The 72,089-nt window shown below is 47.1% G+C and overlaps 1 pseudogene; it reads left to right on the plus strand.

Annotated features, from left to right (window-relative positions):
* The first annotated feature begins 18,041 nt into the window (after positions 1–18,041).
* Positions 18,042–18,161, plus strand: LOC134912119 (5S ribosomal RNA; annotated as a pseudogene).
* Positions 18,162–72,089: the final 53,928 nt, after the last annotated feature.

Consider the following 72,089-nt stretch of genomic DNA (forward strand, 5'->3'; position numbering starts at 1 on the left):
GAATCCGGCGAGCCAGGATAGACATAGTAGATGCCTTGGCCGCCATGACCCCTGCATCAGAGGCCGCCTCCTGAATATAGTGAGAGGCTGTGGTAATATATGAAAGATATTGTCTGGCAGTGTCAGAAAAATCCTGAGGTAGCTCATCCTCAATTGCCTGAACCCATGCTTCAATTCCTTTAGCGCCCAAGAGGCAGCCATAGTGGGTCTATGTACAGCACCTGTAAGAGTGTAAATAGACTTCAGGTATCCCTTCACACGTTTATCTGTTGGTTCCTTCAGTGAGGTGACAGTGGTGACAGGCAGAGTAGATGACACCACAAGACGGGTGACATGAGAGTCAACCGGCGGTGGAGTTTCCCACTTGTTACTCAACTCCGCAGGGATAGGGTAATGAGCTAGCATCTTTTTAGACAGGGAAAACCTCTTTCCTGGAGACGACCAGGATTCCTGACGTATGTCAATTAAATGGTCAGAATGTGGTAAAACTACTTTAGCAACCTTCTGACGATTAAACTTATCAGGTTTCTTAGATGTAGCAGGGGGCTCAATGTCATCATCAATTTTTAGAATCAGCTTCATAGCCTCCACAAGGTCAGGAACATCAACCTGGGTTGTAGATTCCTCATCAGAAGCAACTGTATCAGTGTCTGGCAGATCAGTATATTCCCCATTCTCATCGGAAGAATTATCCGAAATATTAGTGGATTGTGAGTAAGAAATGGCCCGCTCAGCTGACCCCTTGGCACCAGAGGGGCGTGGGGTGGACTTTAGCGGATTAACTACAGGGACAATATGTGTCTGTAATGGCACGGGAGGTCCCACAGGGGGCGTAAGATGCATTACAAGCGTAGTTAGCATATTTGAAAAAGCTGCCCAAGGTGGGTCCTAATTGCCCACAGGTGCCACAGGCGGACTGGGAGATGTATGACACCCAGCGTCTGAACCAGCAGTTAACACTTCCCCCACTGGTGAATCCGTGGCGACAGCACTGCATGATGCAGGAGCGTCTGCGGATGTCCCGCCCTGTGTAGCAGACATTGTATGGGATGTAGCCTTAGGGTGTAACAGTACAATATAGCTAGACAAACACAAAAACCAGCAAATAATCCCCCGTGTTTTGTGACAGTAAACACAGAGCACAAACAGAGGATTTAAGCAGTGTTGGTTGACCGAAAAACACAGTGAGAAATACAAAACCGTATGCCCTGTGTCGCACTATATATTATATGACCCTGACGCACCTAGCCCCTAGTACAGAATATAGTGATAGCAAAACGTGTGATATACAAGAATGGATTCCACACAGCAGCTACAGGCACACTTCGTCACAGGTACAATGCAGGAATTATTACATATAAACAATAAAACTGCACTGGACTAGTAAATTACATATAGGTATGTATGTATACAGATATAACAATGCACAGTAAACACTGGATGTACAGTATGTCACAGAACACTTCTACTAAATATTCAGATAGCAGTACACTTGTTTTTAACTAACACTGTCTAAAATGACATGTAGAATACTTAAGTGTCTGTAAATGCACAGCGCTGATGATACAGGCAGATTTACAGAGGAGACAGTGCCCAGCAGTCCCAGAGATAAGCCCAGCTATGTAACGGCGCCAAAATCTCAGTCAGGGAGTGAGGGAGAGAGAGAGATGCAGCTCCAGTGCGGGAACACCAACAGTAGATGGCGCCCGGAGCTGGGGGAGAGGCTACAGGTCAGCGCCTTATCCCCTCTGCTGGACTTTACCACCGGGTACTGTGAAGCCTTTTATAAACGGATTTTAGTAAATCCGACCTGTGCTCCTTGCCCTGATGGCCTTAGTGGGGTCCCTGTGCCAGCGGCGTGGTCCGTCTCCTGGGACCGCGACCGGATCGCGATTTACTGGCGGGTCCCATCTGGGGGACCCTCTTACCTCCTCCCTTTAGTGCAGCCACGCAGTCCTGGAGAGTGACAGCGGTGGTGTGCCTGAAAACCGGTGCGTCTCCGCTGCAAGTACCCGGGAACCCGCCCGCGGGAGTATGCAGTGCCGCTGAGGGAGGTGATGGAGCCGCAGTACAGCATGTCATAAAGACATAGAAAGTGCTGCGGCCCTTGAAGTCTTATAAAAAGCTCTTTTCAGGGCTGCCTAGCACAGCCCCACCTCTTAGTGACCTGCAGTGCAGGCACCAACTTACAAACTGAGCACCAGTGCATGGAGTCGGGGCTATAGAGGAGGCGGTGCAGTGTATCCTGGGAACAGTCAAAGCTTTAGCCTGTTGGTGCCTCGGATCAAGATCCAACTCTACACCCCGATGTATTACCTGTGGAATCCCAGTGTACCCTGCTCCAGAAATTACAGTTAAGGTGCATGCACACTTGCTGAGAAAATGAGCAACGGAGTGTATGCCGCCGCCAACCAGCGATGCGCGGCCCTGTGGGTCGTTAACGACCCTCGTTGTCGGAAGTGCAGGCAGCTCAACCTGGACTGTCGTCCAAGAGCTGCCTGCACGGCCTGGCCGCTGCGTGACGTCACTGAGGGATATGAACGTCGTATCGCTCTCTGTGTACGGCCGACCGCCCAGCCTGGGAGGGTAAAACATTAGGCGACGTCACTCATAGAGCACGTCGCCTCGTGTGTACCCACCTTAAGAAGCAACTTTATCTTTCTCCATGGCTTGATACATTTCCCCCACAAGCTGTAGGCAAAGGGCTCAGGAAGCATTAATTAGAGCATATAATGCAGAAGACATGTTGGAGAACTCCATATTAATACTAGAGATGTGCGGATGGCACTTTTCGTGTTTTGGTTCTAATTCCACTTTCGTGTTTTGGTTTTGGCTTGGTTTTGCCAAAACCACCCTTTCGGGTTTTAGATCTGGATGATTTTTGAGAAAAAAACATAAAAACAGCTAAAATTACAGAATTTGGGGCTAATTTTGCTCCTACGGTATTATTAACCTCAATAACATTAATTTCCACTAATTTCCAATCTATTCTGAACACCTCACACCTCACAATATTGTTTTTAGGCCTAAAAGTTGCACGAGGTGGCTGTATGACCAAGCTAAGCAACACAAGTGTACGGCACAAACACCTGGCCCATCTAGGAGTGGCACTGCAGTTGCAGACAAGATGGCACTATTCAAAAACTAGTCCCCAAACAGCACATGATGCAAAGAAGAAAAAGAGGTGCACCGAGACTGCTGTATGACTAAGCCAAGCGACACAAGTGTGCGGCACAAACACCTGGCCCATCTGGGAGTGGCACTGCAGTGTCAGACAGGATGGCACTTTTCAAAATCTAGGCCCCAAACAGCACCTCATGCAAAGATGTAGAAGAGGTGCAATGAGGTAGTTGCATGACTAAGCCTGTCATGATCCGTGCCATATATCCTTTCTGCCTCTAGGTGTCACTCTCTGCCTCCTGGTCTGTCTAGCAGTTCCCACTCTGTGACCTGGCAGCATTGATTATCTAGTTATGTGCAGCTGTGGTTTGCACCTGGGAAGCTGCTATTTATCCTCTGTTCACAAGCACTCCTGTGCCAGTTCATCAAGTCTATCTTTGAGGCTGCAATATCTCAGCTCATTGTTAATGGACTACTGAGCAGCTGACCGGCATTCTCCCAGTACTTAGGTAACCTGTATTCCCTCAGCTTGTTGTTAAAGAACTGAGTAGCTGGCCTGCATTCTCCCAGTACTCAGGTAACCTGTATTCTCTCAGTCCATGGTTAAGGAACTGAGTAGCTGGCCTGCATTCTCCCAGTGCTCAGGTAACCTGTATTCCCTCAGCTTGTTGTTAAAGAACTGAGTAGCTGGCCTGCATTCTCCCAGTACTCAGGTAACCTGTATTCTCTCAGCCTATGGTTAAAGAACTGAGTAGCTGGCCTGCATTCTCCCAGTACTCAGGTAACCTGTATTCTCTCAGCCTATGGTTAAGGAACTGAGTAGCTGGCCTGCATTCTCCCAGTGCTCAGGTAACCTGTATTCCCTCAGCTTGTTGTTAAAGAACTGAGTAGCTGGCCTGCATTCTCCCAGTACTCAGGTAATCTGTATTCTCTCAGCCTATGGTTAAGGAACTGAGTAGCTGGCCTGCATTCTCCCAGCACTCAGGTAATCTGTATTCTCTCAGCCTATGGTTAAGGAACTGAGTAGCTGGCCTGCATTCTCCCAGTGCTCAGGTAACCTGTATTCCCTCAGCTTGTTGTTAAAGAACTGAGTAGCTGGCCTGCATTCTCCCAGTACTCAGGTAATCTGTATTCTCTCAGCCTATGGTTAAGGAACTGAGTAGCTGGCCTGCATTCTCCCAGCACTCAGGTAATCTGTATTCTCTCAGCCTATGGTTAAGGAACTGAGTAGCTGGCCTGCATTCTCCCAGTACTCAGGTAACCTGTATTCTCTCAGCCCATGGTTAAGGAACTGAGTAGCTGGCCTGCATTCTCCCAGTACTCAGGTAACCTGTATTCTCTCAGCCTATGGTTAAGGAACTGAGTAGCTGGCCTGCATTCTCCCAGTACTCAGGTAACCTGTATTCTCTCAGCCCATGGTTAAGGAACTGAGTAGCTGGCCTGCATTCTCCCAGTACTCAGGTAACCTGTATTCCCTCAGCTTGTTGTTAAGGAACCGAGTAGCTGGCCTGCATTCTCCCAGTACTCAGGTAACCTGTATTCTCTCAGCCCATTGTTAAGGAACTGAGTAGCTGGCCTGCATTCTCCCAGTACTCAGGTAACCTGTATTTCCTCAGCTTGTTGCTATCCTGTGATCCAGATACCACAGTGCAATCCTGGCATCCCATGTATTCACAGTCTCCTGGTATCCTATGTCCCCTCAGTTTCCCTTTTGTGTTCTCTAGTTACTCCCGTTTTATATTTATTATTTACAGCTGTACAGTGTTTAATAAACTTGTTATTATACCGTGAACATCAGTCCCTGCTAACATGTTCTCACAATGGGAGATCCAAACGGATTCTGACAAAGCCAAGCGACACAAACAATTCCCACTGGAATTATACGTCCAAATCACTGGAATTATACGTCCACATCACTGGAATTAAATGGCAACATCACTGGAATTATACGTCCAAATCACTGGAATTAAATGGCAAAATCACTGGAATTATACGTCAAAATCAATGGAATTATATGGCCAAATCACTGGAATTATACGTCCAAATCACTGGAATTAAATGGCAAAATCACTGGAATTATACTGCAAAATCACTGGAATTATACTGCAAAATCAATGGAATTATATGGCCAAATCATTGGAATTATACGTCCAAATCACTGGAATTAAATGGCAAAATCACTGGAATTATACTGCAAAATCACAATAATAATACTGCAAAATCACTGGAATTATACGTCCAAATCACTGGAATTATACATCCAAATCACTGGAATTAAATGGCAGTACCAGTGGACATATACGGAAGTGTCAGACAGGATGACACTTTAAAAAAATAGTCCCCAAACAGCAGATGATGCAAAGAAGAAAAAAAGGTGCACCGAGGTTGCTGTATGACTAAGCTAAGCGACACAACCACCTGGCCCATCTAGTAGTGTCACGCAGTGGCTGAATGTCGAGAGTGGGACGCAATTGTTCGGTCCACTGACAGCATATCCAGCATGCCCCTGTCATTTTTAAAAAATTCTGCAATTGGTGGCTTATACGACAGTACCCCAGGACTAATACAGCAGTACCCCTGGACTTATACGGCAGTGTCAGACGGGATGGCACTTTTCAAAAACTAGGCCCCAAACAGCACCTCATGCAAAGATGTAGAAGAGGTGCAATGAGGTAGCTGTATGACTAAGCCAAGCGACAAAAACAATTGGCCCATCTAGGAGTGGCACTGCAGTGGCAGACAGGAGGGCAGATATAAAATAAAAGTCCCGAAACAGCACCTCATGCAAAGATGTCGAAGAGGTGCAATGATGTAGCTGTATGACTAAGCCAAGCGACACAAACAATCCCAACTGGAATTATACGTCCAAATCACTGGAATGAATTGGCAAAATCACTGTAATTATACGTCCAAATCACTGGAATTAATTGGCAAAATCACTGTACTTATACGTCCAAATCACTGGAATTAATTGCCAAAATCACTGTAACTAATAATTATACGTCCAAATCACTGGAATTAATTGGCAAAATCACTGTAATTCTACGTCCAAATCATTGGAATTAATTGGCAAAATCACTGTAATTAATAATTATACGTCCAAGTCACTGGAATTAAATGGCAAAATCTTGGTATCGCCTGCCTAGTGAAGTGGAATCTAGATGGGATTTGGTACCGGGGACACAATGGCCCTCATTCCGAGTTGATCGCTTGCTAGCTGTAGCAGCTGTGCAAACGCTAAGCCGCCAACCTCTGGGAGTGTATCTTAGCTTAGCAGAAGTGCGAACGAAAGGATTGCAGCGCTGCTACAAAAAAAGATTTTTCAGTTTCTGAGCAGCTCGAAACTTACTCCTAGCTAGCGATGACTTCAGACTGTTCAGTTCCTGTTTTGACATCACAAACACGCCCTGTGTTCGGCCAGCCACTCCCCCGTTTCCCCAGCCACTCCTGCGTTTTCATCGGGCACACCTGCGTTTTTACACACACTCCCCGAAAACGCTAAGTTTCCGCCCAGAAATACCCACTTCCTGTCAATCACTCACCGAGCAGTGCGATTGAAAAGCGTCGCTAGACCTTGTGTGAAACTGCATAGTTTTGTGTGAAAGTACGACGCGCGTGCGCAGTGCGCACCATTTGCATGCGCAGAAGTGCCACTTTTTCAACTAATCGCCACGCTGCGAACGAAAGCAGCTAGCGAACAACTCAGAATGACCCCCAACACCTCCATCAATTGTCTAAATCCCACTGCACTAATGCCGGATACCGGACGCACATCTAACACCAACATAAGTGTCAAGGCCTCAGTTATGAGGGCTTCCATTGTCATGTGACGCTGAACCACAAGTCATGAACATAGGCCAGGGCCTCAGCCGTTCCTTGCCACTCCGTGTCGTAAATGGCATATTGGCAAGTTTACGTTTCTCCTCAGACCATTTCAATTTCTTTTTTTGGGTCTTTTTACTGAACTTTGGCTTTTTGGATTTTACATGCCCTCTACTATCACATTGGGCATTGGCCTTGGCAGATGACGATGGCATTTCATCGTCTATGTCATGGCTAGGGGCAGCAGCTTCAGCACTAGGAGGAAGTGGTTCTTGATCTTTCCCTATTTTATCCTCCAAATTTTTGTTCTCCATTATGTTTCTGGAGTTATATAACACAATATGCGGCACAGGAATGACTGATGGCTGATGGCCAGGACACTACCACTGGTCTGATGCAGCACAACACAGCAACACTGTAAGGGACTTGTTGTTGTTACTATTATTATTATACGGCAGCAGTGGACATATAGCAGCAGCGTATACCACTGTGACTGCCTGGTCACTGGAATGACTGATGGCCAGGACACTGCCACTGGTCTGATGCAGCACAACACAGCAACACTGTGAGGGACTTGTTGTTTTTATTATTATTATTATTATTATTATTATTATTATTATACTGTAGCAGTAGACACATGGCAGCAGCGTATACCACTGTGACTGCCTGGTCACTGGAATGACTGATGGCCAGGACACTACCACTGGTCTGATGCAGCACAAAACAGCAACACTGTGAGGGACTTGTTGTTTTTATTATTATAATAATACTGTAGCAGTGGACATATAGCAGCAGCGTATACCACTGTGACTGCCTGGTTACTGGAATGACTGATGGCCAGGACACTACCACTGGTCTGATGCAGCACAACACAGCAACACTGTAAGGGACTTATTATACAGCAGCACTGGACATATGGCAGCAGAGGACACCACCACTGTGAATAGTCACTGGACTGACTGATGCACAGGACACTAACACTGGTCTGATGCAGGACAACACAGATAATTATATAGCAGCACTTGGCATATGGCAGCAGATGACACCACCACTGTGAATAGTCACTGGACTGACTGATGCCCAGGACACTACCACTGGTCTGATGCAGGACAACACAGCAACACTGTAAGGGACTTATTATACAGCAGCACTAGACATATGGCAGCAAAGGACACCACCACTGTGACTGATGCAGCACAACACACCACCACTGAACTGATGCAGCACACTGAACTGATGCAGCACAATACAGCACCACTGGACATATGGCAGCAGAGGACACCACCACTGTGACTGATGCAGCATAACACACCACCACTGAACTGATGCAGCACAACACAACACCACTGGACATATGGCAGCAGAGGACACAAGCACTGTGACTGGACAGATTCAGCACAAGCCATGGACACTGAGAGAACGGAGACACGTCCTCTCTGTAGTGTACACTCTCCAATGCCGGAGTGAAAATGGCGGGGACGTGCAGCTCCTTATATGGTATCCAAACCCCGCGAGAATCCGACAGCGGATGATGACGTTTTGCCTCATTCTGGTTTCCGAGTCAGGCGGGAAACCCAGAGCCTGGCTCGGTACTGGACTTGAATGATGAAGTTAGGTACGGTTCGGTTCTCTTCTCTTTTTTGGACCCTCCATCACGACTGTTGGTATTTTGTTAACCCTTGCCAGTGTGCTGTTTCGCTTCTTGGATCTATTTATAATTTATGGAGACCTGCACCTGCCTACAGTTTCTGTCTAAAGGTGGGTACACACTGGCCGAAATATCGGCCGTTCTATAGAACGGCCGATATATCGCGGATCCGTCGGCCAGTGTGTACGGGCGATATGTCTGTGAACTCCGTCATTCACAGACATATCGCGTCGGGCCCGCAGCACATCCAATATATCTAACGATATATTGGCGCATCGCTGTCTGTGTGTGTACGGGTGACCAGCCGGCAGCCCGAACACATGCTGCGGCGGCCAGCGGTGATTGACAGCTGAACTAGGTTCAGTCACCGATGAATCGGGCAGTGTGTATGCACAGCACACTGCCCGATCCGTCCATAGATATATCTGCAGATCAATTGATCGGCAGAGATATCTATCAGTGTGTACCCACCTTAAGTATTCTGTTCAAGCCCTTAGTCAGATTTATTAATTGTGAAAGCGCAACTTTTTTCCTGTTTAAATTATTTGTGTATGTACTGTATGTGTGCATTTCTGATAGATACTCAGAGGTCAGTAACTTTTGCTGAGTACTAATGTCACATATTAGCAAAAAGAACTATCCTCAGTGTTACAGTTTGATGATGCCGATACTGAAAGGATTTTGTTAGAGAATACAGATTCCCTGGCTTATAACAAAGACAGTCCAGAGGAATTTTACAGTGACCTGTTGAGGCTAAAGAAAATAGAGGTTGAATAACAACTACATGGACTTACACTATCACAATATTATAAAGAACAACTTATTCCCAGAGGCTTCAGGCTTTACAACCAGCCAACACTAGATAGACATAACAATGACTTTTGCATTAAATGGTACAATATTTTATACAAATGTTCACAAGACCTGATGTTGCTAGTCATAGAGCAGGCAGGTCTTGACCTACAGGAGCTCAACAAGGATATCTCTGAGTTGGAGGCTTCAGAGTTGCATGCCTCAATACAAGTCCCTGGGTGTGAACTTCTGGGGAAACTGTCTGACGAAGTTGAGAAATTCAGGAGTGACTTACTAAAGTTTAAGAAAAACAATTATACGTAAGTAAAACTTTACAAGGACAACAGGGTATATCTGTGGTTCTTGCGGAACGAAGGGAGAAGGTACAGGTTACAACCACGTAGGGGAGGACGGAGGCCAAGAGTTCAATTCACAGATCTAGAGAGCCAATCACAGACCTCTGCCAGTGACTCAGATGTCCCTTTAGTATCGACCCAGGGGGCATCTTATTTATCAAGGTCAGACAGAGCAAGGAGACCTCCAAAAAAAACCTTATACCCACCCGTAGAGGTGGAAGAAAGAGGAAGAAGAAGGATCCAGAAAAACACGTAAACACTGTTATATTCAACCTATCGGATCATATATTAACACAAGCGGAGCTCTCTTGAATAAAGGTCTCTCCTTTGTTCCGACTCCGTCACAAAACAGCTTTGATTGGCACGTTGACATGCATCATCTTGCAGACAATTAAGACTCAAGGACTTCTTCGCCCAGCCCCACGCTGACAGACGGTCTGGAGGAGAAGACTCACATTTGGATAATGTGCAAACTCTTAAAAGACCAAGTAACTTTGATCCGCCGACCACGAACCCCTCCATCTTGACCTTTACTAGACTATTGAAAAGGGATACAATGCCATTTGTGGAACTACAAAAAATCTATCACAACATTACCTTTCAGGAAAGGAGAGCAATCAGAACATTACAAGATAACACCAATTTAGTCATCCGAGCGGCCGACAAGGGGGGGGGGGGGGAGGAATTGTCCTGTTAAATTATGACTATTACAGAGAAGAAATCTATGGACAGCTTTCAGACACCAACTGCTATCAGAATCTGGACTATGATCCCACGGGAAACTACAAGAAGGAAATTGATGCTGCAATTGGATTAGGAATCAACAATCGGTACATAAGCAGCAGCACTGCAGACTTTCTGACTCAAACATTTATTTACAACCATTGGTGAGGAGAAATGATTGCTTCATTGAGGATACCAACAGCTTTTTTTATCAAATGACAACAGGTTTGTGACATCCCACAGGACTCCCTACTGGTGACATTGGACGTCTCAAGCCTTTATACAAACATACCCCACATACAGGGCATACAGGCATGCAGGAATTTGTTAACCAACAATGAAAACTACTTTGTACCACCCGCGGAATACCTCACGCTGCTTATTAGTTGATTCTCAACAAAAATTTAATTTCTTTTTGAGAACAACTTTTTTTCTTCAAAAACGGGGAACGGCAATGGGGTCTAACATGGGCCCCTCCTATGTCAATATCTTCATGGCTGAATACGAATGCATACACACCACTGGGAATCGATGGTTTGGCAAACACTTGCTTTTCTATGTAAAATACATAGACGATTTGTTCTTTATTTGATTTAATTTTTTGGATGCGTCCATTGACCTCATTGGAGATAAAACACTACCTCTATTTAGAGTAAGGAATCTGACCGCAATACCCTTTTGTTATCATCAAGTTTCCATCCGGCCCCACTTAAGAGAGGTTTACCATACTCACAGCTCCTTAGAGTTCTACACATCACCTCTGATCTGGCTCTACTACGTGAAGCACTGGTATCAATGAGTCAACGTTTTCTTGAGAGGGGTTACCTCAGCATTGAGATTGAGTAAGCAATTACCAGAATTGGACAACTCAGAAGGGAAGATCTTTTGATAAAGAACACTACTGATGAAAATAGAGGTCCAGACTAATTCATCTTCTGCAGTATGTTTACAACTGTCTCATCTTTTATACATAAAAAAGGCCTGGAACATTGGCATCTCTTCACCGGTGATCCAGTTCTGGCCAACAGGATTGTGGATAAACCCCGATTTGCCTACAAACGAGGACCTAATCTCAAAGACCTTTTGGTGGTTACTGACTACTCTAAGAGACACTTGAAAACAAGGACCACTTGGCTATCATAAAAACCTGGGGTCTTCCGTTGCACTGGATGTTCGAATTGCCAATTTTGATGGTGGGTAACCACTTCCAGAACCTGCATGATGAGAAAAAATATACCATTAAACACTGACTTGACTGCAACAGTAGATTTGTGGTATGTTTTAATTTGTCCATGTAATCTACTGTACACTGGCAAAACTAGCAGAATGCTTAAAGAAAGACTGAGCCAACATCGCTCGTTGTTTAAGAAAAGTCTCAATGTCAACACCGAACTAAGAGAACTTAGTAATTTACCGGTGGGCGAGGCACATTAGAGCTGCCAAACATACAATCCTTCCACTGCAAAGGGGAGGGGACAGAAACAAGATCCTGATACAAAGAGAGCTACAATGGATCCATAGACTTAAGAGTTTGTCCCCCATGGGCCTGAATGAGGATTTCCGTTTGGGATGCAGCATGTAGATATATGATTAACAAGGATGTTGTGATAGTTTGCACTGCCATATGCTATATGGTCTGTTTGGCATTGTTTCTAGGTTCCTTTATGTACGCCGCTGTGTGCCTTAGGGTTCATTCCGAGTTGATCGCTAGCTAAAAATGTTCGCTGCGCTGCGATTAGGTAAAAAAAATGGCACTTCTGCGCATGCGTATGCGGTGCAGTGCGCACGCACAACGTACTTTCACAACGGCCGATGTATTTTCACACAAGGTCTAGCAAAGCTTTTCAGTCGCAATGGCCGCCGCAGAGTGATTGACATGAAGTGGGCATTTCTGGGTGTCAACTGACCGTTTTCAGGGAGTGTTCGAAAAAAGCAGGCGTGCCAGGAAAAACGCAGGCGTGGCTGGCTGAACGCAGGGTATGTTTGTGATGTCAAATCCGGAACTGAATGGTCTGAAGTGATCGCAAGCGCTGAGTAGGTCTGAAGCTACTCAGAAACTGCACAATATTTTTTTGTAGCCGTTCTGCGATGCAATCGTTCGCACTTCTGCTAAGCTAAGATACAATCCCAGAGGGCGGCGGCTTAGCATTTGCACGGCTGCTAAAAACTGCTAGTGAGCGATCACTCGGAATGACCCCCTTAGTCGGATATGATGTGGACTATCTACTTAAGTTCTTTCCTGTAGGCTGTGCAAAGCATTTTTATCAAAGTGTGATAAAATTGACACATAACAGCAGCGTTCCATCAGCGTTAATTTATCTTCAGCTGATATTGATTGTGAATTGACGTCTCTTCTCTTCTTGTCATCTACAGGTAACTACAACCACCAACATATTCTGCTGCATTATACTTCTATAGGTCAGGCTGAAATTGCTAGGTAACTACAACCACCAACATATTCTGCTGCATTATACTTTTATAGGTCAGGCTGAAATTGCTAGGTAACTGCAACCATCAACATATTCTGCTGCATTATACTTCTATAGGTCAGGCTGAAATTGCTAGGTAATGCAAATTGAAACATTATTGCATAGTATCTCATTCTGATGTACTTTCTTTAATTTTGAATTGTATGGACCCAGTTGTTATCTGTTGTGGTATGCCTGTTTGTTTTTGTAAAGTAATTTACTGCCTGGCATTTTAGGTGGTGGGGTGTGGTTGGAGATTCCTATTATTAGTTTCACATGCAGTATTTCTTTACTTAAGTTCTATCCTTTAGGCTGTGCAAAGCCGGTTGGCTGTGCATTTATTATCGAAGTGGGCATTTTTTTTAAAGTGTGATAAAATTGACACATAATAGCAGCGTTCCATCAGCGTTCAATCGAAGTGAAAAAGAAGGAAAACAGAAGGACACCAATCTAACAAAACATAGAAAACTGAAGAACCAATAACAAATGTGTCACTTACTCTTCATATCACTCACCTCCTAATTGTTGCATCTTATTAAATAGCACAGAACTACCTTACTTGGACATTTCAAAAACCATCCATTTTACCAACAAATGCTTGTATCTGTATTTTTGTAATTTGTTTTTTTTTATGCACAGCTGTACCAATGCATTTTTACATACAAACACTTAAATATCCATTTAGAATTACCATTGCTTTTTAACCCTCTCACAGTCCTCTCATTTCTTACAATCCAAATACATTTCTGCACCAACCTTATCTACGCTTTTGATTCACTTCATGCTAAATCTACACCCATTGAGCTTACACGGCTTTTCTCATCTGGATTTCTGCTATTCTTCTGCTCTGATTCCCTTATAGTCTCCACTCCTAGTTCGAGTTTCCCTCAACCTATTTACCTACTTAACACGGTATCCGGACTCCAGGTCGACAGCACAAAGGTCGACACACCTTAGGTCGACGCCAATTGGTCGACACACCTTAGGTCGACATGGACAAAAGGTCGACATGGACAAAAGGTCGACAGGAACAAGGTCGACATGGAAAAAGGTCGACATGAGTTTTTCACGATTTTTTTCTTTTTTTGAACCTTTTCATACTTAACGATCCACGTGGACTACGATTGGAACGGTAAAGTGTGCCGAGCGAAGCGGTAGCGGAGCAAAGGCACCATGCCTGAAGCATGGCGAGCGAAGCGAGCCATGCGAGGGGACGCGGTGCACTAATTGGGGTTCCCGGTCACTCTACGAAGAAAACGACACCAAAAAAACATAAAAAACTCATGTCGACCTTTTTCCATGTCGACCTTGTCCCTGTCGACCTTTTGTCCATGTCGACCTTTGTCCATGTCGACCTAAGGTGTGTCGACCAATTGGCGTCGACCTAAGGCGTGTCGACCTTTGTGCTGTCGACCCTCAGTCCCAGACCCCTTAACACTATGTCAAGGTTTTCTTATACTCCCCACATCACTCAGTGTCTGCCTAATTATGTATCTTGCCCCCTGTTCGCACCTTTATCCTTCCCCCCTAGTCTCCTACACCTCCTTCTCCCTCCCCTCCTCTGTCTCCCCTCCATCTCTCTGTATTCTTTCCCCTCCTTTCCTGTTACCCCACTTTCATTCACCTCTGCCCCATGGTCCTGCTACCCCACAACTCAGCCCTGCTCCCTCCCTCCCTTACCTATCACCTCCCCACACCCCCATCCACATCACACTGACCTCCCTCCCTGCCCACCTCCTGCAGTTTCTACTCCTAGCTCAGGCACCCGCCCCATCACTACTCTCTCCTCATCCCTGCCCTCAAAGTTAATCTCACCTCATCGCTACAGCAACCCTGATAATCTCATTCACATCTCTCCCACACACTCATACCCCCTATCCTGTGCCCTCTGGAATGCCAGATCTATTTGTAACAAACTGGTCCCCACTCATGACCTTTTCATTTCCAACTCCCTACACATACTAGCCATTACTGAAACTTGGATTACGCTCTCTGACACTACTTCTCCTGCTGCTCTCTCTGCTGGGGGCCTCACATTCAAACACACACACACACACACACACACACACACACACACACACACACACACACACACACACCCTGACCTGGGGGGCACCATGGGGGTGGTGTTGGGGTCCTTTATCCTTCTAGTTACTCCTACCAAAACATACCACTAGAACCATCCCTTACATTCTCTACATTTGAGCTCCATCTATATGCCCCTTCCGACCAGTCCATCTTAGAGTAGCTGTCATTTACCGCCCCCCTGGCATTGCCTCCAAATTCCTTGACAACTTTGCTTCCTCATTTCCTCTCTTCTGACATTCTCTCCATTATCATAGGCGATTTCAACATCCCTAGCGATATCCCCACACAATCACCTGCCTCTAAACTCCTTAACCTCACCTCTTCACTTGGTCTCTCCCAGTGGACCTCTTCACCCTCCCATGTGAATGGGAGCTCACTGGATCTGGTCTTCACTCACCATTGTGATATTTTGGATTTTTCCAACTCCCCATTTCCCCTCTCTGACCACCACCTACTCTCCTTTAACTTATCTCTCTCTCTGCTTCCCCATCTCTACCTCCTAAGGCTACCATCACTAAGCGTAACATTAAGGCTATTGACACCACATTCCTTTCCTCCCTGTTTGACTCACTTCTCTCTCCTATTCTCTCTCTCATGCCCTGAACAAGCCACTTCCATATACAATGCATCCCTTACTTCTGCTCTTGACTCTGTTGCTCCACCAACCACTATTCATCCTCGCAAAATAACAACTCAACCCTGGCACACCAAATATCTGCAAAAATGCTCACATACTGCTGAGCGACACTGGAGGAAATCACGCTCTAAGGCAGGCTTCCTCCATTTCAAACTTATGCTCTCATCCTTCAGTGCTGCCCTTTTTCTTGTTAAACAATCATATTTCAAGAACCTCATCTCTTCCCAGTCTTCCAACCCCCCGGCACCTCTTTGCCACTCACAACTCACTCCTCTGCCCACCTCCACCTCGTCACCCTTCCGCACTCTCTGCTCTTGACTTTGCCACTTACTTAACATCCAAAATTGACTCCATACGTCAGGACATCACATCACACCGGACCATCAGCAACCAGCCTCCTCCCATCCCTTACCACCCCCCCCCCCCATCCCTCTCACCAACTCTGACATCTTTCTTCCATGCATCTGGTGAGGAAGTCATGACCCTCATTCGTTCCTGTCCCCTCACTACCTCCCCACTTGACCCTATCCCCTCCCACCTCCTCCGCTACCTCTCTCCTTCTGCCTGTTCCCATCTTTCCCACCTTCTCAATCTCTCCCTCTCATCAGGCACTGTCCCCTCTGCCTTCAAGCATGCACTCATCTCGCCTATTCTTAAAAAAACCTACCCTTGATCCAAACACTCTCTCCAACTACCGACCCATCTCTCTTCTCCCTTTTGCCTCCAAACTCCTTGAGCATATTGTCTACAACCGCCTTACTTCCTTTCTTTTCTCACACTCACTGCTTGACCCATTCCAGTCTGGCTTCCGTCCTCTTCACACCACTGAAACTGCTCTTACAAAAGTCTTCAATGACCTCCATGCTGCTAAATTTAAGGGCCACTACTTTCTACTTATTCTTCTTGATCTCTCTGCTGCTTTTGACACTGTGGACCACCCTCTCCTACTGCAAATCCTTCACTCCATTGGTCTGCGTGATACTGCCCTGTCTTGGCTGTCTTCCTACCTCTCTGACCGTTCATTCTCTGTCTCCTCTCATGACACCACCTCCCCCTCACTACCACTAACTGTAGGTGTAACCCAAGGTCCTGTCCCTGGTCCTCTTCTTTTCTCTCTCTATACGTCCTCACTAGGTAAACTCATTAGTTCTTTTGTTTTCCAATATCATCTCTATGCTGATGACACTCAAATCAATCTTTCCTCTCTAGACCTCTCCCCTGCTCTTCTCACTCGTATCTCCAACTGTCCCTCAGCTATCTCTGTTTGGATGTCCCAGCGCTTTCTTAAACTTAACATGTCTAAGACCGAGCTGGTCATCTTCTCTCCCTCCCGCATAACCTCACCTCCTACAATCTCATTATCTATTGATGGCACTACTATCTGCTCTAGCCCCCAAGTGCGCTGTTTTGGAGTAATCCTGGACTCCTCCCTCTCCTTCAAACCACATTTTCAGCACCTCTCGCAAACCTGCCGTATTTCCAGGATCACACCCTTTCTGACCCAGGATGCTACTAAGACTCTTATCCACTCACTGGTCATCTCCAGACTGGACTACTGTAATCTCCTCCTGACTGGCATTCCTGACAAATACCTCTCTCCACTCCAATCTATCCTCAATGCTGCTGCCCAGCTCATTTTCCTCACCAAACGCACTACATCCACCTCCCCTCTCTTACAAGACCTTCACTGGCTCCTCCTCCCTTTCAGAATCCATTTCAAGCTTCTCACACTCACAAAGCCCTCACCCACTCCTTTCCCATCTACATCTCTGACCTTATTTCCCTTTACACTCCCATCCGTCCTCTTCACTCTGCTAATGCACGCCGACTCTCCTGCCTACTGATTACTTCCTCCCACTCCTACCTCCAAGATTTCTCATGTGCTGCACTATTTCTCTGGAATTCCCTACCTCTCCCCGTCAGACTCTTCACCTCTTTACAAAACTTCAAACGGGCTCTCAAGACCCACTTCTTCACCAAACCCAGTCAAATCTCATCCTAACCCTCTGTTCCATGCTCTCTATGTACCCGTCTGTGTCACCCCCATCTGTCTAACCCTCCCCTTTAGAATGTAAGCTCTCACGAGTAGGGCCCTCTTCCCTCATGTGCTTATCCTTTCTTACTTTAATAATCTTCATCTGCACCAAATCCAGCAGTCTTCTGTCACCTGATACTTATTCCAGTGTCATCTGCTGATGACGTAGCTATGTTTATTTACCCTGTACTTGTCCTATATTGTCAGCAGCTGTAGGTTGCTGTTTTGATGTTTTTGATTATTCATTTATGTACCCTGTAATTGGGTGCTGCAGAACCCTTGTGGCGCCATATGAATAAAGGATAATAATAATATATTGGGCCTACATACAGTCAGCATATGGTCTGGATTTTTATACAGCCATACCACACTGGGAATGCCCAATACCCATCTGATCTTGGAAGCTAAGCAGTGTTGGGCCCGGCTAGTACTTAGATCGAAGACCTCATTGGAATACCGGGTGCTGTACATTATTGACCTAGTTGCTTGACTTCTGTCATAGGTTTTCGACACTGTGGGGTTTTGGTTATACTTCACTTTCATGTACATTGGTCCTCCGGCAGTACCACCTAATTATTTACTATATGACAGTGAGATGGATTTGTTACTCATTCGGTCTGTTGTTTGCCTTTACCTTATCTCAAAGACTTGTAGGAGATTTCAACTGCTCTGATTATGCATAGTCAATTGTGGATATAGCATTACGTTTTTTTCAAGCCATGTGCGAATGTTGGAAAGCCAGAACCTAGTTTCCCATTATTGCCTTAAGAGTTTTCAATTGTTTATAATCTATATACAGCCAGTTTGTGTTTTCTCTCAGATACAGCCTTTGGGGAGTTGGGAATGTACAGTTCCTGCTTGAATGATGAAGCTGACCAGGGCTGGTTTGGGCCAGCACCTGTATGGGAGACCCCAATGATAAAACAGATGTCTTATACTGCTGATGCATTTATTTAATTACAGATTGTTTCATTATGCTTTGGACTATATATTGCAGTGCTGTTTATGAATTTGTCTATGACAGTGATGGCTAACCTTGACACTCCAGCTGTTGTTGAACTACACATCCCAGCATGCCCTGCATCAGTTTTAGCATGGCCAAATAACAAAACTGTAGCAGGGCATACTGGGATGTGTAGTTCAACAGCTGGGGTGTCAAGGTTAGCCATCACTGGTCTATGACATCTGACATTTCTCCCCATTCTGTTTTGTCTGTTGTTTGATATCACTCTGTGCATCCAGTAATTTATGTGGTCTGTCCCGCGTGTTGGCTCATGCAGGATTCACTTCACGAACCTTTATGGTATTTTCTTCTATTTGATGTGTGGTCTTTCTTTCACTTATTGGTTTTCTGCAGGCTGCATGGATTCTTTCTCAAGTGTCCACACTGTAACACATACACCTGCAAGTACACATATTATCTAGTACACAGCGGAGCGCTGACACTGTGTATTATATTAGTACACATAGTAATCTTACAGCACACTCCCACAGGGTGTCCAAGCCGAGGGCGGCATTTGTTTACATTCTCAGCCCTGCCCACCTGTCAGTAATAATTTCCAATGAGAGTGTTTCTTGGGCTCTCAGACTCTGACCACGAGGTGTGGCCTACAGGCTTTTTGGCGCAATTTTCTCCTTTAAAACAGACACCTAGGCCAGTATTTACTAAAAATCCGAGTTTGGCCGATTTGTGTTTTTTTTTCTAAGTCCCAATACGGGAATTCACTAAGCAGAAAACTCGGCAGTGTCTGGTCTATTCGTAATGGTTTGATTGGCAAAGTTCTGAAATACGAATCAATAGACCATCGGTCAAACGCGGCTGTTATTTCATACAATACGGGCATTTACTATTCATTCGTATTTGGGTGTTAGTCTCTGAGTGCTCAAGTGCGGGTCTATTTTTTTTCGATTCGTTAAAAAAAGCTGCCAAAAAATAGACCTGCTTTTTCCAGTCGAGTTTGGATAACCATGCACGGATCAGTGAGATCTGTGCATGGTAATCTATGGGAAAGGGTCTGTTTAGTGTAAAAACTGAAAAAAAAAATTGCGTGGGGTCCCCCCTCCTAAGCATAACCAGCCTCGGGCTCTTTGAGCCGGTCCTGGTTGAAAAAATATGGGGGAAAAAATGACAGGGGTTCCCCCATATTTAATCAACCAGCACCGGGCTCTGCGCCTGGTCCTGGTTCCAAAAATACGGGGGACAAAAAGCGTAGGGGTCCCCGGTATTTTTGAAACCAGCACCGGGCTCCACTAGCCAGGTACATAATGCCACAGCCTGGGGGACACTTTTATAGTGGTCCCTGCAGCCCTGGCATTACATACCCAACTAGTCACCCCTGGCCGGGGTACCCTGGAGGAGTGAGAACCCCTTAAATCAAGGGGTCCCCCCCTCCAGCCACCCAAGGGCCAGGGGTGAAGCCCGAGGCTGTCTCCCCCATCCAAGGGCGGCGGATGGGGGGCTGATAGCCTTTTGAAAAAATTTGAATATTGTTTTTAGTAGCAGTACTACAAGTCCCAGCAAGCCTCCCCCGCAAGCTGGTACTTGGAGAACCACAAGTACCAGCATGCGGTGGAAAACCGGGCCCGCTGGTACCTGTAGTACTACTACTAAAAAAATACCCCCCAAAAACAGGACACACACACCGTGAAAGTATAATTTTATTACATAAATGCACATCTCCAAACATACGTACTTACCTATGTTCACACGAGGCTCTGTCCTCTTGTCCCTGTAGAATCCTTGGGGTACCTGTGAAAAAAATTATACTCACATAATCCAGTGTAGAATCAGACCTTTGTATAATCCACGTACTTGGCAAAATAATAAAACGGAAACCCGACCACGCACTGAAAGGGGTCCCATGTTTACACATGGGACCCCTTTCCCCGACTGCCAGGACCCCCCCTGACTCCTGTCATCCGCTGACCGCAAAGTCCCCACCATTGGATACAATGGAGCGCATAGGCGCTACATTGTATCTCTGCCGTGTGCAGCCTGACAGACACTACAGGAGCACACAGCCAATCAGGAGAGTGCCACGACGTGACGCTCCCTGATTGGCTGAAGGGACCCTCTTTGACAGGAGTCAGGGGGGGTCCTGGCAGTCGGGGAAAGGGGTCCCATGTGTAAACATGGGACCCCTTTCAGTGCGTGGTCGGGTTTCCGTTTTATTATTTTGCCAAGTACGTGGATTATACAAAGGTCTGATTCTACACTGGATTGTGTGAGTATAATTTTTTTCACAGGTACCCCAAGGATTCTACAGGGACAAGAGGACAGAGCCTCGTGTGAACATAGGTAAGTATGTATGTTTGGAGGTGTGCATGTATGTAATAAAATTATACTTTCATGGTGTGTGCGTCCTGTTTTTTTGGGGGTATTTTTTAGTAGTAGTACTACAGGTACCAGCGGGCCCGGTTTTCCACCGCATGCTGGTACTTGTGGTTCTCCAAGTACCAGCTTGCGGGGGAGGCTTGCTGGGACTTGTAGTACTGCTACTAAAAACAATATTCAAATTTTTTCAAAAAGCTATCAGCCCCCCATCCGCCGCCCTTGGATGGGGGGGACAGCCTCGGGCTTCACCCCTGGCCCTTGGGTGGCTGGAGGGGGGGACCCCTTGATTTAAGGGGTTCCCACTCCTCCAGGGTACCCCGGCCAGGGGTGACTAGTTGGGTATGTAATGCCAGGGCCGCAGGGACCACTATAAAAGTGTCCCCCGGCTGTGGCATTATGTACCTGGCTAGTGGAGCCCGGTGCTGGTTTTAAAAATATGGGGGACCCCTCGCTTTTTGTCCCCCGTATTTTTGGAACCAGGACCAGGCGCAGAGCCCGGTGCTGGTTGATGAAATATGGGGGAACCCCTGTCATTTTCCCCCCCATATTTTTTCAACCAGGACCGGCTCAAAGAGCCCGAGGCTGGTTATGCTTAGGAGGGGGGACCCCACGCATTTTTTTCAGATTTTTAAAGACTTTAAACACCTTTTTAAGGTACACAATGAAGCACTGCACGGATCTCACAGATCCGGCCGGGATTCCTTGTGTTTTGTCAGGCAGTGTTTTACTCATCACTCCCGTAAAACACTGCCTGACATTACGAATCACATCGACATCGGAAAATACGAATTGGGAAAAGTCGGCAGCTTAGTGAATGACCGTATCAGGATTCAAAAAGTTGCAGTAAAATGCACCCGATACCATTCGAGATCAAACACCCTTCAAAACGGCCAAAACACGAATCTTTGTAAATATACCCCATAGTGAGGGGTTGCATTAGCCCCTGAGGAAAACTACCAGAGTGTGGTTGAAATGGCTGTCGGGCCACGGTTTGTATTACTTTGTTACTGATGGACTGAATAAATCCTCTTCTGCTAAAATATCAGTGCTGATCCTGCATCTTTTCAAAAATACATTGGAAAGTGAGTATCAATATATATACTGTGTATATATATATATATATATATATATATATATTATTATTATATATCTATCTATCACACACATACTGTACATAACATACAATAAAAATATGAATACACAGACAGACATATCCAGGAATGTGAAGAGGACTGGTGACCACGGCACCATGAAGAAGTCAATGGAGCTCAGTCCCATGCTCCTTCGTATGCAGAGAGCTCTGCAGATCAGAACTCCCTGTAGTATCAGCAGCAGCTGCAATCGTGGATTGTGTTGGGATGGAGACAAAGCTGTCTCCATCTCTGACAAAAAGTATTTGGCCATACGGTGTGGGGGGGGGGGCGTGTTTCTGGATAGCCAGAAACCCGCCCAGCGTGCGCTAATGTGTGAGAAGGCGTGACAGGACAGCTGCGAAGAGGGCGTCAGGAGTCCATTGCACCCACCTCTATGACAAGCCATACAAGTCTCTCCTTAGGGTCAGTAATATACAGGAGGACCCTGAGAGACTGTGTTGGTGGCTGCTGCTGGAATTGGAAAGCTGACAGGAGTGACCGAGGAGTCTATTTACTAAGCCGTGGATGGAGATAAAGTCCCAGCCAATCAACTCCTAACTGCCATGTCACAGGCTGGGTTTGAAAAATGGCAGTTAGGAGCTGGTACTTTATCTCCATTCACTTTGTCTCCATTCACTTTACCTCCGTCCAAGGCTTAGTAAATAGACCCCTGAGCTTGCTCGCTGTCCAGTGCTGCACAGATATATACAGTATCTGCTTCTGATTTAAGAGGTTGGTGTTATTTCCTCGACCACCTCAGAGACAGCTTCAATATAGAGCAATACCCCACTGCAGAGACAGTTTGCATGATAGAGCTCTTTTACCTCAGAGACAGCTTCGCTACAGAGTCTCTTGAACACAGAGACAGCATTATGGAGCCCTACAGTTTCCTCAGCAGTGACTTCTAATATGCTCTAACAGAGATACAGTTGCAAGAAAAAGTATAAATGTTAAATGGTGTGTTCAATAAAAACATGCGAACATATAATTGTTTGTGTGGTATTAGTTTCAGCAGACTGTGTTTGTCTATTGTTGTGACTTATGGTGCCCATACACTTATGAGATAATCGGTGCTAACCTTCGATTTCGACCTCATCTGTGAGAGAAATCGAAGGATTGTATGAACATTTTAGGTACCTTGAGACACGATGCGCAGGCACACCGCTCGAATGTCGCGTCTCAAGATATTATGTGCCGCACTTAATATCTCTCATATCGCAGTGCGATCGCAAGTGGTTTTAAAACCACATGAGATATATCGCACTGCGATGTGCGATGGGCATCCGCCAGAGGCGGCTCCCACTCGGCGGTGACGTGCCGATCACGTGATTATCATGCAATCTATTGCATGATCGCATGATAATCACTTTGGCAATTCAGGTGCGATTTCATTGTACCTGACCTGCCGGTGCGATGCCCCGCGATGTCGCATCGCACAAGTGTATGGGCACCATTAGATGAAGATCAGAACACATTTTATGACCAATTTATGCACAAATCCAGGATATTCCAAAGCGTTCACATACTTTTTCTTGCAACTGTAACAGTAATTGTTCCTAAATCTTGTTAATGTACCACCTCCTACTAGTTTGACTACTGACCTAGAACTGAGGGAGCTACTTAAACTTAAAACAAAGGAGTATGTTTACTCGGGATACGTACTAATTGCCAGCGGACGGAATCCTGGCTGTCATGATCTTGGCAGCGGTATCTCGACTGCCAGTATGCCGGCAGTGGGGTGAGCACTAGGAAGCCCCTTGCGGGCCCACTGCGCTTGCCACACTGCGCTCTCCACACTGTGGGTATGGTGGCTCGCTGCGCTCACCATGCTGTATATTCTCCCTCTATGGGTGTTGTGGACACCCACAGAGGGAGAATAGCCTGTCTCACCGGTATTCCAAAGGCGGCATTTCACCCCCTGTCGGGATTCCGGCGTCGGTATTGTGACCGCTGGGATCCCGACTGGCGGTATTGCCGCCGCCCGTTTACTCATCACAATAGTTCAAAGGGTTATTCAAACACAACCTCCTCTGTTGGAGGATCCTACTATAGCTGCAGCGTAGCAACCATTATTAATGCCCTTGGCTCAGCTGCTCAGCAAATCTGTAATTCCTAACTGAGCCGCTGGTATCTTGTGACAGGTGTTGTTCATAGGGTCGACCACACTTAGGTTGACAGTGTCTAGGTCGCAGTAACTAAGTCTAGTGTTCACTCTAGGATTTTTTTCGGGCAGGGTGCTGATCACGGGGAGGGCACATTTTTCATTCGTGAGGGCACATTTTTCATTCGTGAGGGCACATTTTTCATTCGTGAGGGCACATTTTTAAGTTAGAAGGGCAAAAATAGGTACATACTATAATGCTTGGTGCTTCCATTCCTATAGGTGAAAGCATGGACAGTGCGCGCCGGAATTTTTTTTAGGGGCGTTGTTTCGTGGGGAAGGGGCGTGACCACATAATAGTACTAAATAACATTATACCACACAATAGTGCTGCTTATACACATTGCATCAGGTAGAACCTCCTATACACACTGCGCCAGGTAGAGCACGTTATACATATTGCGCATATTGGAGAGAGCACTGAGGCACACTGCACAAGGGAGAGAGCACTGAGGCACACTGCACAAGGGAGACAGCAGTTGGGACAGTGCTGGGGGTCAAGGGGACTAAGAGCAGGTAGTACTGTAGGCAGTGTTAGGGGTATGGAGGCATTAGTACCCAGGATACCCACTCCCCAATTACCTTTTAAGATCAGCTCCTCTCTGAGATGTGTGTATGCTGGGCGCTATGTGTGGACATAGGATTGTATGTATGCTTGGCACTGTGTATGGGAGAGGGGGGGTGTATAATGAGCATTATGTGGGTATGGAGGGTGTTATGGGCACTGTGGGGTGTGTATGCTGGCAATGTGGGAGTGTACATATGCTGGGCACTGTGTGGGCATGAAGGGTGTAGAATAAGCACAGTATGGGTATGAAGGGTGTTATAGGCACCGTGGGGGTGTACATATGCTGGGCACTGTGGGTGTATAATGAGCACTGGGTGGGTATGGAGGGTGTTATGGGCACTGTGGGGTGTGTATGCTGGGCACTGTGGTGGTGTACATATGCTGGGCACTGTGGGTGTATAATGAGCACTGGGTGGGTATGGAGGGTGTTATGGGCACTGTGGGGTGTGTATGCTGGGCACTGTGGTGGTGTGCATATGCTGGGCACCGTGTGGGTGTATGTTGTCCACTGTGGGGGTATTGGGTGTGTTTATGTTGGGCAGTGTGGTGGCATGGGTGAAGTAAATAATGGGCACTGCCGACCATTTCTATCATTAGCCGAATTACGCCGACCATTTCTATCATTAGCCGAATTACGCCCCCCCCCCACCCCCCTCCGTTAGTTGCTTACAAGTTTAACTTTGTCCCCATGGAGTACAGCCGCATGTAGCCAGAGACATGCCTACAAGATGGTGAAGCTCTGCAATACATGCATTGGGTGAGGGGGCGCGTTGCTCACAAGTGACATACAGTATCTACCAGAACAGTCTCCCAGCCCTGCCGTACCTTTAGTTACAACAATGTTACCCGCTGTCAGTAGGTTCCGGAGGGCGGAAGCAGAGAACCTAACCCGTTCCAGCTATTTTCCAAGCGACCTCCCACCAGCAACAAGTAGTGTAGTCAGTCCCTGGAGCAGCATGCTGGCGGGCAGGGAGGAGGGAGGGACGTCTCAGGCGGGCTTCGATAGCGAGACACTGCAACTGGATGGGGAGACGCTGCTGGCACCGATTGGATGATGAGCCGCTGGCGGCGATTGGATGAGGCGGCGCTGCCGGCGGTGATTGGATGAGGAGGCACTGGCGGTGATTGGATGAGGAGGTGCTGCCGGCGGCGATTGGATGAGGAGGCGCTGCCGGCGGCGATTGGATATAGCGCGTATTTTGCGATCACACGGGGGGAGAAGTGACAGCACGGCGGGGGGAGAAGACAGCCCTTAGCAGGGCAGCAGGGCGGGCGCAAACGGGCAGGGCGCATTCTGTCACTCAAAAAAGGGGCAGGGCGCAGCGCCCTGCGAAAGAAGCTTAGAGTGAACACTATAAGTCGACACCCAAAATAGGTCAACAAGCATTAGGTTGACATCAGCAAGGTCGACAAGACAAATGGTTGACATGATGTTTTTAATTTTTTTTGTGCTGTTTTCTTTGTAGAGTGACCGGGAATCCCAATTAGTGCACCGTGTCCCCTCGCATGGCTCGCTTCACTCGCCATGCTTTGGGCAAGGTGCCTCGCTCTGCTACCGCTGCGCTCGGCACAGGTTACCGTTCCCAATTGTAGTCCACGTGGATCGTAAAGTAGGAAAAAGTTCCAAAAAAAAAAAATTGTGATAAACTCATGTCGACCTTTTGTCATGTCGAGCTAGAACATGTTGATAAAGCTAAATATTTATCTTATAACATTCACTATATATTGGTAAGAGACTCAGTACGCAATGGGCGCACGGGGTACCGTAAGGGTATGCACTTAGCTAGGCCGTGGTCGAGACGCACGAGCGGCACGTTCGCTCACGGCTTACGCTGGGTATCGAGCACACTATAGGCGGTCCGAGTACCGTAATGCTATGCTGCTAGCGTAGCGGACGCTGTGCCCACAAGAGGAACACGAGCGGCGCAGACGCTCACAGGATGACACACAGTAAACCTTGTATGCAACACAATGTAACACTGATTAACCTCTATTATATAAAAGCCGCTTGAGCGATTGAGACGCTCCGAGTACCCTTAGCAATGTAATGATAAACACACAATACCTTGTAAGGTTCCAAAACCTTAATCTAGATGATTTTAGTATGTAAAAGGGGAAAACAGTTACAGCTTATACACTACAGCACTAACATAAACACCTAAACAGAATAACAGAAATTATACAATATACAACAGCGTAAAAATAACAGAGAGAGAGAGAGAGTATGGCAAATACAAACAGAGAATAGGTTGGTTACAGAGAAAAACTTACACACTGGGAATGACTTCGCCGGCGCAACCTGGACCAGGGCTCTAGCCTTCAGCGTGAAAACCTTGCAGAGTCTTGTGTCACCAAGCCTATTGCAAGCTATATTTATTTACTAACTCAAGACATACTACAATAGATACTGTGTGCTCTCTTTCCATTGGTTAGGGGGTGGGACATGTACTGCACCTGGGATCATTGGTTAGTTCAAGAAGTGGGCGATGGCTAGGACTTGTTAGTATTCTAAATTCCTCTTTGTCTGATTATATTGAGGAAAGTTATTGTTTTGGATCTTCCAAACAAACTCTGTCTCTGGGCTTTGTTTACCCCACCTTCAGTTGAGACAATTGACTACTCAGCACTCATTATTTCTGGAGAGAAACCTGGTTCTATTCATAAACAAAGGTGTAAGCCCTCTTCATAGAATCTCAAAGCTTAGTGTAAATAAGGCTATTGTATTCAGTCTGTGGGAAAGAAATTACTGAATTCCATTCACCTACCCTGCACTATTGTGTAATTTATTCGGAATGCAATTAATCTTATTTTCTACTTCTGTGCATAACCATGAGCAGGAACTATGCGAATCCCTCCCAATTATCATAGGCACAACACCCCTTCAATACCCCACAGCTGGACACTATACACTACCCTCCAACCTTTGTCTGAGCCCTCCCAGCATGCAAAGAGGAATCTCTCTGTCCCTGAACCAGTTACACTAATCATACTTACAGATATTATTAAAGGGAATATTACCTATAAAATACATTATTTGGATTAAATATGTAACGATCGAGTCGCCCACCAGACGCACACAAATTCTACCGTAAATGCACATACCACGCGCCTGAGCGCACGACCGTGGAGGCGCCGTCACGCAACTGCGAATATGCGCACGCACGGGAGAGAATGTGCACGTGCAGCGGGCAAGCGCATGGGGTTAGTACAAGGCATCATAGGTCGCTATATTTTTCGACTTTGACAGTCCACCCTTTGGCAGTCACCAATAACTGCCACTTCCTAAACAATTCAAACAGAAAAATATATGTCATCATGTAAACACCTTTTTATGATTGGGTAAGGGAAGAGAGGAGAAGGTTAGAAAGATATGACCTAGTGAGACAGTAAAAGCATGTGTGTATGAAATCCATGTTTGAGGGGTCATGTATCATCGTGCCGTACGTGTTTTAAATCAAGCTTTGAGGTATTGCGAAGTATACATTGAATCCTTCTTATCCCTAATCAAGGGTCTGTGGATGGGCTGTCAAACTCTACCGAGCTCTTTTCGGCTTTTGGTTGCAAAAAATGGGGGAGCACATTTAGTTGATGATACATGAAGGGGGGAACATGTGAATGCTGATATATGTGTCTATATTCCCTGTCGACTATGTGTGTCATTACCTGGAGGTTGTAGAGATGAAGATAAGAAACAATCGTTATAAATGCAGTCGTAAACTATGTGAGTTTAAATAAACAGTCGCCGATTGAGGTCTTGTCTGATGTCTTGTCTTGATGTACATGTTGTCTGATGTCTCTCGGTGCTTTTGTTGTAAATAGCGAGCAAAAGCTTTTCCATTGTCCATGAAATTACAGTCTCTATAGTATTGGGCTTTCGTAAAAAGTTAAAGTCACTAGGGATATTGGGGGTCTGTGGCATAGTTCATCAATGGTCTGTATAAAAGAGGTTGTCAAATTCTTCTTCCAAGTGGATGTCTTTGTACCTTGGAGGAAAACAAAGGAGAAACGGGTGAAAGAAACGGACCGTGGAATCACATTTTCATCACAACATTGTCTCTATCGTTGGGTCATAAATCAAATTAGTTGTTGTTATTACAGTGTCCTCGCTCCTCAGACTCATCACTCTGGTACTACCTTTACATTTCGTTAAAGCCCGAACGCATCTAAATATCAGACCAACCAATATGACGACTCCCAGAATACACAAGAGAAATTTCCTTACATCCATTTTAATACCTTGGGCCCATTCTCCTAAACCAGAGAACCAATTTCGTGGGTTCAACCATGACACCCAACTGGTCAGCTCATTACCCACAGCAGCGAGTGTGAGATTGTGTTTCCTTCGAAACTCCCACTTCAATTGCAAAATGTCATCCATCTTTTGGTCTATGACCTCGGCCGGGTCCTCAGTGCTGTTTGTAATATACGTGCAGCACTTTACTCCATATTGAGTTGCTAGGGTAACACAATACCCGCCTGTCACTGCTGTGAGATAATTGAGAATCATCCTATGCTGAACCAGCTCTGTTTTGTAGGCTTGTAACTCTTTCCCAGTGTACCTGAATGTGTCGTCATACATTTCGGTGATATTGTCTAACAAGTTCGCTAGCGCAGATATATATCTATAGTTTATCACTCCTCTGGCGGTGCGAGTGATATCTAACGCGAGTAGGAATTGAATCCCGGTGGATTCATGGATCAGGTCAGAGGCCGGATGCTCTGTCCTTTCAATCAGGTGCCTTTTAACGATGTGCTCGTAATGAGTGTGAGTGTAAGGAGCTTGGGCACCGCGGTGAATATCTTTCATTTTTAAATGGGATATAGTCATTACTTCAGGCAGTACTTTTCCAATGTAACACAATCCCTCTGAGTTTGGGGCAAGCCACTTATACGCCTTTCTCCCGCATATGAAATATGCATCATCGGGGAGAACATATGGGACGGAGTATGACATTACCATGGTACAAATTTTCCATATGAAATCTCCTAACCCTAACTCTCCCATCTGTCTAGTACACGTATCAGTTTGTACGATATGTGCACAGTATCCTGGTGATACTTCTCCAACTCGCATGGTCCTACTTCCTAGAGTGTACCTATACCGGAAATATTTTCCACTGTTGGCTATCTGGCGTATAAGCTCTGTGTCTATGGGCATTCTATCGGCTCTATATGAAAATGTCATGGTTTGATTACTCCATGACACTTCCCAATTTCCCGGCTTTCGGGGATTGGAAATGTTAAAGCATACTAAGGACTTATCCACGTGATACTGGTGGAGCTTCAAACTAGGAGGACTAGAGATATTAAACCTCTTGTCCACCGGCCTCCCACCACTTAACTCAAGTACCTCTCCTACAGTTAAAGGGAATGGTACTAGTCCTGATTTGCTATGACCTTGAGGTACTTGAGAGCATACCCAACAGTCTGTCTGGTTTAACACTTTACCCACTAAGGAGTGATAGTCACTCAATGGATGCCGGTCCATGTGGACATTAAAACTGGACTGACATTTCTTGATGCACCCATCCTCCACTATATTGTCACAATGCCTACAGATGCAGTTCTCTTCAGCTAACAATCCTTCACAATTCCTTCTATTGTCAATGCTACCAGATCGTTTTCTGATACTCACCTTTACTCTTGTGATTATGTTGCTCTTGGAAAACTACGCCTCCATCCTGGTCATCAGAACCCATTCCAGATCCTTTCTCGACCTCCATGGTACTCTCACCGAAACAAAAAAAAGGGGTGTGTGTCTGTGCGCTTAGTGACTCCCAATAGAGTGATATCAGGTGAGTGTTTGCCTTTACTTAATAACCAAGAGACATGTTAAATTATATTCTTTTACTGTAATCAATTCACATTACACTTAAATAGATACATTTGTTAAAACATGAATAAAAAATGTAACTGCTTGATTGTTAGTACATTTCAACCGGAATGCATTCCTTATTTAATACATTAATGTAATAATATACAGCCGCTTTTATTCAATTGGTTAAACCCGTGTTTGATACAAAGGTAACCAATCTATTTAAAACCATAAATCATCTAATGAATTTTGCCGTTATTGCCACATTTATCTCATTACTATATGCCAGTTATTAGTAATATATATATGGTATTATAAAAGTCTCCACTGTAACCTGTCACTGGCGTCCCAGTGCAGGATTGGTTTTTCCTGGTGTGTTTTGCCCGTTAGCACGGGGTTAAAATTACCCTTTCCTGGGAATGTCCTCCGTTTTAGCACTTTTTTTTGTATTTAAGTATAATTTCAGGCCCTTGCAAGGCCTAGTCTGTGCAGCTGGTGTTCACCCAATTTAAGTGATTAATTCAATTTAGTATTTGCGCCTGGGATTTGGGTGTCTATGACATCCATCTGTTGTTTCTCACCGAAACAGACTGCTCTGGTCAACATCATGGTCAACAGGAAAATCCTGATCACAGTCTCTTGGGGCAAGTCCATTGTCACGAACCTTGGGCAGCGGCGACCGCGCTTGTCCCTGCGGGTGGCCTGGTCTGCCCGGCGCCTCTCTTCCCCTGACGGTCTCCGGCTTCAGCGGCGGGTCGGCGCTGCTCTCCGGCGGCTTCCCGGAAGCAAGGACGCCGCCATCACAAGCGAGGGCAAGGAGGCGGAGCAGGTCTGACGTCACCTGCCTGCTCCGCCAATCAGGCTAGGGCGGGGAATTTAAAATCAGATACCAGGCAGAGATCCGGTGCCTGAGTATCTTCGTTTCTCCTGCGGAAGCTGTGATTCCAGAGCTCCCTCGTCCCTGCAAGCATCCTGTGCTTCCAAGCATCCTGTGCCTCCAAGCATCCTGTGCCTCCAAGCATCCTGAGCCTCCAAGTATCTCCGTGCCTCCAATTATCTCCGTGCCTCCAATTATCTCCGTGCCTCCAAGCACCTCCGTGCCTCCAAGCACCTCCGTGCCTCCAGTTACCTCCAAGCACCTCGTGCCTCCAAGCGCCTCATCCCTCCAAACACCTCGGTGTCTCCAAACACCTCCGTGCCTCCAAGCACCTCCGTGCCTCCAAGCACCTCCGTGCCTCCAGTTACCTCCAAGCACCTCGTGCCTCCAAGCGCCTCATCCCTCCAAACACCTCGGTGTCTCCAAACACCTCCGTGCCTCCAAGCACCTCCGTGCCTCCAGTTACCTCCAAGCACCTCGTGCCTCCAAGCACCTCATCCCTCCAAACACCTCGGTGTCTCCAAACACCTCCGTGCCTCTAAGCACCTCCGTGCCTCCAAGCACCTCCGTGCCTCCAGTTACCTCCGTGTCTCCAAGCACCTCGTGCCTCCAAGCACCTCATCCCTCCAAACACCTCGGTGTCTCCAAACACCTCCGTGCCCCAAGCACCTTCGTGCCTCCAAGCACCTCCGTGCCTCCAAGGGCCTCCCTGCACTCCCTGTACTCCCAGCACCTCAGTGCCTCCGATACCACAGTGTCTCCAATATCTCAGTACCCCAGCCTTCAGTATTTCTACAAGTCTTGTCTTACAGGAGACCTTCAAGAATTCCTCTGGGCCTCCCGCCTGCCGTCTTAGTCCTGCATGAGGAAGACCTACATCTGGCCATCTCTACTACGACCCAGTGGCGGTTCCTCTTCCCGGTCATCGGAAGAAGCCCCGAGTCCACAACACTCCCAAACCAGGTCAGTGACAGTATACTCAGGCCACATGGACTCGGGGAATCGGAACACGGACTCGAGTGCCATTCAGAACCTGGCTTCTCGAGTGCAAAGTCAGGAAGCAGCGCAAGGCCAGGTGATGCAGTACCTCCAGCAGTTGTCCGGGCGTCTGGATCAGATTCAGGCGTCTCTGGCCTCAGTAATTCCGGCACCTGTTCCAGTAGTCGCACCAGTTGCCGTTGCCAGCAATGTTCAACCATCGGCCGGTGTCACTCCACGCCTTCAGTTGCCTACTCCGTCCCGCTATAATGGGAATCCCAAAAATTGTCGTGGTTTCTTGAACCAATGCGAGGTACATTTCGAGCTACTTGCACACAACTTTCCTACAGACCGGTCCAAGGTAGCATATATTATTTCTCTGTTGGAAGGTTCTGCTTTGGATTGGGTGTCTCCATTATGGGAACGATCTGATCCCATGGTTTCCAACTACACCAACTTCATCTCGTCCTTTCGAAGGATTTTCGACGAGCCCGGCAGAATGACCACTGCTTCTTCCGATTTGCTCCGTGTTCGGCAGGGCGCCCGTTCCGTGGGCCAGTACGTGGTTCATTTCCAGACCATTGCTTCCGAACTACGCTGGAATAATGACGCCCTGAGAGCTGCCTTCTGGAACGGTCTTTCCGACCGGCTGAAAGATGAGCTGGTTACTAGAGATCTGCCGGATCCATTAGAAGATTTGATTTCCCTTTGCGTCAAGGTGGATCTTCGGATGCAAGAGCGTGGAAGAGAACGTAGCCGTTCGGATCGTTCCAGGTTCCGGAATCCTACTCCTAGGCCGGTGGCCTTACCCAGCTCAGATGAGCCCATGCAAATTAACCGCTCCCGACTGTCTCCGGAAGAACGACAGCGTCGTCGTGAGGGTAAACTCTGCCTTTACTGTGGAGCCGCAGATCATTTTCTTAAATCTTGTAAGGCCCGTCCGGGAAACGGGCAGGCCTAGCTTGTTCCGGAGGAGTCAAGCTGGGAGTTACGACAAAAGCTTCTCCAACTTCGGACTGCTTGCTTCCAGTAACTCTAGTCTCCAATTCAGTCTCCAGGTCTTGTGAAGCCCTATTGGATTCCGGAGCTGCAGGGAACTTCGTTTCTTCTTTCTGTGCCCAAAGTTTGGGTTTAAAGTTACGGCCTATTGAGCGGCCAATTTCACTGACGGCTATCAACGGGACTAGAATTTCCAAAGGTCTTATAATGTGGCGCACGGGGCCAGTTAAGCTGCAGGTCGGGGCCCTACATCAGGAAGATTTGGAACTCTTGGTAATCCCAGAAATGCCTCATGATCTGGTTCTTGGAATGCCTTGGCTGAAAAGTCATAATCCCCACATCGACTGGAAGTCGTCACAAATTCTGTCCTGGAGTCCCTTTTGTCACACTAATTGTCTTACTCCTGTTTGTCCGCTCCGTGTTACCTCCAAAACGGATGAAGAGCACATTCCGGAGGCATATCAAGGGTACAAGGACGTATTTTCGGAACAAGCTGCTGACCTGTTACCACCTCACAGGCCTTGGGACTGCCCTATTGACCTTGTCCCAGGGAAGACGCCACCTCGTGGTCGCACATATCCTCTGTCTCTTCCCGAGACTCAAGCCATGTCGGAGTATATTAAGTCCAATATGCTCAAGGGATTCATTCGCCCCTCTTCCTCCCCTGCCGGTGCAGGCTTCTTTTTCGTGAAGAAAAAGGACGGGGGGTTGAGACCATGCATCGACTACCGCGGCCTAAACGACATTACTATTAAGAATAAATACCCCTTGCCACTAATCACAGAGTTATTTGATAGGGTTCGTGGTGCCCGCATTTTTTCAAAACTCGACTTGAGAGGAGCTTACAATCTTATACGCATCCGAGAGGGGGATGAATGGAAGACTGCCTTTAATACCCGAGATGGGCATTACGAATACTTGGTGATGCCGTTTGGTCTTAGTAATGCTCCCGCGGTTTTCCAGGGGTTCGTCAACGAAATCTTTCGTGATATGCTGTATCAGAGCGTTGTGGTATATCTGGACGACATACTGATTTTTTCCAAGAATCTTGTCGAACACAGGACTCAAGTCAAAGAGGTGCTACACCGTTTACGAGAGAATCATCTCTACGCCAAGCTTTCCAAATGTACCTTTGAAGTAACATCTATTCCGTTCCTCGGTTATGTCATCTCGGGGACGGAGCTTCGCATGGATCCGGAAAAGTTGTCGGCCATTCGTGACTGGACTCAGCCTCTTTCCCTGAAAGCAATACAAAGGTTCCTGGGCTTTGCGAACTACTACAGGAAATTCATTAAGGGTTTCTCCACCATTGTTGCGCCCATTACTGCCCTGACGAGGAAGGGTTCTAATCCTAGTTTGTGGCCTCCGGAAGCCATTGTAGCTTTTTCTCGCTTAAAGTTAGCTTTCATGACGGCTCCAGTTCTCCAACAACCAAATTTCGAGGAACCCTTCTTCTTAGAAGTTGATGCATCTTCAGTCGGGGTTGGGGCTGTTCTCTCCCAGTATTCCTCTGATAAAAAATTACATCCGTGTGGCTTCCATTCTCGTAAATTCTCTCCAGCCGAACGAAATTACACTATTGGAGACCAGGAACTCTTGGCAATCAAATCTGCCTTGGAAGAATGGAGGTATCTTCTAGAAGGGGCTAAACATGTGTTTACCATCTACACGGATCACAAGAATTTGCTGTACATCAAATCCGCACAATGCTTGAATCCTCGCCAGGCGAGATGGGCACTTTTCTTTTCCCGATTCTCGTTCATTATCAAGTACCGGGCCGGGACTCTCAATATTAAAGCAGATGCGCTTTCTCGTTCACAAGTTCCCACAGACGAGGATGAACCTCCGGAGCGGGGTTTAATTCTGAATCCAGTTTCTGTCTCTGCTGCTTTAACTACTCCAGCTCCTCCTCCTGGAAGAATGTCCGTGCCAGCTAGATTCCGCCCAGGAATACTACTGTGGGCCCATAACTCCAAGTTTTCCGGTCATCCCGGCGCTCAGAAGATGTACAAGTTTCTGCAAAGGTCTTACTGGTGGAACACCATGAGGAAGGATGTACAAGATTGCGTTAATTCGTGTCCCCAATGTACACAACATAAATCTCCTCGTCTGCCTCCTGCAGGGTTACTTCGTCCTCTGCCTATCCCTGTGAGACCCTGGACTCACATTTCCATGGACTTCATCACTGACTTGCCCTGTTCCAAGGGTTGCAACACCGTTTGGGTTATCGTTGACCGTTTTTCGAAGATGGCACACTTTGTGCCCTTGACTGGTCTCCCGACAGCACCGAAACTGGCTCTATTGTTTATCCGAGAACATTTTCGTTTGCATGGGTTGCCACAAGAGATTGTTTCTGACCGTGGAGTACAGTTCACCGCCAGGTTTTGGAAAGCCCTTTGTTCAACTCTACACATTAAACTTAAGTTTTCGTCTGCTTATCATCCCCAAACTAATGGGCAAACGGAACGAGTCAATCAAGATCTAGAGACTTTTCTTCGTTTGTATCTCTCTCCTTCACAGGACAACTGGGTGGAGTTGTTGCCTTGGGCGGAGTTTGCCCATAACCATTTGTTTCATTCTTCCACTGGGGAATCACCATTTTTCGTCAACTACGGGTTCCATCCCCGTGTTCCGGAATTTCCAAACCTTCCGATAATAGAGGTTCCTGCTGTAGTGTCCACTCTACGACACTTTGGACAAATTTGGAGAAAGGTTCATGCTAATCTTAAGCAGGTTTCTGTTCGGTACAAGTTCTTCGCAGATAAGAAACGGCAAGCCGCACCTCAATATAAAGTTGGGGACAGGGTATGGCTGTCCACACGGAATCTCCGGTTGAAGGTGCCCACCATGAAATTCGCTCCAAGGTTCATCGGTCCTTACCCTGTGCTACAAGTCTTAAATCCTGTGGTCTGTAAACTGGGTTTGCCTGCCCATCTTCGAATACCTAACGCCTTTCATGTTTCTCTACTCCGTCCCCTCATTCTGAATCGGTTCCACTCAGCACTCCCTAGGCCAACGTCCGTAGTGGCAGAAGCTGGAGCGGAGTTTGAAATCAAAACTATTCTTGACTCTCGTTATCTTCATAAAAAATTACAGTACTTGGTGGACTGGAAGGGTTATGGTCCTGAGGAGAGAAGTTGGATTGGGGCTACTGAAGTAACGGCTCCTCGTCTGATTCGGATCTTCCACTCCAGACATCCGACTAAGCCCGGGAAGTGTCCAGGGGCCACTCCTGGAGGAGGGGGTACTGTCACGAACCTTGGGCAGCGGCGACCGCGCTTGTCCCTGCGGGTGGCCTGGTCTGCCCGGCGCCTCTCTTCCCCTGACGGTCTCCGGCTTCAGCGGCGGGTCGGCGCTGCTCTCCGGCGGCTTCCCGGAAGCAAGGACGCCGCCATCACAAGCGAGGGCAAGGAGGCGGAGCAGGTCTGACGTCACCTGCCTGCTCCGCCAATCAGGCTAGGGCGGGGAATTTAAAATCAGATACCAGGCAGAGATCCGGTGCCTGAGTATCTTCGTTTCTCCTGCGGAAGCTGTGATTCCAGAGCTCCCTCGTCCCTGCAAGCATCCTGTGCTTCCAAGCATCCTGTGCCTCCAAGCATCCTGTGCCTCCAAGCATCCTGAGCCTCCAAGTATCTCCGTGCCTCCAATTATCTCCGTGCCTCCAATTATCTCCGTGCCTCCAAGCACCTCCGTGCCTCCAAGCACCTCCGTGCCTCCAAGCACCTCCGTGCCTCCAGTTACCTCCAAGCACCTCGTGCCTCCAAGCGCCTCATCCCTCCAAACACCTCGGTGTCTCCAAACACCTCCGTGCCTCCAAGCACCTCCGTGCCTCCAAGCACCTCCGTGCCTCCAGTTACCTCCAAGCACCTCGTGCCTCCAAGCGCCTCATCCCTCCAAACACCTCGGTGTCTCCAAACACCTCCGTGCCTCCAAGCACCTCCGTGCCTCCAAGCACCTCCGTGCCTCCAAGCACCTCCGTGCCTCCAGTTACCTCCAAGCACCTCGTGCCTCCAAGCACCTCATCCCTCCAAACACCTCGGTGTCTCCAAACACCTCCGTGCCTCTAAGCACCTCCGTGCCTCCAAGCACCTCCGTGCCTCCAGTTACCTCCGTGTCTCCAAGCACCTCGTGCCTCCAAGCACCTCATCCCTCCAAACACCTCGGTGTCTCCAAACACCTCCGTGCCCCAAGCACCTTCGTGCCTCCAAGCACCTCCGTGCCTCCAAGGGCCTCCCTGCACTCCCTGTACTCCCAGCACCTCAGTGCCTCCGATACCACAGTGTCTCCAATATCTCAGTACCCCAGCCTTCAGTATTTCTACAAGTCTTGTCTTACAGGAGACCTTCAAGAATTCCTCTGGGCCTCCCGCCTGCCGTCTTAGTCCTGCATGAGGAAGACCTACATCCGGCCATCTCTACTACGACCCAGTGGCGGTTCCTCTTCCCGGTCATCGGAAGAAGCCCCGAGTCCACAACACTCCCAAACCAGGTCAGTGACATCCATCTTATAGGAGGAAAAGGAGAAAAATAAGAAGTGGGGAGGAGAATAGGAGGGAGATGGGAACTGGAGAAAATAACAAAAGGGAAAAAGAAATCTGGCTCGACAAACGCCTCCGGTCTTATTATTCTCAGCGCTCAGATGTCGTCTCAACCTTCCCGGAACAGACACTCTAGTGATACAACCTCTACCGTCTGTTCTTTATCACGGGACCTCTCTAGGTCAGCAACCTTTTTACAATGAGACGAATGGACCCAAGTCTCTCTCTCGGCAACCTTCAATGCTGTCGTGCTGGTCAATAAGACTTGATATGGTCCTTCCCATCTGTCAATAAGGCAACCTGAGCGTAGAAAATTCCGTATCATTACATAATCCCCAGGTTCAATGTCATGACAATTACTGTCTGGCAAATCAGGAATCACCAACTTTAGATTATCATTCTGATTCCTCAATTGCTTACTCATTTTAACTAAATACTTTACAGTTACTTCATTGTTACATTTCAAATCATCCTGGGGGTTAATCATAACATGGGGTTGTCGACCAAACAGAATTTCAAAAGGAGACAGATTAAGAGGGGACCTGGGAGTGGTTCTGATGCTGTATAATACGATTGGCAAAGCTTCGGGCCACAACAATCCTGTTTCAGCCATTACCTTGCTTAATTTGTTTTTAATAGTGCTGTTTACTCTTTCCACTTTCGCACTCGCCTGGGGGCGGTACGGAGTTTGCAGCTTACTATTAATTCCCATCAACTTACACATTACTTGAAAAACTTCACCTGTAAAATGGGTACCCCTATCACTCTCAATGATTCTAGGGATACCGTACCTACACACAAATTCCTGCACAATTTTCTTTGCAGTAAACACAGCGGTATTTGTGGCCGCGGGAAATGCTTCAACCCAATTTGAGAACACGTCAATACAAACCAATACATATTTTAAATTTCTACAAGGTGGCAATTGTATGAAATCAATTTGTATTACCTGGAAAGGACCATCTGTAGGAGGGATATGGGATGGCTCTGTTGGTATTGCCTTTCCGATATTCTTCCTCAAGCAGGTGAGACATGTCATTGCTCTTTTACCCGCATGGGAAGAAAATCCTGGGGCGCACCAATAAGCTCTTACCAACTTACACATTCCTTCTTTGCCTAGATGAGTCAGCCCATGTGCCGCTTCCGCTAGACTTGGAAGGTATGCTCTGGGTGCCACTGGCTTACCCTGTCCATCTGTCCAGAGTCCTGAGGACTCCTGGCCATATCCTTTTGACCTCCAACCTGTCTTTTCTTGTGGTGAACACAAATTTTGCATGTCATACAATTTCTGTGTGTTTACAGTATTAAATACCATCAGTTGTGTGCTGTCTGTCTGTATGGGGGTACTGGCTGCTGATTTAGCAGCTTCGTCTGCTCGGCTGTTACCAAGTGATACCGGGTCTTGGCTATACGTGTGAGCTTTACACTTGATAACAGCCACTCTGTCGAGTTCCTGTATCGCTGTTAGAAGTCTTTTGATGTGGGCTGCATGTGCTACGGGTGTGCCAGCTGCCGTCATGAAATTTCTGAGGCGCCATAGGGCCCCGAAATCATGGACTACTCCGAAGGCGTACCTAGAATCTGTGTAGATATTGGCTGACTTGCCTTTAGCCAATCCGCATGCTCTGGTTAGGGCAACCAGTTCAGCAACTTGTGCTGAGTGTGGTGGGCCTAGGGGTTCCGCTTCTATGGTACCTTGGTCATCTACGACTGCGTATCCAGTACACAAGTCTCCCGAGTCCATCTGTCTGTGACAACTGCCGTCAGTGTAGAAAGTAAAATCTACATCTTCCAGTGGGTTGTCACTGATGTCAGGCCTTGCCGTGAAATTTTGGGTCAAATATTCCATACAATCATGTGTGTCATTTTCCTTACTAAATCCTCCTTCACCATCACTCTCATCCTCCACCCTTTGTGCCTGTCCAGGCACACCTTGGAGATATGTTGCAGGATTTAGTGCGCTGCATCTCCTTATGGTGATGTTTACGGGGGCCATCAATGCCAATTCCCATCTTGTAAACCGCGCTGATGAGACGTGTCTGGTTTGGGCAGAATTCAGTAAAGCTAACACTGCATGTGGTGTATGAATTGTGAGGTTGTGTCCTAGCACTACATCTTCGCTTTTACTTACTAGCAATGCTATTGCTGCAACACTTCACAAGCATGTGGGGAGGGATCGCGCTACCGTGTCTAGCTGAGCGCTATAGTAGGCTACCGGCCTGCTGGCATCACCATGCTTCTGGGTTAAGACACCTGCCGCGCACCCAGCACTCTCTGTTCCGTAGAGCTCAAAGGGTTTTCCATAATCTGGCATGCCTAATGCTGGTGCCTGCGTTAGGCACTGTTTAAGTCTCTCAAATGCCATCTCAGACTCGTCTGTGTGCGAAATCCGATCAGGTTTGTTTGAGGAGACCATCTCCTGTAAAGGCAAGGCCAGTATGGAAAAACCTGGGATCCAGTTACGGCAATACCCACACATTCCTAAAAACGTTCTTATCTGTTGCTGGGTTTGTGGCAGGGTCATGTCACGAATTGCTTGAATTCTATCAGCGGTGAGGTGTCTCAGTCCTTGTGTCAGACAGTGTCCCAAATATTTTACCTTGGTCTGGCATAATTGTCACTTATCTTTGGAAACATTGTGTCCGGTGTCTGAAAGATGAAACAGGAGTTTTTTCGTATCTCTCAGGGACGATTCAAGTGAATCTGAACATAGCAGTAAGTCATCTACATACTGTATTAATATTGATCCACTCTCAGGTTGAAAAGACTGTAAACAATCATGCAAGGCTTGTGAGAAAATACTTGGACTGTCAATGAAACCTTGTGATAATCGAGTCAAGGTGTACTGAACTCCTCTGTATGTAAATGCGAATAAGTATTGACTGTCAGGGTGCAGAGGTACCGAGAAGAAAGCGGAGCAGAGGTCAATCACAGTGAAAAATTTGGCAGTCGGAGGGATTTGCATAAGGATGACAGCTGGATTTGGCACTACGGGGAATTGACTTTCAACTATTTTGTTGATCCCTCTTAGATCCTGCACTAATCTGTAACCCCTCCCCCCACTCTTTTTAACAGGGAAAATGGGACTATTGGCAGTGCTGGACGTCCTTACCAGAATGCCCTGTTGTAGCAAGCGCTCTATTACAGGGTAAACTCCTAACTCCACCTCTGGCTTCAGAGGGTATTGTGGGATTTTTGGAGCTATCCTACCATCTTTTACTTGTACAACTACTGGGGCTACGTTTGCCATTAATACAGTGTCTTGTCCATCCTTGGTCCAAAGTGATTCCGGTATCTGGGAAATCATTTCCTCTACCTTGGACGGACACCTATTTACAACAACAGTGTGTGACATTAATCTTGTTGGGGAGTCTAGCATATCCTGCACTTCCTGAGCGTGGTTTTCGGGTATGTCCAAGAACACACCTTCAGGAGTACAATATATGACACATCCCATTTTGCACAGTAAATCTCTCCCTAGGAGATTAGTCGGAGCCGATGCAGCCAGCAGAAAAGAATGCTTGGTATGCAAAGGCCCTATCGTAATCTCTGCAGGTTTGCTTAAAGGGTAGTGTTGTACTACTCCTGTTACTCCCATGGCTGGAATTGTTTTATCAGTGGTTCTCATGCCCACGATCGAATTTATCACTGACTACCCGTATCTACAAGGAAATTTAGAGATTTACCAGCTACATCAATTGTGACCTCGGGTTCACTTCCAAGGCTCGCAATTAATTTCACTGGCTGCAGACTACAGGTGTGGCCCCACTCCTATTGTATGTGGTGACCTCCCTGCGTTGCGCTGGCAGCTATTACCTGTGAAGGGGGTAAATGGGAACTATCAGAGACTTGCCAGTCTCTTCTTGGGGGATACCTTTTTGTTTCCCCTGCCTGTGGCTCATAACTCCGTCTCTGCGGTCCTTGATCCCAATTTCGTGTGTCATGTCGTTGTCTAGGGGGTTGATATGATTTTTGTGTGTTTTTCAATCTACAGTCTCGTGCAAAATGTCCCTCTTTATGACAGTAATAACAAGTTACCACATTTGACTTACCCACAGGGGTCTGAGACTTATGCTGAGTTGGCCTTGTGGTAAGGGCCTGTATACTTACGGCCATCAGCTTATCACTCTGCGACTCCCTGTGTCTGGTGATGTTCCGATCATGATCAATAGCGGCCTCTCTCAAAGTAGCCACCGACAAACCTCGCCAACATGGTTGGGTGGTCTGTACCCTCGTCCTCAATACTTCCTTTAAACCATCCATTAACACAGATACTGCTACTTTTCTATGATTCACATTTGTCTTAATGTCTTCTATCCCTGTATACTTAGCCATTTCCTGCAGTGCCCGATGAAAATAATCAGCAGCTATTTCTCCCTCTTTTTGCTTGATGGAGAAAATTTTGTTCCATTTAGCAACAGCTGGGAAATATTCTCCTAGCTGTAAATTAATTCTTTTCACATTATCTTTATTGTACTCCTCAGTAAGGGGCAGAGGCGGAACTACCGGCAGTGCAGGCAGTGCACTGCACTGGGGCCCGCCTCTGTCCAGGGGCCCAAGCATGTAATGAGTCAAACTGACTCATTACATGCCGCTGTGCGCTGCAGGCAACCGCTGCCCGCAGCGCACAGCCGCCCGGAGATAGGAGCTGAGCAGCGGTACAGACGGGGGAAGGAGGAGGGAGCCGGAGGACGGAGCCGCAGCAGCGCTTTGTTACTGGTGGAGGCGCTGCTGCTGCTGCTCCTCTGCTTCCCTATAGGCTGTCTTCCGAGAACAGTCTATAGGGAAGCAGAGGGGCAGCAGCAGCAGCGCCTCCACCAGTAACAAAGCGCTGCTGCGGCTCCGTCCTCCGGCTCCCTCCTCCTCATTCTCTACTGCCCGGGAATCGTCGTCTGACGCAGCTGCACCGAGGAGCCTGAGGGTAAGTATAATTCTTCTTTCTTTCTTTCTTTCTTTCTTTCTTTCTTTCTTTCTTTCTTTCTTTCTTTCTTTCTTTCTTTCTTTCTTTCTTTCTTTTTCTTTCCTTCTTTCTTTCTTGTGCCTGCCTGCCGCAATGTGTAAAAAGGGGGGACTACCTGCCGCAATGTGTAAAAAGGGGGGACTGCCTGCCGCACTGTGTAAAAAGGGGGGACTGCCTGCCGCAATGTGTAAAAAGGGGGGACTACCTGCCGCAATGTGTAAAAAGGGGGGACTGCCTGCCGCAATGTGTAAAAAGGGGGGACTACCTGCCGCAATGTGTAAAAAGGGGGGACTGCCTGCCGCAATGTGTAAAAAGGGGGGACTGCCTGCCGCACTGTGTAAAAAGGGGGGACTGCCTGCCGCAATGTGTAAAAAGGGGGGACTACCTGCCGCAATGTGTAAAAAGGGGGGACTGCCTGCCACTATGTGTAAAAAGGGGAATCTGCCTGCCGTAATGTGTAAAAATGGGGACGCTGTCTGCCGTAATGTGTAACAAGGGCACGCTGTCTGCCGTAATGTGTAAAAAGGGCACGCTGTCTGCCGTAATGTGTAACAAGGGCACGCGGTCTGCCGTTATGTGTAAAAAGGGGTAATCTGCCCGACGCTATGTGTAAAAATGGGGAATCTGCCTGCCGTAATGTGTAAAAAAGGGGGGCTGCCTGACGCTATGTGTAAAAATGGGGAATCTGCCTGCTGCTATGTGTAAAAAGGAGGAATCTGCCTGCCGTAATGTGTAAAAATGGGGACGCTGTCTGCCGTAATGTGTAACAAGGGCACGCTGTCTGCCGTAATGTGTAACAAGGGCACGCTGTCTACCGTAATGTGTAAAAAGGGCACGCTGTCTGCCGTAATGTGTAACAAGGGCACGCGGTCTGCCGTTATGTGTAAAAAGGGCACGCTGTCTGCCGTTATGTGTAAAAAGGGCACGCTGTCTGCTGTAATGTGTAAAAAGAGGAATCTGTTCGCTGTAAGGTGTAAAAGGGTCTCTACCTGGTGTAGTGGTGCTACTGTGCGGCGTAATTTGAATAATGGAGACTACTGTGTTGGTATTATTTTGTGGCCACACCCCTTCCCCACGAAGCCACGCCACTATGTATTTTTGCGCGCGCCTACGGCGCGCACTGCCCCCGGGGTGGACTTGGATGGGGGGGGGGGCCCAAAGCATTTTGTCGCACCTGGGCCCACCGCTTGCTTGTTCCGCCACTGGTAAGGGGTACCTCTTCATCTAGTCTACAGTCAGCTATAAATCTCGCTGAGTCGACATTGATGGGTAAACATGCTCTCAGCAATATCCGCCAATCTTTGTTATTGGGTTCCACAGTATTTCCTAGCTCTCTAATGTACTTCTGGCTTGCAACTAGATCTTTCCTAGGATCAGGGAATTCAGACACCATTGATCTTAATTCCGTTCGGGAAAAGGGGCAGTGCATGGCGATGTTTCTGACAGGAGTGACTCCTGAAGTGTCAGTTTTCCCATTTGGTACTGCAATTACCCTAACAGGATTAAGTTCAATTACATCATTCTGAGTAGATTCTACAACATGTGGTGTAATGGTTTCAGCATAGTGTACAGTGCCGTACTTACCAGTTGATACGACCTCACCTGTCCCTCCACTAGGGGCCTTTGATACTGCTCTTACTGGTTGGGCCGTGCCCACTGTTGTTTCTGCTATGGTGGCTGCTAGAGAGAGTGCCGATATTGTTGTTGGCTCATCCTCTTGGTCACAATCCTGGGGAAAGTTTAAAACAGGGTACAGCTTGCACGGGTTAGTATTAGCATCAACAATCTTAGTTACATTATTCTTAACATCTATACAGTTACTAAGTGCATGTTTATCATACACCAGTGTGCCATTCTCTGTAACCACTTTCTCTCCTGTTATGTATGGTGGTGGTGGTGCGGTGGCTATCAGTTTCCTGATAGGGTTAGATCCAGCCGCTTGAGCCAATCCTCTTTGTATTTCACCCTCCTGTTGCCATAATTGTAAATAATCATAATGTTTGATCCGTCTCTTTGCAGATTTAATGAGACATATCCTTCTCCTTAGATTTTGTAACACCTTGGGGCTAAAACTGCCTACCCGTGGGAACTTTTCCCCATCATGCACAGTCATTCTTTCCCATTCATCGCACAAAACCTCTGTGTGTGAACCGTATTTCTCACACATGATATACCTTGCCGACCCTATTGGCCGGTTTACTAAATCAACTTGAACCAGGGTTGATCGCCCCCTACCTGAACAACTGGCCCCCATCTTTGCAGGTGTTGCTTTCACTACCTCTGACCTTCAAATCAGGGTCTTCAGCGAACCCTTACAAAAACCAAGATGTCCGGGGTAGGCCGACGGTGAAAGTTTACAGAGTACCTTCACTCACTCGCCCACGTCGACCAATACGCCCACACACTGCCTTAGCGCTGGCGTACTCAACCTAGGGCCCCTGCAACCTGAACCTCTATTTACTGGAACGTGTGGGTGTGATCCGAAGAGCACTTAACCCTTCCCAGTGAATATCAGTTGCTGGAGAATTCCTGAGTGACCAGCGAACCTCCCTTAAAATAAAAAAAATTACACAAATCACGTTAGAATGTACAAATAGCGTTTATGACCCCTCTAGCGTACGCAAATGGTACTGGGTCAATTTACAAACTAATGCACACAATTACATGCGGTACAATCGTACTGCACATAAGCAACTAATCTTATGTGTGGAACGACCAGTGGAATCGAAAATTGTGGCTGCGAATTCCTTCAGCCTGAGCTTAATGGCCTATATGGGTATTGCACCAACCCTCCTGGTGTTGTGCTTCTTGATTCTATCTATAGCGGACTTCCTAGTCCGCTGTACCTAGACCTCCTGGTCTGTCTCTGGACCTCCTGGTCCGTGACCTCCTGGTCTGCTATACTCTAATGCTCTTATTTTAATGTGTTAACAAGGGATGCCTCCCAAGCCACCGCGCCGTCACTTTCACATATGTACCTCACGAGAACTCGATTTCCTGTGGTTCCACCCAAAAATGAGAAATTTATATATATATATATATATATGCACACACTCTTTCACCTCATATACTCTTTACTTTCGTTTCTGCGCAGAAATCCCTTTCATTCAGTATCGCAGTCTTAGTCCCAAAGGAGTTACAACTAGAGAAGGATTATTTACGCTAAAATTTAGGACACTGAGAGTGACTTGCGCTATTATCGCGTTGCCTCCGTATCGCCTACTAAAACAATACTATTGTGTGATTTGTATTACGTGGGCATACCCATACGCTCCGTTGCGTAATATACGCTACGTGTGAGCCCTTTGCGTACGCTAGTCCCGCCCTTTGTTAGAGACACGTGTACGCAGGCCAGACACGTCCACAGTAACACAAGTAACACGTTTCTATCAATGCAAATGATATTTAACTGTAATCATTTACTGAACACCACACAGAACTTGTATCTTAGGCAAGCCGTGTGCGTGTTTTACAAATTACTCCCTTACGTATTAATTTTACTTTTAACTACCAATAGCAACAAATCTTTCTCAGCACGTTATCAATGATAAATGGCAAACAGGAAGGCGAGATGTGAAAATTACACAAATGGAAAAATGCAGGTGTGTGCGTGTGTTGCGTACGCAATGTGTATCAAACAGAAATAAAACATTTTTAAAAGACAATAGCGTACTGTTCTTACCTTCCGGTTCCGGATTCCACCAGCACTCCAACAGCGTAGCGATGCAGACGCTTATCTAGTCAGCACTACCGTATCCCTCACCACCAACACGGATACGAAGGGATACGCCTTCCCGCCCTTTGCTGACAGATAAAGTCTGCTTGTGTTCGCTAGAGCGGATATGTGGAGGACGGACGAGCCGCCAATTGATAAAGCTAAATATTTATCTTATAACATTCACTATATATTGGTAAGAGACTCAGTACGCAATGGGCGTACGGGGTACCGTAAGGGTACGCACTTAGCGTAGCAGACGCTAGGCCGTGGTCGAGACGCACGAGCGGCACGTTCGCTCACGGCTTACGCTGGGTATCGAGCACGCTATAGGCGGTCCGAGTACCGTAATGCTACGCTACTAGCGTAGCGGACGCTGTGCCCACAAGAGAAACACGAGTGGCGCAGACGCTCACAGGATGACACACAGTAAACCTTGTATGCAACACAATGTAACACTGATTATCCTCTATTATATAAAAGCCGCTTGAGCGATTGAGACGCTCCGAGTACCCTTAGCAATGTAATGATAAACACACAATACCTTGTAAGGTTCCAAAACCTTAATCTAGATGATTTTAGTATGTAAAAGGGGAAAACAGTTACAGCTTATACACTACAGCACTAACATAAACACCTAAAGAGAATAACAGAAATTATACAATATACAACAGCGTAAAAATAACAGAGAGAGAGAGTATGGCAAATACAAACAGAGAATAGGTTGGTTACAGAGAAAAACTTACACACTGGGAATGACTTCGCCGGCGCAACCTGGACCAGGGCTCTAGCCTTCAGCGTGAAAACCTTGCAGAGTGTTGTGTCACCAAGCCTATTGCAAGCTATATTTATTTACTAACTCAAGACATACTACAAAAGATACTGTGTGCTCTCTTTCCATTGGTTAGGGGGTGGGACATGTACTGCACCTGGGATCATTGGTTAGTTCAAGAAGTGGGCGATGGCTAGGACTTGTTAGTATTCTAAATTCCTCTTTGTCTGATTATATTGAGGAAAGCTATTGTTTTGGATCTTCCAAACAAACTCTGTCTCTGGGCTTTGTTTACCCCACCTTCAGTTGAGACAATTGACTACTCAGCACTCATTATTTCTGGAGAGAAACCTGGTTCTATTCATAAACAAAGGTGTAAGCCCTCTTCATAGAATCTCAAAGCTTAGTGTAAATAAGGCTATTGTATTCAGTCTGTGGGAAAGAAATGACTGAATTCCATTCACCTACCCTGCACTATTGTGTAATTTATTCGGAATGCAATTAATCTTATTTTCTACTTCTGTGCATAACCATGAGCAGGAACTATGCGAATCCCTCCCAATTATCATAGGCACAACACCCCTTCAATACCCCACAGCTTGACACTATACACTACCCTCCAACCTTTGTCTGAGCCCTCCCAGCATGCAAAGAGGAATCTCTGTCCCTGAACCAGTTACACTAATCATACTTACAGATATTATTAAAGGGAATATTACCTATAAAATACATTATTTGGATTAAATATGTAACGATCGAGTCGCCCACCAGACGCACACAAACTCTACCGTAAATGCACATACCACGCGCCTGAGCGCACGACCGTGGAGGCGCCGTCACGCAACTGCGAATATGCGCACGCACGGGAGAGAATGTGCACATGCAGCGGGCAAGCGCATGGGGTTAGTACAAGGCATCATAGGTCGCTATATTTTTCGACTTTGACAATGTCAACCTAGAAACCCAGTCGACCTAATGACTGTTGACCTATGTGTGGTCGACCTAGAGATCGGATACCTTTATGACTTACCTGTCTCCTGCATTTATAAACTAGGGTGAGATAGTGAGCAGCGAAGTATGCGTGCACCATTGAAAGAATATTGGCCAATAAGTGTAGACTTTATTAAGGGTATAGTGGTAGTCCAGACTATAGTTTTTGAAAGTATTAGATTAGTGGACTGCAGGCCCGCCATCAAGGGGGGGGCGGTGGGTACTCCAGGCCCGGGCCCGGACTGAGATAAGGCCTGGGTGCTTGTAGTCAGGTTGAGGGACGCAGGTCAGCTGCCTGCCTGCGCATCGGCAGGCAGCCACGGAAGGAGAGGCAGAGCCGCGGTCCACGGCCATATTCTTAATACAGAGCCGGCCATTCGGCAGCTCCTGATTGGCTGCCGGTCCGTGAGCTCCGATTGGCTCACGGCCGGCTCTGTATTAAGAATATGGCCGCGGGTCACGGCTTTGCTTCTGTCCCTCTGTGGCTGCCCTTCCAATGTGGTCTGTCCCTCCGTGGCTGCCTGCCCCCTAATCCTGACTACAACCATCCGGGCCCACTCAAAAGGTAAAGTTTAGGGTATGCAGGCAAGGAGGGAGGTGGGGTGGGGTGGCGGAGCGGACAGTGTGTGTGGTGTGGTGGGGGTCCCTACCTTGTGAGAGTCAGTACCGGGCCCCATCATTTCTATGGCAGCCCTTGTGTACTGAGTTATATATATATACATATTTGTTAAATAAATGTATATATGTTGAAAGTTGTCAATGCAATTACGAGTAACTAAATTTAATTGAGGAAGTCTTGTTTTAATAAAGCAAAATTTATTTTTAAAAACGCCTTTGTGTCTGAAGAAAAACTTCTACTCTGGTGAAACAAGAGAAACACGTGACCCAAAAATACACCTGACGGGGTATTACATTTACCTTGTATGGCTTTGCTAGACAGTGGTTCACAGGTTTCCACTGAAATACCCTGAGAAGCGTACACATGGTGGCATCCATCCATACGTGCAACGGGCTCCAACTTGCAGTGCACTGCTTAATCTGTCTGGTGTGTTTGAGCGCTACCTATGTGTGTGGCTGGCGATCTACAGTGTCTAGGGCAACAGTCGTTAGGTTGACCGCATTAGGTCGACATGGACAAAAGGTTGACCTATGAAAGGACGACACAGGAAAAGTTTGACACAGGAAAAGGTGGACATGGGAAATGGTTGCCACAAAAAGGTCGACACATTTATTTTCTTATTTTGGTGTTGTTTTACTGTCAGAGCACACGGAACACAAATAAGCACACTGCATCCCACTGCATGGCTCACTTCGCTCGCCATGCAGGTTACTGTTCCCAATCGCAGTCCACGTGGATAGTAAAGTATGTAAAAGGTATAAAAATTTCTCTGACGTCCTAAGTGGATGCTGGGGACTCCGTCAGGACCATGGGGATTAGCGGCTCCGCAGGAGACAGGGCACAAAACTAAAGCTTTAGGATCAGGTGGTGTGTACTGGCTCCTCCCCCTATGACCCTCCTCCAAGCCTCAGTTAGGTTTATGTGCCCGTCCGAGCAGGGTGCAATCTAGGTGGCTCTCTTAAGGAGCTGCTTAGAAAAAGTTTTTAGGTTTCTTATTTTCAGTGAGTCCTGCTGGCAACAGGCTCACTGCATCGAGGGACTTAGGGGAGAGGAGTTCAACTCACCTGCGTGCAGGATGGATTGGCTTCTTAGGCTACTGGACACCATTAGCTCCAGAGGGAGTCGGAACACAGGTCTCACCCTGGGGTTCGTCCCGGAGCCGCGCCGCCGACCCCCCTTGCAGATGCTGAAGATTGAAGGTCCAGAAACCGGCGGCAGAAGGCTTTTCAGTCTTCATGAAGGTAGCGCACAGCACTGCAGCTGTGCGCCATTGTTGTCACACACTTCACACCAACGGTCACGGAGGGTGCAGGGCGTTGCTGGGGGCGCCCTGGGCAGCAATGTATAATACCTTATTCTGGCTAAAAATACATCACATATAGCCCCTGGAGGCTATATGGATGTATTTAACCCCTGCCAGGTCTCAGAAAAACGGGAGAAGCCCGCCGAAAAGGGGGCGGAGCCTATTCTCCTCAGAACACAGCGCCATTTTCCCTCACAGAAAGGCTGGTGGGAAGGCTCCCAGGCTCTCCCCTGCACTGCACTACAGAAACAGGGTTAAAACAGAGAGGGGGGGCACTTATTTGGCGATATGTATATATATATATATTAAAATGCTATAAGGGAAAAACACTTATATAAAGGTTGTCCCTGTATAATATAGCGTTTTTGGTGTGTGCTGGCAAACTCTCCCTCTGTCTCCCCAAAGGGCTAGTGGGGTCCTGTCCTCTATCAGAGCATTCCCTGTGTGTGTGCTGTGTGTCGGTACTTGTGTGTCGACATGTATGAGGACGATGTTGGTGAGGAGGCGGAGCAATTGCCGGTAATGGTGATGTCACTCTCTAGGGAGTCGACACCGGAATGGATGGCTTATTTAAGGAATTACGTGATAATGTCAACACGCTGCAAGGTCGGTTGACGACATGAGACGGCCGGAAAACCAATTAGTACCTGTCCAGGCGTCTAAAACACCGTCAGGGGCGTTAAAACGTCCTTTTACCTCAGTCGGTCGACACAGACACAGACACGGACACTGACTCCAGTGTCGACGGTGAAGAAACAAACGTATTTTCCTTTAGGGCCACACGTTACTTGTTAAGGGCAATGAAGGAGATGTTATATATTTCTGATACTACAAGTACCACAAAAAAGGGTATTATGTGGAGTGTGAAAAAACTACATGTGGTTTTTCCTGAATCAGATAAATTAAATGAAGTGTGTGATGATGCGTGGGTTTCCCCCGATAGAAAATTATTGGCGGTATACCCTTTCCCGCCAGAAGTTATGGCGCGTTGGGAAACACACCTTAGGGTGGATAAGGCGCTCACACGCTTATAAAAACAAGTGGCGTTACCGTCTCCAGATACGGACGCCCTCAAGGAGCCAACTGATAGGAGGTTGGAAAATATCCTAAAAAGTATATACACACATACTGGTGTTATACTGCGACCAGCGATCGCCTCAGCCTGGATGGGCAGCGCTGGGGTGGCTTGGTCGGTTTCCCTGACTGGAAATATTGATACCCTTGACAGGGACAGTATTTTATTGACTATAGAGCATTTAAAAGATGCATTTCTATATATGCGAAACTCTGGCATCAAGAGTAAGTGCGATGTCCATATCTGCAAGACGATGTTTATGGACACGACAGTGGTCAGGTGATGCAGATTCCAAACGGCACATGGAAGTATTGCCGTATAAAGGGGAGGAGTTATTTGGGGTCGGTCCATCGGACCTGGTGGCCACGGCAACAGCTAGAAAATCCACCTTTTTTACCCCAAGTCACATCTCAGCAGAAAAAGACATAGGGGGAAATTTACTAAGCTCCCGATTTTGACCGAGATGCCGTTTTTTCACCAAAGTGTCATCTCGGTAATTTACTAAACACTAATCACGGCAGAGATGAGGGCATTCGTAATTTTTTGCAAGTCCAAGTAAAAAATTACGAATGTATACACCATCGGTCAAAACGCGGCTGTTTAAGTATGAATCTCGGTCATTTACTAAGAAGTGCAAAGCAAAAAACAAACAAACACTGCCGTGAAAAATTACAACTCGTAAAAAAGTGCTAAAAAAAAACAGACCTTTTTTTTTTATTCGTGATTGGATAGGCATGCACGGATCCATGAGATCCGTGCATGTATATCAGTGGGAAGGGGTGGGAAAGTGCTTATTTTAAAAAAAAAAATTGCGTGGGGTCCCCCCTCCTAAGCATAACCAGCCTCGGGCTCTTTGAGCCGATCCTGGTTGCAGAAATATGGGAAAAAAAATGACAGGGGTTCCCCCATATTTAAGCAACCAGCATTGGGCTCTGCGCCTGGTCCTGGTCCCAAAAATACGGGGGACAAAAAGAGTAGGGGTCCCCCGTATTTTTAAAACCAGCACCGGGCTCCACTAGCTGGACAGATAATGCCACAGCCGGGGGTCACTTTTATATAGTGCCCTGCGGCCGTGGCATCAAAAATCCAACTAGTCACTCCTGGCCGGGGTACCCTGGGGGAGTGGGGACCCCTTCAATCAAGGGGTCCCCCCCCCCAGCCACCCAAGGGCCAGGGGTGAAGCCCGAGGCTGTCCCCCCCCATCCAATGGGCTGCGGATGGGGAGGCTGATAGCCTTTGTTGTAAAAGAAAAGATATTGGCCCTCATTCCGAGTTGTTCGCTCGGTATTTTTCATCGCATCGCAGTGAAAATCCGCTTAGTACGCATGCGCAATGTTCGCACTGCGACTGCGCCAAGTAACTTTACTATGATGAAAGTAATTTTACTCACGGCTTTTTCTTCGCTCCGGCGATCGTAATGTGATTGACAGGAAATGGGTGTTACTGGGCGGAAACACGGCGTTTCAGGGGCGTGTGGCTGAAAACGCTACCGTTTCCGGAAAAAACGCAGGAGTGGCCGGAGAAACGGTGGGAGTGCCTGGGCGAACGCTGGGTGTGTTTGTGACGTCAACCAGGAACGACAAGCACTGAACTGATCGCACAGGCAGAGTAAGTCTGGAGCTACTCTGAAACTGCTAAGTAGTTAGTAATCGCAATATTGCGAATACATCGGTCGCAATTTTAAGAAGCTAAGATTCACTCCCAGTAGGCGGCGGCTTAGCGTGTGTAACTCTGCTAAATTCGCCTTGCGACCGATCAACTCGGAATGAGGGCCATTGTTTTTAGTAGCAGTACTACAAGGCCCAGCAAGCCTCCCCCGCATGCTGGTACTTGGAGAACCACAAGTACCAGCATGCGACGGAAAAACGGGCCCGCTGGTACCTGTAGTACTACTACTAAAAAAATACCCAAAAAAAGACAAGACACACACACCGTGAAAGTATAATTTTATTACATACATACACACATACATACATACTTACCTTAAGTTCCCACGCAGGTCGGTCCTCTTCTCCAGTAGAATCCAAGGGGTACCTGTTGAAGAAATTATACTCACGAGATCCAGGGGTCCAGGCTCCTCGGGAAATCCAGGGGTAATCCACGTACTTGAAAAAAATAACAAAACGGTGTCCCGACCACGAACTGAAAGGGGACCCATGTTTGCACATGGGTCACCTTTCCACGAATGCCAGAAACCCACTTTGACTTCTGTCTAAGTGGGTTTCTTCAGCCAATCAGGGAGCGCCACGTTGTAGCACTCTCCTGATCAGCTGTGTGCTCCTGTCCTCACTGACAGGCAGCACACGGCAGTGTTACAATGTAGCGCCTATGCGCTACATTGTAACCAATGATGGGAACTTTCTGCCCTGCGGTTGACCTAAAGTGACGTCACCGCTGAGCAAGAAAGTTCCCAGCATTGGTTACAATGGAGCGCATAGGCGCTACATTGTAACACTGCCGTGTGCTGCCTGTCAGTTAGGACAGGAGCACACAGCCGATCAGGAGAGTGCTACAACGTGGCACTCCCTGATTGGCTGAAGAAACCCACTTAGACATCAGTCAGAGTGGGTTTCTGGCAGTCAGGAAAAGGGGATCCATGTGCAAACATGGGTCCCCTTTTAGTGCGTGGCTCGAGTGTCCGTTTTGTTATTTTTTTCAAGTACGTGGATTACACCTGGATTCCCCGAGGACCCTGGACCCCTGGATCTCGTGAGTATAATTTCTTCAACAGGTACCCCTTGGATTCTACTGGAGAAGAGGACCGACCTGCGTGGGAACATAAGGTAAGTATGTATGTATGTGTGTATGTATGTAATAAAATTATACTTTAACGGTGTGTGTGTCTTGTGTTTTTTTGGGTATTTTTTTAGTAGTAGTACTACAGGTACCAGCGGGCCCGTTTTTCCGCCGCATGCTGGTACTTGTGGTTCTCCAAGTACCAGCATGCGGGGGAGGCTTGCTGGGACTTGTAGTACTGCTACTAAAAACAATATCTTTTCTTTTACAACAAAGGCTATCAGCCCCCCCATCCGCAGCCCATTGGATGGGGGGGGACAGCCTCGGGCTTCACCCCTGGCCCTTGGGTGGCTGGGGGGGGGGGACCCCTTGATTGAAGGGGTCCCCACTCCCCCAGGGTACCCCGGCCAGGGGTGACTAGTTGGATTTTTGATGCCACGGCCGCAGGGCACTATATAAAAGTGACCCCCGCCTGTGGCATTATCTGTCCAGCTAGTGGAGCCCGGTGCTGGTTTTAAAAATACGGGGGACCCCTACTCTTTTTGTCCCCCGTATTTTTGGAACCAGGACCAGGCGCAGAGCCCGATGCTGGTTGCTTAAATATGGGGGAACCCCTGTCAATTTTTTTCCCATATTTCGGCAACCAGGATCGGCTCAAAGAGCCCGAGGCTGGTTATGCTTAGGAGGGGGGACCCCACGCAATTTTTTTTTTAAATTTTACAGTGTTTAATTTAAAAAAAAAAAAAAAAAATAGAACCCCAGCACGGATCACACAGATCCGGCCGAGATTAATTGTAAAAAAGTCGGCAGTGTTTTGCTAATCACTGCCGTAAAAAACACAAAAAAAACACGAATGACATCGACATCGGAAGAAAAGAAAAACCCGAATACGACAGCTTAGTAAATCCATCGTAACAAATTCAAAAAGTTGCAGTTTTACACTTTCGATGTCATTCGTGATTGAACTTTGACCTGAAACGGGAAAATACGAATCTTAGTAAATTTACCCCATAGTCTTTTCAGCCTCAGTCCTTTCGTCCCCATAATATCTGCCCAGGGATAGAGGTAAGGGAAGAAGACTGCAGCAGGCAGCCCATTCCCAGGAACAGAAGCCTTCCACCGCTTCTGCCAAGTCCTCAGCATGACGCTGGGGCCGTACAAACAGGTGCGGTGGGGGGTCGTCTCAAGAGTTTCAGCACGCAGTGGGCTCACTCGCAAGTGGACCCCTGGATCCTACAAGTAGTATCCCAGGGGTACAGATTGGAAATTCGAGACGTCTCCCCCTCGCAGGTTCCTGAAGTTTGCTTTACCAACGTCTACCTCCGACAGGGAGGCAGTATTGGAAACAATTCACAAGCTGTATTCCCAGCAGGTGATAATCAAAGTACCCCTCCTACAACAAGTAAAGGGGTATTATTCCACACTATATTGTGGTACTGAAGCCAGACGGCTCGGTGAGACCTATTCTAAATGGAGTCACTCAGAGCAGTGATAACGAACCAGGAAGAAGGGGACTATATGGTGTCCCTGGACATCAAGGATGCTTACCTCCATGTCCAAATTTGCCCTTCTCACAAAGGGTACCTCAGGTTCGTGGTACAAAACTGTCACTATCAGTTTCAGACGCTGCCGTTTGGATTGTCCACGGCACCACGGGTCTTTACCAAGGTAATGGCCGAAATTATGATTCTTCTTCAAAGAAAAGGCGTCTTAATTATCCCTTACTTGGACGATCTCCTGATAAGGGCAAGGTCCAGAGAACAGTTGGAGGTCTGAGTAGCACTATCTCAAGTAGTTCTACGACAGCACGGGTGGATTCTAAATATTCCAAAATCGCAGCTGTCTCCGACGACACATCTGCTGTCCCTAGGGATGATTCTGGACACAGTCCAGAAAAAGGTGTTTCTCCCGGAGGAGAAAGCCAGGGAGTTATCCGAGCTAGTCAGGAACCTCCAAAAACCAGGAAAAGTGTCAGTGCATCATTGCACAAGGGTCCTGGGAAAAATGGTGGCTTCTTACGAAGCGATTCCATTCGGCAGATTTCACGCAAGAACTTTTCAGTGGGATCTGCTGGACAAATGGTCCGGATCGCATCTTCAGATGCATCAGCGGATAACCCTGTCTCCAAGGACAAGGGTGTCTCTTCTGTGGTGGCTGCAGAGTGCTCATCTACTAAAGTGCCACAGTTATGCATTCAGGACTGGGTCCTGGTGACCACGGATTCCAGCTTGAAAGGCTGGGGAGCAGTCACACAGGGAAAAAATTTCCAGGGAGTGTGATCAAGTCTGGGGACTTCTCTCCGCATAAATATACTGGAGCTAAGAGCAATTTACAATGCTCTAAGCTTAGCAAGACCTCTGCTTCAAGGTCAGCCGGTATTGATCCAGTGGGACAACATCACGGCAGTCGCCCACGTAAACAGACAGGGCGGCACAAGAAGCAGGAGGACAATGGCAGAAACTGCAAGGATTCTTCGCTGGGCGGAAAATCATGTGATAGCACTGTCAGCAGTTTTCATTCCGGGAGTGGACAACTGGGAAGCAGACTTCCTCAGCACGACCTCCACCCGGGAGAGTGGGGACTTCATCGAGAAGTTGTTTCCACATGATTGTGCACCGTTGGGAAAGACCAAAGGTGGACATGATGGCGTCCCGCCTGAACAAAAAACTGGACAGGTATTGCGCCAGGTCAAGAGACCCTCAGGAAATAGCTGTGGACGTTCTGGTAACACCATGGGTGTACCAGTCGGTGTATGTGTTCCCTCCTCTGCTTCTCATACCAAAGGTACTGAGAATTATAAGACGTAGAGGAGTAAGAACTATACTCGTGGCTCCGGATGGGCCAAGAAGGACTTGGTACCCGGAACTTCATGAGATGCTCACAGAGGACTCAGGGCCTCTGCCGATAAGAAGGGACTTGCTTCAGCAAGTACCATGTCTGTTCCAAGACTTACCGCGGGTGCGTTTGACGGCATGGCGGTTGAACGCCGGATCCTAAGGGAAAAAAGGCATTCCGGAAGAGGTCATTCCTACCCTGGTCAAAGCCAGGAAGGAGGTGACCGCACAACATTATCACCACATGTGGCGAAAATATGTTGCGTGGTGTGAGGCCAGGAAGGCCCCACGAAGAAATTTCAACTCGGTCGATTCCTGCATTTCCTGCAAACAGGAGTGTCTATGGGCCTCAAATTGGGGTCCATTAAGGTTCAAATTTCGGCCCTGTCGATTTTCTTCCAGAAAGAATTGGCTTCAGTTCCTGAAGTCCAGAAATTTGACAAGGGAGTACTGCATATACAACCCCCTTTTGTGCCTCCAGTGGCACTGTGGGATCTCAACGTAGTCCTGGGATTCCTCAAATCACGTTGGTTTAAACCGCTCAAATCTGTGGATTTGAAATATCTCACATGGAAAGTGACCATGATGTTGGCCCTGGCCTCGGCCAGGCGAGTGTCAGAATTGGCGGCTTTGTCTCACAAAAGCCCATATCTGATTGTCCTTTCGGACAGGGCAGAGCTGCGGACTCGTCCCCAGTTTCTCCCTAAGGTGGTGTCAGCGTTTCATCTGAACCAGCTTATTGTGGTACCTGCGGCTACTAGAGACTTGGAGGACTCCAGGTTGCTAGATGTTGTCAGGGCCCTGAAAATATAGATTTCCAGGACGGCTGGAGTCAGGAAAACTGACTTGCTGTTATCCTGTATGCACCCAAAAAACTGGGTGCTCTTGCTTCTAAGCAGACGATTGCTAGTTGAATGTGTAGTACAATTCAGCTTGCACATTCTGTGGCAGGACTGCCACAGCCAAAATATATAAATGCCCATTCCACAAGGAAGGTGGGCTCATCTTGGGCGACTGCCTGAGGGGTCTCGGCTTTACAACTTTGCCGAGCTGCTACTTGGTCAGGGGCACACCCTGGCTGAGGAGGACCTGGAGTTCTCTCACTCGGTGCTGCAGAGTCATCCGCACTCTCCCGCCCGTTTGGGAGCTTTGGTATAATCCCCATGGTCCTGACGGAGTCCCCAGCATCCACTTAGGACGTCAGAGAAAATAAGATTTTACTTACCGATAAATCTATTTCTCGTAGTCCGTAGTGGATGCTGGGCGCCCATCCCAAGTGCGGATTGTCTGCAATACTTGTACATAGTTATTGTTACAAAAAAATCGGGTTGTTATTGTTGTGAGCCGTCTGTTCAGAGGCTCCTACGTTTGTCATACTGTTAACTGGGTTTAGATCACAAGTTATACGGTGTGATTGGTGTGGCTGGTATGAGTCTTACCCGGGATTCAATATCCTTCCTTATTGTGTACGCTCGTCCGGGCACAGTATCCTAACTGAGGCTTGGAGGAGGGTCATAGGGGGAGGAGCCAGTACACACCACCTGATCCTAAAGCTTTAGTTTTGTGCCCTGTCTCCTGCGGAGCCGCTAATCCCCATGGTCCTGACGGAGTCCCCAGCATCCACTACGGACTACGAGAAATAGATTTATCGGTAAGTAAAATCTTATTTTTTTTTTTTTAAAAGTTGTATTGACATGTGTTGACCATATGAACTTGTTGACCTTTTGTACCTGTCGATCATTTTCAGTGTCAACCTTTCATAGGTCGACCATTTGTCCATGTCGACTTTTTGTCCATGCCATCCTTTTGTCAGTGTCGACCTATTGCATGTCGACCATATGGGATCGACTTACTGACTGTCTACCTATACAGTCTCTGTGTATACATTGAAACCCATATACAGGGATGTAGTTATGTGACCGGTGGTCACAACACATCCCCCTACATCCTGCCCCCTGAGAATCCCAACAGTCGGCATGCCGACTAGCTGGGACAATTCCCATTCGTGGGTGTCCACGACACTCATAGAGTGGGAATAAAACCTGTGGCGATCGCTGGTCACCACCAAGCCCTCATCGTGGTGAGCGCAGCGAGCCCGCAAGGGGCTTGTGGTGCTCACCCCCACCGGCCTTCCGCTGCCGGCCACGCATATCCAGCCCCATATACATTTACCCCTTGAGATAATAAGTATCAGGAGCTAATGCGGTTAGCATCTGATATATATTGATCCAGTGTATCAGGTTGTAACAATTGATGTTTATGCCATACGATGTTGATATTATCAATTATATTGAGCGTACTATGGTGGTCATTCCGAGTTGTTCGCTAGCTGTTTTCGGTCGCTGCACAGCGATCAGGCAAAAAAAGGCACTTCTGCGCATGCGGCGCAATGCGCATGCGCGACATACTGTCACAACAGCCGATGCAGTTTCACACAAGGTCTAGCAACGCTTCTCAGTCGCACTGCTGGCCGCAGAGTGATTGACAGGAAGTGGGTGTTTCTGGGAGGTAACTGACCATTTTCGGAGAGAGTGTGTAAAAACGCAGACGTGTCAGATACAAACGCAGGCGTGGCTGGCCGAACGCAGGGCGTGTTCGTGACGTCAAATCCGGAACTGAACAGTCTGAAGTGATTGCAAGCTAGGAGTAGGTCTCGAGCTGCTGAGAAACTGCACAATCTTTTTTTTGTAGCATCGCTGCGATCCTTTCGTTCGCACTTCTGCTAAGCTAAGATACACTACCAGAGGGCGGCGGCTTAGCGTTTGCACAGCTGCTAAAAGCAGCTAGCGAGCGAACAACTCGGAATAAGGGCCTATTTACTGTGTGAGCTTTTAGAAGAGGAGATATTGCCCATAGCAACCAGTCAGATTATAGCTATTCTCTTCTAGAAGGTGCTAGATAAATGTGAAGTAGAATCTGATTGGTTGCTATGGGCAACATCTCCACTTCTATATAAACCTACTTTAGTAAATATACCCCAGTGAACTCCACTCTACTTTCATCCATGCCACCTTGTTGTTGTACTGTTCACACTGTTATTTCATACTTTGCCAGAGAATATTTCTCTTACATCCTAGAGGATGCTGGGGTCCACATTAGTACCATGGGGTATAGACGGGTCCACCAGGAGCCATTGTCACTTTAAGAGTTTGAGAGTGTGGGCTGGCTCCTCCCTCTATGCCCCTCCAACCAGACTCTCCTGAGCTTTTCTAGTAAAAGTTATATTTAGAGTTGTTTTTTTTTACAGGAGGCTGTTGGCAACAGCCTGCCTGCAGCGAGGGACTAAGGGGGGGAGCAATGTCCGCCCTGCGGGGTCTGAGCCACTGACTCCGCTGACTGGACACTGAGCTCCAGAGGTGTCTGATGGGTCTCCGCCACAGGGGAATTGCTCGCCTCAGCAGCATGCCGCTAACCCCTTACAGAGCTGAAGAAGTGGTGAGTGAGTCACTGACCCCCCTAGGAAGCGGGGGGCCGGTGTGAAGATGGCGCTCCAGGAAGGTACCATAGGCACCCTGGGCCAGCGCTTACCCCCCCCCCCCCCCACACACACACACACTGGTCAGCAAGCCTGTCGGGGTCCGAGAATCTCAGCCAGCAAAAGTCCTCAGGCCAGTATAAATATCTGAAGAGCGGGAAGACAGCGCCATTAAGGGGGCGGAGCTTCTCCTCAGAGCAGACCCAGCAGCGTTCCAGCGCCATTTTCCTGCCTGCACAGCACTGTTAGGAAGAACAGTAATTAGACTGTGTGTCCTATTAAGGAGCACAGTCAGCGCTAACAAGGGGTCTCCCTTTGCTGAAAGTGCTGTGTGTTGGGTTGGCTCCAATCTGTGTCTCTCTCTTTCCGTTCTTGGGGGGGAAACTCTGTCTGCCCCCACCTGTGTGTGTGGAGTGTTTGGTGGTCTCCTTTAGATATGTCCAGGGACACTGTGTCATATGCTGCAGAGGATTTATCCTCCCAGGATGATCCCATTCCATGTAATCAGGTTTGCACTGGTTTAGCACAGATACCAGCAAGGGAACCAGAGTGGTTTTCCTCTATCAAAACTTGGATTTCTCAGATTTCTGACAGGGTTGCTACACTAGTAATGAATCTGCAACCCAGGTATTTGCTGTGTGGCCCTTGTCTGCTACCTCAGGACACCCCGCTATATACCCCCACAAACGTGCGCTTGTGCATGTCACACAAGACGACACGGATACCGATTCTGACACTACAGATGGTGATGGGGATGTGTTGCGGGGGTCCGCATCTCTTGCAAGGGGGGTACAATTATTGATAGAGGCTATCAGGGATGTGTTAAATGTAAATGATACCACACCTGAGCAGGTTGAGGAGGCTTTTTTCACTGAAAACAAGAAAGCCTCGCTAACCTTCCCTGCGTCAAAGGAGCTGAATGCTATATTTGAAAAAGCATGGGTTAACCATGAAAAGAAGTTTCAGATCCCTAAGAGGGTTCTGGTGGCCTTTCCTTTCCCTGAAGAGGACAGGAAAAAGTGGGAAAACCCGCCGATTGTTGACGCATCTGTATCCAGACTCTCAAAAAAGGTGGTTTCACCTGTTCCGGGATCTACCGCCTTAAAGGAGCCGGCAGATAGAAAGATTGATAACACACTTAAATCACTGTATACTGCCTCTGGGGCCATATTACGTCCCACTCTTGCTAATGCATGGATTGCAAAGGCTATAGTGAAGTGGTCGGCTACCTTGCTTGAGGATTGGGATACGATGGATAGGGATGACGTTGCATTATATTTACGCAACATACATGATTCTGCAGGTTTTATGGTAGAATCCATGAAAGACCTGGGTTCCATGGCTGTGGGAATTTCATCCATGTCTGTTTCAACTCGTCGAGGACTGTGGCTGCGCCAGTGGTCGGCCGACGCGGAATCCAGAAAGAGTGTGGAGTCGCTACCCTATACAGGTCAGGCTCTCTTTGGGGAAGCTCTTGACATGTGGATATCCACCGCTACAGCGGGTAAGTCTCCGTTTCTTCCCTCAGCAGCACCTGCTCCAAAGAAATCCTTCTCCTCAGCTGCGCAGCAGTCCTTTCGGCCTAACAAGCCTAGAAAGGCCAGATCATCCAATACCTTCTTTAGATTAGGTAGGGTTAAGTCCAAGAAACCTGCCGCTGCAGGTTCCCAGGAACAAAAGCCTGCTTCAGGTACCCCAAAGTCCACCGCATGACGGTGGACTGTACGGCCCGGTGGTGGGACCTGTGGGAGCGAGACTCAGACAGTTCAGTCATGTCTGGGTATCGTCCGGCCTGGATCCCTGGGTAGTAGATATTGTGTCTGATAAAGCTGAATCTATTTATCGTATATATAACCCTTTATGAGGTCTAAGAACACTATACGCTGTTTACTTAAGAAGTACCGTAAGGGTACGTAAGTTGCGTAACGATCGCTCAGCCGTAGGCGAGACGCTCAAGCGTCGCGTTCGCTCACGGCCCAGAGATCATCAGACTGACACACTATTGGCTACAGACAAACGTAATGATTCGCTATGGCGTAGCGGACGCTCGAGACCACGAGGAGATCACCAGCGGCGCAGACGCTCACAACGCTATACCTTGATATCTATACCTTTATGTAGAGACAGTGTGTAAGTGCAACCTGGTGTAACCTGATTAACTACAAAGCTGCTTGAGCGTCACCGACGCTCTGTGAACACTTAACACTATGAGAAAATACACAGATACTTGTTTAGGGTCCAAAGCCTATTAAATGTATTATAACTAATATACTTGTAAAAAGGAATCACAGTACAAATGATACACTACAATATAACAGAGACTTCCTAACCAAATAACTACACTATAAATACAATACAATACAAGTCGAGATACTTTAAGGAAAATATGGGAGAAAGAGTAGAGAGAGAGAGAGAGAGAGAGAGAGAGATGAGATGAGAGAGATGGCTCACAGTAAGACAATATGATCATGGAGAAAAACTTACGCATAAGGGGAAACGATCGCATGCGCCTGGACATCCAGCACCCGATTTTCAGCAATGAGAACCGTTGAAGAGTGAGAGCTGGATGTGGTCGGCCTGCCTATTTATGCCCCACACACAATGCAATCTAATGGTCCCTACAATCTTGTCGTCCATTGGACACAGGAATTCGGCTTCGCATCATAACAAAAGGTCATTGGGTAATTCATACAGGTGGGCTGTGACGATTTCAAACAGCTCAGGTGGGTGGGAAACTGGGTTTCCCGCCGCATACCTGAGTAAGAGTAAATAATAGTAATGGACATAAACTTCTTATGTCCATAACTATTCGCACGAGCGATTAATACGCTCCAAACCAACACCGGAATATTGCTATTTAAATACTCTTCCGATGGGTACCAAACACTACTGTATGACTCCTGTTAGACCCTTCCTACAATACAAAGAGGGATCCCTCCGTTTAGGGACATTCTATATTAACCAAACTTTCAGAATCTATCAAAGGGACCATGATCTATAAACTACGTTAATTGTGGAAATATGTAACGATTGGGTCGCACGCTACGACTACATACTCTTTACCGTAAATACGCATACCGATGCGAGCGGGTGCACGCATCAGCGGGTATGCGCTATCACGGGAAAGCGCACGCATGCGCAGCGCGGACCAGCGTGAGGTGCAAATATGGCAGCATGTATAGGGATATTTTTCTGACTTTGACAGTCCACCCTTTGGCAGTCAATAATAACTGCCACCTTCTAAAACATTTCAAAAGGAGAAAAATATATGTCAGGGGTTAATTCATTTCCATGGTTGGGTAGGGGAGGAGAGAGGAGTAGGTGTGAAGAGGGTATGACCTAGTGAGATAGCAGAAGCATGTGTGTATGAGTCCATGTTTGGGGGGGGGGTCATGTATCATCGTGCCGTACGTGTTGTAAATCAAGCTTCGAGGTATTGCGAAGTATACATTTGAATTCCTTCTTATCCTGTGGTACAGGTCTGTGGATGGGCTGTCAAACTTTACCGAGCTCTTTTCGGATTTTTGAACAAAATGGGGAGCACATTTTAGTTGATGATACATGAATGGGGGAATATGTGATTGCTGATATCTGTGCCTGTATTCCCTATACTATGTGTGTTATTACCTGAGGGTTGTAGAGATGAAGATGAAGAACACTTATGGAAAATGCAATGATATTCTATGTCAGGTAAATGTACATCTGTCGTCGAAGTTTTGTTCGGTATCAGTTGAAAGTCGTCTTCTTTGCGCTGTTTTGCTCCTTAGGCATGAGCAACAAGCTTTGTCAGTGCCATCAGATTTACAAAAAATGTTGGGCTAGCGTGAGTTTAAAAATACTAGAGAAACTGGGGATCCATGGCAAAGTTCATCAAGTGTCCATTTCTCAAGTGGTCAAAACTCTTTCTTTGGTCCATCCGTTGTCTGTATAGCGTCTCTTCAACTTCCTCGTCCAAGGGGGTCTTGTTATCTTGGAGAAAAGCAGAAAAACAGGTGAAAGAAACGGACCGTATAATCACATTTTCATCACATCCTGGTTTCTATCATTGGGTCATAAATCAAATCCAGGTTAATTACAGTTTCCTCACTCCTCAAACTCATCACTCTTGTACTTTGTTTGCACCTCATTAAAGCCTGCCCGCATCTAAATATCAATCCAATAGATATAACAACACCTAAAATACATAGGAGAAACTTTCCAACATCCATTATGACTCCTTGAGCCCAGTCTCCCAAACCGGAGAACCAATTTCGCGGGTTCAACCATGACACCCAACCAGTCAGCTCATTACCTACAGCAGCAAGAGTGAGATTGTGTTTTCGGCGAAATTCCCACTTCAATTGGAGAATATCGTCCATCTTTTGGTCTATGACCTCTACCGGATCCTCGGTGCTATTTGTGATATACGTGCAACACTTCACGCCGTACTGTGTTGCCAATGTAACACAATATCCGCCTGTCACTGCTGTGAGGTAATTAAGAACCATTCTATGCTGTACCAGTTCTGTTTTATAAGCTTGGAGTTCTCTTCCAGTGTATCTAAACGTGTCATCATACATTTCAGTGATATTATCTAACAAATTGGCGAGTGCGGAAATGTATCTATAATTCATCACTCCTCGAGCGGTGCGAGTGAAATCTAACGCCACCAGAACCTGCATCCCGGTGGATTCATGGATCAGATCAGAGGCCGGATGCTCTAACCTTTCTGACAGTTGTCTTTTAACGAGGTGCTCGTAATGAGTGTGAGTATAAGGAGCTTGGGCACCACGGTGTATGTCTTTCATTTTATCATGAGTTACAGTCATCACTTCAGGCAATACTTTTCCAATATAACACAATCCTTCAGAGTTTGGGGCAAGCCACTTGTACGCCTTTCTCCCGCATATGAAATAAGCATCATCGGGGAGAACATATGGGACGGAGTAGGACATTACCATATTACATACCTTCCAGGTGAAATCTCCTGACCCTAATTTTTCCATCTGCTTAATACACGTATCGGGTTGTACGATATGTGCACAGTATCCTGGTGATACTTCTCCAACTCTAGTAATCCTATTTCCTAAGGTATATCTATACCTGAAAGATTTTCCTCTACTGGCTATGTGGCGTACAAGCTCTGTATCTGTAGGCATTCTATCTGCTCTATGCGAGAAGGTCATGGTCAGGTTGCTCCATGACACTTCCCAATTTCCCGGCTGTCGGGGATTGGAGAGGTTGAAACATAAGAGGGACCTATCCACATGGTATTGGTGGAGCTTCAAACTAGGAGGGCTGGAGATATTAAACCTCCTGTCCACCGGTCTCCCACCATTTAACTCAAGTACCTCCCCTATCGCTAAAGGAAATGGTACTAGCCCTGATTTGCTATGACCCTGAGGTACTTGAGAGCATACCCAACAATCTGTTTTGTTTAATACATTACCCACTAAGGAGTGATAATCACTCAATGGATGCCGGTCCATATGGATATTAAAACTGGATTGGCATTTCTTTATGCACCCATCCTCAACCAAGTTGTTACAAAGCCTGCAGATACAGTTTTCTTCCGCTAACAATCCATCACAATTTCTTCTATCGGATCGTTTTCTGATACTCGCCTTTGCTTGTTGGTTAGGTTGATCTTGGAAAACTACGCCTTCATCATCATAATCGGAACCCATTCCAGAACCTCTCTCGACCTCCATGGTACTCTCGCCGGAACAGACTGCTCTGGTCAACATCATGGTCAACAGGAAAATCCGGATCACAGTCTCTTGGGGCAAGTCCATCTTTGAGGAGGAAATGGAGAAGTATGAGAAGGGGGAAAAAGAAATTTCAAGGGAGAGGGGATGGGAAGTGGAGAAAAACAATAAAAGGGATTGGGGAGTCGACAACTGCTTTCGGTCTTCAAGGCTCAGGTGCCGCCTCAGTCCTCCTGGAACAGACACTCCAGTGATACAACCTCTACCGTCTGTTCCTTATCACGGGACTTCTCTGGATCAGCAACCTTCTTGCAGTGGGATGAATGGACCCAAGTCTCTCTCTCAGCAACCTTCAATGCTGTGGTGCTAGTCAATAAGACCTGGTATGGTCCTTCCCATCTATCAATAAGACAACCTGAGCGTAGAAAATTTCGTATCATTACATAATCCCCAGGTTCAATGTCATGACAATTACTATCAGGTAGATCAGGAATCACCAACTTCAGATTTTCATTTTGGTTCCTCAACTGTTTACTCATGTTAATTAAGTACTTTACAGTTTCTTCATTGTTACATTTCAAATCATCCTGAGGGTTAATCATGACATGCGGTTGTCGACCAAACAAGATTTCAAAAGGGGACAGATTAAGAGGGGACCTGGGAGTGGTTCTGATGCTATACAAAACAATGGGTAAAGCTTCTGGCCATGTCAATCCTGTCTCTGCCATTACTTTACTCAATTTATTTTTAATCGTGCTGTTCACTCTTTCGACCTTCGCACTCGCCTGTGGACGGTACGGAGTGTGCAGCTTGCTATCAATTCCCATCAATTTACACATTCCTTGAAAGACATCACCTGTAAAATGGGTACCCCTATCACTTTCGATTATTCTAGGGATACCATATCTACATACAAATTCCTGCACAATTTTCTTAGCTGTAAACATAGCGGTATTTGTAGCCGCTGGAAATGCTTCGACCCAATTCGAGAAAACATCTATACAAACAAGTACATATTTCAAATTCCGACATGGGGGTAATTGAATGAAGTCAATTTGTATTACCTGAAAAGGGCCGCCGGCAGGTGGGATATGGGATGGTTCTGTAGGTATTGCCTTTCCAATATTCTTTCTCAGACAGGTAAGGCATGACATTGCTCTTTTACTCGCATGAGAGGAGAATCCTGGGGCGCACCAGTATGCTCTTACCAATTTGCACATCCCCTCCTTGCCTAGATGAGTCAGCCCGTGAGCTGCTTCAGCCAGACATGGAAGATATGTCCTGGGGGCCACTGGTTTACCATGTCCATCCGTCCAGAGCCCTGAGGACTCCTGGCCATATCCCTTTGCCTTCCAGACTGCTCTTTCCTGTGCGGAACACAAATTCTGCATTTCACACAACTTCTGTGTGTTGATGGTATTGAATACCATCAGTTGTGTGGTGTCTGTCGGTATGGGGGTAGCAGCTGCTAACTTAGCAGCTTCGTCTGCTCGGCTGTTACCAAGTGATACTGGGTCTTGACAATATGTATGTGCTTTACATTTGATAACAGCCACTCTGTCGGGTTCCTGTATCGCTGTTAGAAGCCTTTTTATGTGAGCTGCATGCGCTATCGGTGTACCAGCTGCCGTCATGAAATTTCTGAGGCGCCATAGGGCTCCGAAATCATGGACTACCCCGAATGCGTATCTAGAATCGGTGTAGATATTGGCTGACTTACCCTTAGCCAATTCACATGCTCTGGTTAGGGCGACCAGTTCAGCAACCTGGGCTGAGTGAGGTGGGCCTAGCGGTTCCGCTTCTATGGTGTCTTGGTCATCTACGACTGCGTATCCAGTACACAAGTCTCCCGAGTCTGACTGTCTGTGACAACTACCGTCCGTGTAGAACGTGAGTTCTGCATCTTCCAGTGGATTGTCACTGATGTCAGGCCTTGCGGTAAAATTTTGGGTCAAATATTCCATACAATCATGTGTATCTTCCTTTGTATTAAATCCTCCTTCCCCAGCACTCTCACCATCCACCCTTTGTGCATGACCAGGCACACCTGGGAGATATGTTGCAGGATTTAATGCACTGCATCTCCTTATGGTGATGTTTACTGGGGCCATTAGCGCCAATTCCCATCTTGTAAACCTCGCTGATGAGACGTGTCTGGTTTGGGCAGAATTCAATAAGGCTGACACTGCATGTGGTGTATGGATTGTGAGGTTGTGGCCTAGCACGACATCTTCGCTTTTTGTTACTAGCAATGCTATTGCAGCAACGCTTCGCAAGCATGTGGGGAGGGATCGCGCTACCGTGTCTAGCTGAGCGCTGTAGTATGCAACTGGCCTGCTGGCATCACCGTGTTTTTGGGTTAGTACACCTGCTGCGCAACCAGCACTTTCTGTTCCGTATAGTTCAAAGGGTTTCCCATAGTCTGGCATACCTAGTGCTGGCGCCTGCGTTAGGCACTGTTTGAGTCTCTCAAATGCTGTTTCGGATTCGTCGGTATGCGAAATCCTATCAGGTTTGTTTGAGGAGACCATTTCCTGCAAAGGTAACGCCAATATGGAAAACCCTGGGATCCAATTACGGCAATACCCACACATTCCTAAAAACGTCCTGATCTGTTGCTGGGTTTGTGGTAGAGTCATGTCTCTAATTGCTTGGATTCTATCAGCGGTCAGGTGTCTCAGTCCTTGTGTTAGACAGTGTCCCAAATATTTTACCTTAGTTTGGCATAATTGCAACTTGTCTTTGGAAACCTTGTGTCCTGTGTCTGAAAGATGAAACAGGAGCTGTTTCGTATCCTTCAGGGATGCTTCCAGTGAATCTGAACACAGTAATAAATCATCCACATACTGTATCAATACTGATCCACTCTCTGGTTGGAAAGACTGTAAACAATCATGCAAAGCCTGAGAAAATATACTTGGACTATCTATGAAACCTTGGGGTAGTCGAGTCCACGTGTATTGGACTCCTCTGTATGTGAATGCAAACAAATATTGGCTGTCAGGGTGCAGAGGTACCGAAAAGAAAGCGGAGCAGAGGTCAATAACAGTGAAAAATTTGGCAGTGGGAGGAATTTGCATTAGGATGACAGCTGGATTTGGCACTACGGGGAACTGACTCTCAACTATTTTGTTAATCCCCCTTAGATCCTGCACTAGCCTGTAACCCCTCCCCCCACTCTTTTTAACAGGGAAGATGGGACTATTGGCAGTGCTGGACGTTCTTACCAGAATGCCCTGTTGTAGCAAGCGCTCTATTACTGGGTAAACTCCTAGCTCCACCTCTGGCTTCAGAGGATACTGTGGGATTTTTGGAGCTATCCTACCATCTTTTACTTGTACAACTACTGGAGCTACGTTTGCCATTAATCCAGTGTCCTGTCCGTCTTTTGTCCAAAGTGACTCTGGTATTTGAGATGTCATCTCTTCTACTTGTGAGGGAGTCCTATTTGTCATAGTGGTATGTGACATTAATTTTGACGGGGAGTCTAACATGTCTCGCACTTCCTGAGCGTGATTCTCTGGTATGTCCAAGAATACACCTTCAGGAGTACAATAAATGACGCACCCCATTTTACACAGTAAGTCTCTTCCCAGGAGATTGGTCGGTGCCGATGCAGCCAGCAAAAAGGAATGCTTGGTATGCAAAGGCCCTATTGTAATCTCGGCTGGTTTGCTAACAGGGTAATGCTGGACTACTCCTGTTACTCCCATGGCTGGAATGGTCCTACCAGTGGTTCTCATGCCCACTGTCGAATTTATCACTGACTTGGCCGCCCCTGTGTCTACAAGAAAGTTTAAAGTTTTACCAGCTACATTGATTGCAATCTCTGGTTCACTTCCAAGACTGGCAATCAATTTAACCGGCTGCAGATTACAGGTATGGCCACACCCCTATTGGGTATGCTGACCCCCCTGAATCCCACTGGCAGCAACTACTTGTGGGGGAGTTAGCTGGGAACTACCAGAGGCATGCCAATCTCTGTTCGGGGGGTATCTTTTTGTTTCCCCTGTATGTGGCTCAAAACTCCGCCTCTGTGGACCCTGCTCCCAATGTCTTGTGTTGTGTCGTTGTCTAGGGGGTTGAAAAGATCTTTGTACACTCTTTGTTCTACAGTCTCGTGCATAGTGTCCCTGTCTGTTACAGGAATAACAAGTTATTTCAGTTGACTTACTTACAGGATTCGATGGTACATACGCAGGCTGCTTTGTGGTCAGCGCCTGTATACTTACTGACATTAACTTATCACTTTGCGATTCTCGGTGCCTGGTGATGTTTCTGTCGTGATCAATAGCAGCCTCTCTCAAAGTGGACACTGACAGACCTCGCCAACATGGTTGCGTGGTCTGTACCCTAGCCTTTAATGTTTCCTTTAAACCATCCATCAGTACAGATACTGCTACTTCTTGGTGGTTTGGGTTGGTCTTAATGTCTTCTATACCAGTGTATTTTGCCATTTCTAATAGTGCCCGGTGAAAATATTCTGTTGCCGTTTCGGACTCTTTTTGTCTAATGGAGAATATTTTGTTCCATTTAACAACGGCTGGGAAATACTCCTTTAGCTGTAAATTTATCCTTTTTACGTTATCTTTGTTGTACACATCTGAAAGCGGTACATCTTTATCTAGTCCACAATCAGCCAAGAATTGAACTGAGTCGACATTTGAAGGTAAACAAGCTCTTAGCTGTATCTGCCAATCTTTGTGGTTGGGTTCTACAGTGTTCCCTAGATCCCTGATGTATTTTTGGCTAGCAACTAAGTCTTTCCTGGGGTCAGGAAATTCGGACACTATGGTTCTTAATTCCATTCGGGAAAATGGAGTGTACATGGCAATGTTCCTTATGGGAGTGGCTCCTAATGCATCTGTTTTCCCATTGGGGACTGCTATTACTCTAACAGGGTTAACTCTAACAACCTCATTCTGTGTAGATTCTACAGCTTGTGGTGAAATTGTTTCGGTATAATGCATGGTGCCGTACTTACCCGTTGACACGACCTCACCTATCTCTCCGCTAGGGGCCTTCACTAATCTCGTGAGTGGTGCAGTTCCTACTGTGGTTTCTGATATGGTGGCCGCTAGAGAGAGTGCTGAAATTGTTGCCGAATCGTCTTCTTGATCACACTCCTGGGGAAAGTTCAGAACAGGGTACAACTTGCACGGGTCAATAATTGCATGGGTTACTTGGTTAACATCATTAACATTTACAAGGTTGCTAAGAGTTTGTGTTTTACGCCCCAGTGCGTTTTTCTCCGCAATCAACTTCTCTCCTGCAATGTATGGTGGAGGCGGGGCTGTGGCTATCAGTTTCCTGACTGCCCCAGATCCCGCCGCCTGAGCCAAACCTCTCTGTATCTCACCTTCCTGTTGCCATAACTGTAAGTAATCATGATGCTGGATTCGTCTCTTTGTTGATTTTATGAGACATATCCTCCTCCTTAAATTTTGTAACACTTCTGGACTGAAGCTACCTATTCTTGGGAATTTCTCCCTGTCTCGTACAGTCATTCTCTCCCATTCATCACATAAAACCTCTGTGTGACTTCCATATTTCTCACACATGATGTACCTTGCCGACCCAACTGGTCGGTTCTCTGAATCAACCCGAACCGAGGTTGATCGCCCCCTACCTGAACAATTGGCCCCCATAATCTGCAGGTGTTGCTTACTACTCCTTTGATCTTTATATCACGGTCTTCAGCGAACCCTTACAGCAAACCAAATTATTCAAAATAGGCCGGCGGTGGCGGTTTACCGAGTACCCCACTCACTCGCCCACCTCGACCAATACGACCTGATCACACCGATATGGTGCTGGCGTACTCGATACAGG

The sequence above is a fragment of the Pseudophryne corroboree genome, chromosome 4, assembly GCF_028390025.1.
Source record: "Pseudophryne corroboree isolate aPseCor3 chromosome 4, aPseCor3.hap2, whole genome shotgun sequence".
NCBI lineage: Eukaryota > Metazoa > Chordata > Amphibia > Anura > Myobatrachidae > Pseudophryne > Pseudophryne corroboree.